Genomic DNA, 72,089 nt, shown 5'->3' on the forward strand with positions numbered 1-72,089 from the left:
TTTTTCTTTTTCTTTGTTCCTTCTCTCTCTCTCTCTCTCTTTTTTTAAGATCTAATTTTTTTATTCTCTTGCATTTTCTAAGGTAATATCTCCCACACTTATTTCTATTATCATTCCCAAAACAATTCCAAAGTTCTTATATCCCTTAAGGTTGAGTTATTTTATTGTTTTACACCTTTGGCTTAAAAAGAGCTAAGATCACAAGAAATAGGACAATTAGGCTCAAGGGGGCTTAAACAATGGAAATAATGTAAGGTTGGCTTTTTGGTTAGTAGTTTGCAAGAAAGAAATGATGCCTCTATCATGTTAATGCAAGCATATGGAAATATAGTCTCAAAAAGGCTCAAGACAAGTTCTAGTGTCATGCAACCATGAGTGCAATCACACAATGAAAGAAAGTAAAATGACATGATATTGTCATCTATATGGCTCAAAACCTCACAAGGTATATACTCTATCACAAATAATCAAACACACAAGATATCAAAGTCCACCTATCAAACTGAAGAATGATTCAATCAATCCATCAAAGTTATGAAATAATCACTTAATTAGATTATGTACACACCAAAAACATAGTACTCCCTCCCACTTGAAATTGACATTGTTCTTAATGCAAAACACAATAAGCATAAGGACAATTCAAACAATCCAATAAGTGAGAGAGAGATAAGAAAAATCCTTATAAATCGGGGTAGGTGGCCAATTCAAAAGTGGCCTCTTCTTGTTCATATTCCTCTAAGCCCTTATGAAAAACCTTGAGCCAATGCCCATTAACCTTGAAGCTCCTTTGCGATCCCATATCCTAAAGTTCAACAACACCATAAGGAAAAACATTGATAACAAGAAAAGGACCATCCCACCTATATCTCAATTTACCGGGCATCAACTTAAGTCTAGAATTATATAAAGGAACTTTGTCGCCAATGTGGACTTCTTTACGCCCTATTAGCTTATCATGAAAAGCCTTGGTGCACTCTTTGTAGATGTTGGAGTTCTCATATGCTTCTCTATGAATCTCCTCCAACTCTTGTAATTAAAGCTTTCTATGCGAGCCAGCTGCCCCTATATCTAGATTACATGCTTGATCACCCAGAATGCCTTATGCTTCACTTCTACTAGTAGATGACATGCCTTGCCAAAAATAACCCAATAAGAATACATTCCTATGGGTGTTTTGTAGGCGGTTCTGTAAGCTTACAAAGCTTCCTTCAAGCGTAGACTCTAATCTTTCTGTTGGGTTGGGCAGTCTTCTCCAAGATTTGCTTTTTTCCCCAATTGGAGATCTCCGCTTGTCCATTAGTCTGGGGGTGGTATGGTGTGGAAACTCTATGCATAACCTTAAACTTTCAAAGTAAGGCATCCATTGTGCGATTGCAAAAGTGTGATTTCACAAAATCTACAATAACACGAGCATCATTAGTACGAGTGAACTTTGCCTCCACCCATTTGAAGACATAGTCTACTGGTAACAAAATATAGGTATAACCAAATGGAACACGAAAGGGACCCATAAGATCTATACCTTATACGTCAAACACCTCACAGAAAAGGAGAGGTGGTTGGGGCATCTCATTCTGGCTCGAGATGTTCCCAGTCCTTTGGCATTGCTCGCATGTCTTACAGAAGTTGTGTGGATCCTGAGACATGGTAGGCCAATATAGTCTATGTAACACCTTAAATTTAATTCCAATTAAGTAATAATTTCGCAATTCCGAATAACCAAATTTTCATAAAATATTTCAAAATAAGAGAAGGGTTACAAATTAATATCACATAGCTGCTACAGGACTAGTTCAATTACAACATTTTCAAAATAAAATCTAATTCCTATAGCAGTCCATCCGTCCCTTCACTAAGTCTGGTGCTGATCGTCTTGATTACCTGAAAAATGAAGGTAAGGGTGAGTACTCTACACTACCCAAAGACACATAGTCAATATAAAGTCTCACCTCCAGTACATTTTTAATACATTAAACAAATACAATCATAGGCAGTATTATCACATAGCTCATGTCAATTTAACATCAATGCATTCACGACATCGGCAGCATTTCACATCCATAATTACAATTCATAAACTCGTGCATATGCACGTGATGAATCCATATTTTTACTGATATTTTAGCATAATTCTAGCTCATTTAATAAGGAAAATATATGAAGAAAGCAGAAAAACTCAGAAAAAGAGAATGATTGAAAGTTTTCTTTCAATTTGTAGTTATTTTCGCATTTGTAGAATTTATGCTTAGTTCTTAAGGAATTTATCTTGTTTTTGAAGGAATAATCTGAGCAAAAGTCGTGGAAATGGATTATCAATGGAAAGGAAGAGGAAGAATGGCAATGTTGGACTCCAAAATACAAGAATTATGGGATGTAGGCTGGGCGTGATCACTATTGTTAGTGAAAGTGATCATTCTACAGCCTAAATGAGAAGAGGAGCCTGTGCGTAATCACTTTTATTTACAAGAGTGAGCGTTGCCAGTGTGCGTTATCACTTTCGCTAACGAAAGTGAACGTTACAGAGAGACTTCATTCCTGATGAGCTGCGCGTTGTCACTTTCACCAACGAAAGTGAGCGTTCCAGAGGCATTTGTATCAAGACAGCTTGCGCGTGGTTACTATTACTCACGAAAGTGATCACGCGCAGCCCTCGACCTCCTGCGTTGCCACTCTTATGAATTAAAGTGAATGTTCCAGAGAAGCCTTCAACTCTGCAAGTTGCGCGTGGTTACTCTTGCTCTTGAAGTGAACACGCGCACTACATAAAGCTTCTGCGTGGTTACTCTTGTGAAGAAAAGTGACAACGCGCAGAACTGGGGTTTCTATAAATAAATGATTGAAGCGCGAAACTAGGGGTCTTTTGCTCATTTTCTGTTTTGTTAGTTAGATTCTCATTGAGAGAGTGTGGAGAGAAGATTGGGGTCGAAGCTTGAAGCTCCAAGAAGAGGGATCAGATTGGAGCTCGTGGCCATGGCTGCTCTGCATTCTTCTTCATCTTATTCTTCTTCTTTCTCTGTTTTTATTGCAATGTGTGCTTAATTTCCCATAGTTAGGGGTTTATGGAACTCGAATTGATGTATTGATTCGACTTTATCTTCTGAACTTTAAGTTGTTGGATTAATTGAGTTGTTAATTCTGCTTTTCATGCAATCTTTGAATGGAAATTCATTTGATTAATCAAGAGGAATCTTTACCAATGGGAATTGGATTGTTTGCTCCAATCTGAATTGGCAACCAGAGTTTAGGGATTTCTTAGGGATAAGGAGACCTAATTTTGCAATCTTATAGTTCTAATTCTTAATGCAACCTGAAATTGAATCTCACCTAAGGGATTAGGGAGGTTTAGTGGATTGTTAGGGTCAATGAGTTAAGGAATTAACCTTTGGCTAGGTATATGTGAAACTGATTGTCAATTATTCAATTGCTTGAATGTTCAGAGGATTTAATTGGATTGATATTGATATTCCTTTGAAGTAAATTCCTAACTATCCTTCATTGCTATTTCATTTCATCACAAATCTTATACTCTATTTTTCTGCAAGTTCTTTACTTTTGATTGCTCTGATTATTGCTTTTATATGATACAACTCTCTTCCCAAATTCGTATGGCTCAAATGGTTATTTTTCTGTGAAGTGATAATTGAGTTCCTAATTCCTGAGGAGACGATACTCGGATCTTAAATTTACTCATTAATTGCTGCAATCCTAGTGCACTTGCTAGTGCTTAGATTGCAAACAACAGCACGCCAGCCACACTCACTGTGATCACAAATTTACACCATGAATGGTCGCCTGTTACCCCCGCCTCACGGATACCACATGGGCAGTTACGGGTCGCTCAACAAAAGTAATAGTTTGACGTCTAGTCAAGAAGAAAGTGTGTGGCCCATGATGCACCCGTTCCACAGTCGGTGTCACCACCACTCTCTCCTCCCCAAGGTATTTCTACCGTCCTCATCTTCCACACTCTTAGTGTATCGCTAACCATTCACAGCGCATTACAACGGCGCTAATACGCCCCAGTTACACATGCAATATTCATGTTTCACACGACACATAGTCCACATTTCATTCATAATATACGGCACTAGGCCTACATTTTATTCCACAGATCACGGAACATAGCCTACGATTATCCATTCATATTACACAACATTTAATATACAATTCACATTCATCAAATTTGGGTAAATACACATAATGTTCACATATCAAGGCACATGACTCACATTACATTTCTCAATCAACTTTTATTCTCTATACGTTTTCTACCTTCTAACTCAGCCACAACTTTATATTCAATCAATTACACATAAAAAGAGTAGGGTAGAGTCTCCCCTTACCTTGGATTGAAGACCCACACTCGGATTCGACCACAGACGTGCTCCCTATACAGATTTTAGCCTATAACACATGGAAGACTCCATGAGAACCCAAGGAAACTCAGAAACAGAGAAAAGGGGATGAGCAACGGAACCCTAACCATTAAAACTCACCTCCAAGCATTCCCACACGGATTTAACCTTCAATCAAGCTTCCGAACGACCTTGGAGGCAATTTAATCGGTGGAGAAGGATTTTGGGTCAAGAGAATCGAAGGGATTTTGAGAAAATGAATTCTCAAACCATAAACCCCCTTTTAAAACCCCTCAGATCACGACACTCTCGCTACAGCGAAAAATTCTCGCTGCAGTGAGGTATCTCTCGCTGCAGCGATGCCCTCTGTCGTCACAGCAAAAATCTCAAAGGAAACTGCACTCTATTTCTGCAGAATCTCGCTACAGCGAGATTGCACCTAGAAATGCACCCCAAACTGTCACTCTGTCGCTAGTGCACTTGCTAGTGTTTAGATTGCAAACAACAAATTTTTGGCGCCGTTGCCGGGGAGTTTGAGTTTCAATATCATTAGTAACATAAGAATAGCTAGATTGAGTATTTTGTTTCTCTGAATTTCTGTAGTATTAGTCTGTAGTTAGACATTTTGTCCATTCTGCATAATTCTGCAGCTTTTAAACTTGTGTTTCAATTACTTTTACTAATATTTGCTGCATAATTTTCGTGGTGCAGTTCTGAATACTAACTTGTAGTTTACTTTTGCTTCATTTTGATTTGTATATGCGTGGCAAAAACAAAAACAAATCAACTCTAGTCTTTGATGCTGACATAGACATGACCTTACGGAGATTGAGAAAAGAGTCTAGAGCAGAAAAAGTCATAGGGAGTGATAGTGAATTAGAAGCTGTCCATTTTCCAGAATTTCAGAACAATCCTAGAGTGAAAAGAACACCTACATCTTTGAGACAACTAAACTCAGAAATAGAGATGGCAGAACAAAATAGAATTAGAACATTAGGGGACTATACAATTCCTAACATGCAAGGTTTTAACTCTTCTATAATCAGGCCAACTATTCAAGCTAACCATTTTGAGATTAAACCTGCCTTATTACACTTAGTCCAACAAGATCAGTTTTTTGGTGGAAATTCTGATGATCCTAACCTACATATTTCAAATTTTCTACAGCTATGTGACACCATAAGAATAAATGGGGTTAGTGAAGAAGCCATCAGACTGAGACTATTTCCTTTTTCCTTGAGAGATGGAGCAAAATGCTGGTTACAAGCTCAACCACAAGGAAGCATTACAACTTGGACGGAACTTGTGAACAGGTTTCTAACCAAGTACTTCCCTCCATCCAAAGCTGCTAAGCTGAGAGGAGAAATTACATCCTTTGTTCAGCAAGATGGAGAATCATTGTATGAAGCTTGGGAAAGATACAAAGAATTGCTAAGAAGGTGTCCACATTATTGTATTCCAGATTGGATGCAATTGGAAACTTTTTATAATGGGATGAATGCAGTAACAAGAACAATGGTTGATGCTGCTGCTGGAGGTTCATTAAATACAAAGTCCTTGGAAGAAGCTCAGAGGATTATTGACATGATGGCATCTTCAATGTATCAGAATTCAAACTCAAGGAATCAAGGAAGAAACTCTGGTCATGAAGCTAAGGTTCTGGAAACTTTTCTTGCACAAAATCAGCTACAAAATCAAATGTTTTCAGAACAATTAGTTGCCTTAACACAACAAATCAACAATCTGCAAACAGGGAGTATGCCTACCAGTCAGCTAAGTTGTGATTTTTGTGGAGGAAACCATGTAAATGGTGCATGTGAGGCATCCACAAGTGAACCACAAGAGCAAGTGAATTATATGAATAATTTTTAGAGACAACAGCCATCATATCCCCCTGGATTTCAATTTTCGAATAATAGAACTCAGTAGTATTCTAATTGGAATAATCAATATTCTGCTGCAAAGAATTCTAACTCAAATTTGCCTTTTTCTAATGCAGGTCCAGCAACACAACAGCCTTATTTTCAGAGGAATTCATCCACTCAACCTCAACGAAATCAGAAATTTTCCAAACCTATAAATGAGAGGTTGACTGAGATGGAAGAAACTATGCTGCAATTCATGAAAGTGACTCAAACAAGCTTCAAAAACCAAGAAGCTTCCATGAAGAAACTAGAGACACAGATTGGACAATTAGCTGAACAACTATCCAGCAGGGATGAAGGAAGATTTCCAAGCAATACAGTAATCAATCCTAAGGAGCAATATCAAGCTATAACTACAAGAAGTGGAGCTGTAGTTGCAAGTCCTAAACCTGAAGAAAAGAAAGTAAATGATGTAGTAGAGAGGAAAATTGAACAAGATCTGCAACAAGGAAATTTTAAACTATTTAAGAAAGACCATTTATAAGAAAAAGAAAAAGTTCTCATGAATTCTGAAAGGAAAACAAAAAAGCAACTCTTTGAGGAAGCTTGTAAGCCAATAAACCCAGAAAAATACAAGAGGCTGCCTTATCCTCAAAGAGTCCAAAATCCTAAACAAGAGGAACAATTCGAAAGGTTTATGAATGTCTTTAAGAAATTACAAATTAACATTCCTTTTGCAGAAGCTTTGGAGCAAATGCCTTCATATGCAAAGTTCATGAAAGAACTACTTTCCAGAAAAAGGAAGCTAGAGCATGACAAAGCAGTACCTTTGACAGAGGAGTGCAGTGTCATTCTTAAGAGAAAACTTCCTCAAAAGTTGAAAGATCCTGGATCATTTAGCATTCCTTGTGAAATAGGAAACTGCACTGTGGGAAGAGCATTGTGTGACTTGGGAGCAAGCATAAATTTGATGTCATTAGCTGTTCTACAGAAACTTGGCATAAAGGAAGTGAAACCTACCAACATTACACTGCAGCTAGCTGATAGATCATACACTTATCCATATGGAGTTGTTGAAGATTTATTAGTTAAAGTTGACAAGTTCATTTTTCCTGCAGATTTTGTAATTCTGGACATGGAAGTGGATTCTAACATTCCTTTGATCCTAGGGAGGCCATTTCTTGCAACCGGGAGAGCTTTAATAGATGTACAAAAAGGTGAACTTATGCTTCGAGTTCAAGATGAGAAGGTAATATTTAATGTGTTTGAAGCTTTAAAATATCCAGTTGAAGATAATACATGTATGAAGGTAGATATACTGGATGCTTTTATTACACAACACCATATGAAAGAATTTGATGAAACTGCTGTGTTAGAAGAAATAATATCTGCAAGGAATGACAATCTGAAACTCTGAATGAAGAAGATATCATGGAAATGCAGCAGCAATTGGAAGCTCTGCCGATGCAAAAACCTGCAGGAAAATTTAGTGAAAGAAGAGCTGAAAAAGGACGCTAAAGAAGAAGAAAAGCAGAAGCTAGAACTGAAACAACTTCCTTCACACCTGCGGTATGCATTTCTGGATGAGAAACATGAAAATCCAGTCATCATCAACAATGAACTTAAGGAAGAATAAGAGGAAAAATTGTTAAGAATCTTAAGAGAACACAAATCTGCAAATGGCTGGAGTATTGCAGATCTAAAAGGTATAAATCCCTCATTTTGTAAGCACAGAATTTTATTTGAAGAGAATTTTAAGCCTGTTGTGCAGCCACAAAGGAGGTTAAACCCAGCCATGAAAGAGGTAGTTAAAAAAGAGGTCATGAAGCTGTTAGATGCAGGAATAATATACCCTATTTCTGACAGCAATTGGGTAAGTCCAGTCCAAGTTGTTCCAAAGAAAGGTGGTATGACAGTTGTACCTAATGAAAAGAATGAACTTGTCCCTACTAGGACTGTGACTGGATGGAGAATGTGCATAGACTATAGGAAATTAAATAATGCAACTAGAAAAGACCATTTCCCACTACCATTTGCAGATCAAATGCTAGAAAGACTTGCTGGACATTCATTTTATTGTTTTCTCGATGGGTATTCAGGATATAATCAAATAGCTGTGGATCCTTTGGATCAAGAGAAAATTGCATTTACATGTCCATTTGGAGTCTTTGCATATAGGAGAATGCCATTTGGTCTGTGTAATGCCCCTGCCACTTTCCAAAGATGCATGCTTTCTATTTTTTCTGATTTGGTAGAAAACATCATAGAAGTGTTCATGGACGATTTCTCTGTTTTTGGTGATTCTTTTGATGATTGTTTAGCTAATCTATCCACTGTTTTGTAGAGATGTCAAGATACTAACCTTGTGTTGAATTGGGAGAAGTGCCATTTCATGGTACAAGAAGGCATTGTCCTTGGTCACAAAATTTCAGAGAAAGGAATGGAGGTGGACCAAGCTAAGATAGAAATCATTAGTAAATTGCCTCCACCTATCAATGTTAAGGGAGTTAGAAGTTTTTTAGGACATGCTGGTTTTTATAGAAGATTCATAAAAGATTTTTCTAAGATTGCTAAACCCTTGAATAATTTACTTATAAAAGATGCAGATTTCATATTTGATGATAATTATTTGCATGCATTTTATGTTTTAAAAGAGAAACTAATTTCTGCACCTATTCTTGCAAAACCAGATTGGAAATTACCTTTTGAACTCATGTGTGATGCAAGTGATAGTGCAATGGGTGCTGTGTTAGGACAGAGAAAAGATAGGAAATTACATGCTATCTATTATTCAAGCAAAGTGTTAAATCCTGCACAAGTGAATTACACAACAACAGAAAAAGAACTTTTAGCTGTTGTACATGCTTTGGATAAGTTTAGACCATATTTAATGGGTTCAAAAGTTATTGTATACACTGATCATGCTGCTCTTAAATACCTTTTGACAAAACAGGATACAAAACCCAGGATACAAGTGGACAAGTGGAGGTTTCAAATAGAGAGATCAAGCAAATTCTAGAGAAAGTAGTGAACAGTTCAAGGAAGGATTGGTCAAAGAAACTGGATGACTCACTGTGGGCATATAGAACTACTTTTAAAACTCCAATTGGTATGTCTCCATATCAGCTAGTATTTGGAAAGGCCTGTCACTTACCTCTAGAGCTGGAGCACAAAGCATATTGGACTACCAAGTGGCTTAACTTTGATTTGTCAAGTGCTGGAAAGAAGAGAGTTTTACAGTTGCATGAATTGGAAGAATTTAGACAACAAGCTTATGAGAATGCAAAGTTGTACAAAGAAAGAACCAAGAGGATCCATGACAAATTTATTCTGCAAAAAGATTTCAGACCTGGCCAGCAAGTACTATTATTCAATTCAAGATTAAAATTGTTTCCAGGGAAACTGAAATCTAGATGGTCTGGACCGTTTTTAATTAAGGAAACTTCTCCCTTTGGAGCAATTCTTATAGAAGATCTGAAAACAGGGAGAGAATTCAAGGTCAATGGCCAAAGATTGAAGATCTATCATGGAGAGGAGTTTACAAGGAACATATCATGCATGAAACTGGTTTCTCTTGAGTGAGAAACATTTAATGTCAAGCTAATGACATTAAAGAAGTGCTTTGTGAGAGGCAACTCACATTTCTAACCCAATTTAAGTTTTCTGCATTATTTTTGAATTAACAGTATTCATAGAAGTCAAAGTCTGAACTTTTCATCTTGGTTACCTTGCTGAATCTGATGTTTGGAATAAATCTGGTGGCTGAAACAAGAATGCAGATTGGAATTAATTAGAATGCTTAAAGTTCTTGTACAGTCTGAATAATAGTTATCAAATTCTGCAAATTTTCTGCAAAATACAAAGTTCTGCATCATACTCATCATATTCAGTAATTTTGATGCAAAAAGGTAAATTTTGAAGCATGCTAAATCTGTCATTTGTAGCGAATCTGATAAATGCAATTGGACTTCATACTATAATGTGTTATGGAAAAGTCAGAATTGCATTTTGAATATGTTAAGCAGAAATTCTGCAGAATTCAACTATGATGTTTGTTGCATTTGTAATTTGGAGCGAAAATGATGAATGAATTGAGAGTTCATGATAGGAGTGTGTAATGTAAAAGTCAAAACTGCATAAGTAGGGAGTGAATACATGTTCTGCAGAAATTCTGCAGAATTCAGCCTTGGATGAATGTTGCATATGTAATTAAGGGTGAACATGATGAGGGAAATAGGTATTTTATATGGTGAGTGTGTATTGGAATGATTATGATTTGTTAAGTGAGCCAATTAAAGTTTGGAGAACTTGGATTGATGAAAGGAATCACTCTTTTGCAGGAAAGCAATCACGCAGAGATGGAATTCTGAGATTTCCCCTCTGGAATAATCACTCTCGCTGATGAGAGTGATAACGCAGAGGCAGATGAGAAAAACACACTCTCTAGATCACTTCCTTTCCTTGTCAAGAGTGACCACGCGCAGGTAAGTATGGAATATTTCATAGTGCGTTACTCCTTTTACTGATAAAAGTAACCACGCTCAAGCAATAAGCTTGCGCGTTATCACTTTGCCCAGCAATAGTGATAACGCGCATTGCATTCAAAATTTCCAAGCTCTCTGGAACACTCACTCTGTTCAACAAGAGTGATAACGCAGAATTTTATTAATAAGGCAACGTTCACTTTTCACTTAAATAGTGGTCACGTGCACACGCGTGACCCCAGACTCAATATAAAGGAACCACGCTCACATCCATTTAAACCTAAATCCCCATTTCCCTCTGAAATTCCTCTGACTTTCAATCTTTCGTGAAGCAACCAGCAAGCAATTGCTCCCTCTTTTTCACTGTCATTCACATTTCTGAAGCTCAAGGTACGTTCTCTGCATTCTACGAAATTGTATTTAGGGTCTTTCTTTGTTGCAACTCTGGAAAAATGTCAAAAATGGCAAGTGGGGAAATATCTTGAGCATATTCGATTTAAGGAACTTTAAATATTGTGAATAGGTTTTCAAAGTCATTCAATCTCCTCTGTTAACATATTCACATCTGCATTATGCGAAAAACCTGAACATGACTTTGAAAGAAATAGAAATATTCCAGTTGCCATCAACGAAAATACTCTTTGCATGCAATATTTGAATGTTGATGTCTGAACTGAGTTGTATGGAATGAGTTACTACTGTATATTGCACTGCATGATTGTACAGATACCATACTGATAAGTCCTGCATTAAGCTGATATTTAGTCTTTGATGATAATGAATGAGTGCATTGTTCTAATTGTGTGTGATTCAAAGAAACAATAGGCAATATTCTGGATGGAATTTTACTGTCAGAAGATAATTTCTGTTAGGAACCATTCGAGCATGTATTGCATTTCTAGTGGACAGGATGAAAGTGCATTAGTAGTTGAAATTTGGTTGAAAATTGTGATTCTTTTTCTGCATTCTTGGTGAAATTGTGAACTCTGAGGGAAAAAATTAGGAAGGCCAGTCTAAAATCCCCTGAATATGGTTTGATTAATTTTGTACCTAAGTGCTGGTATATCTGAAAAGTGACAATTTTGCTCTGATAAATAACTTTTGTGCTTACATAAGAGAGCATGTAAACAAATATGTTGATGACCTATAATAGCATCTATGCGTTAACCTGATGTGCTTTGAGAGTATGCACTCTAAACTACAAATTTAAAGGTTTAACCAATTTTGACTGTGATTGCTTAGTAATTTGCAATATTGCTTGTGTGTTTATATGATTACATCCTCATGACAGCAACTGATTGTAAAAAGATCCATACTGCAAATTGGAATTCTGCACATGGATTGATTGAATTTGTCTAGTAAAGAGATGTATACTGTCACAATTCTGTGTCATGAATTTTAAACTGTCAAATTACTTGCTTGTTTTTTTTTTGCAGCCACTTCAAAATGGTCAGAACTTCTTTGAATACACCAGTTGGACCTTCTAAGAAGACCAAAGCTGGATCTGCTAGCAACACTCCAAGAAGGAGATCTATCAGGAATATTCAAGCTGGAACAGCCAGGAATTCTCCAACCACAAAAAGAGCAAGAACTGATGGTGTCTCACCTTCCTCACCCATTGAAATCGCTGACCCTCCTCAGCCAAGAGTAACCGCACCTGCAACCTCTTCACCACCTCAGCCGACCAGAAGAAATGCTCTTTCTACCTCTACCCCTACTGATCATGATCCAAGGTTCAGGAGTATTGCTCACGAAAACTATTTCAAGGCAAATATTCTGAGGAGGAAGATTGTCCCGGATAGAGCCTTTGAAATTGCTGAAGGCAACTACCCTGAGTACCCAGAAGAAATTCAGAAAAGGGGATGGGACAACTTCTACTCCTTGGCTGATAATGGTTGGAGAGAAATTACACAAGAGTTTTATGCAAATGCAATGCGGTTCAAGGGAGACCAAATTCCCAAATTTCACACAATGGTCAAGGGTATGAGGGTGGATTTCACTGCTGCCAACATCAATCGAGTGTTGGAAATTTACACTGAAAGGCAACCTGGGCAGATGGACTTCACTGACTTTAAGAATAGTCCAGACAAGGATTATATTGAAATCCTGCACAGAATTGGAAGGCAAGGCACAACTTGGCAGCTGAACCTCGCCCAAAAACCCAAGTGTATCACCACCAAGAACCTGCTACCATTTGCTAAAGTCTGGAGTACTTTTCTGTTGAACTCTTTCATGCCAGTCAAGCATAGTTCAACCCTAGCAGTAAAGAGGGCTGAATTATTGTTTGCTATCGTTAATGATATGTACATTGATGTGGGGGAAGTAATTAGTGAATGTATCTTAAATATTTTGAAAACAAAAAGAGATTCACTAGCCTTTCCCTCATTAATCACTTTACTTTGTAAGGATGCAGGGGTTGAAGTTGGAGAATACCAAGACAAATCAGATCTGCTCCCCCTATCTCTGTCTCAATGGTAAAGGAAATCTATGCCACCACCTCCTGCACTTCAGCTGCACCTATCCCCACCCAGTTCAGAAAGGAGAAACCAATGAAGATAAAGACATCCTACATCTTTTGGTTGAAAGGCAAAATCAATTGGCTGAACGACAAGCTGAGCTCCACAGCAGTTTGAAGGCAGGAACTATGCTATTGGAATGTGTGTTGATGAATTTTGGTCAGAAGATGGGAATGACCAAAGATGAACTTTATCACACACCAGATTTGGCCGAGAATGCTCAATGTCTACGCTCATCAGTCTTTAAAGACTTGCCAATCTACAAGACTCATTTTCCACAGCCAACTGAAGAAGTGGTGGAGGAAGAAGAAGATGAGAAGGATGAGGAAGAAGATGAAGATGAAATTTCTGATGAGGAGGATGCCCAAGATGACTAGTTTAGGATTTTTGTTTTCTTTTCTGTTAATTCGAATTTTCTCTTGACGATCTTGTAATTAAGTTTCAAACTTTTTGGTTTCATTTTAGAATTTTGGTTTGTAATTTGCACACTTGGTATATTTTGGTTTCATGCTAATTCTGAACAATTATGTTTTGAACACACATTAATTCTGTAGAATTCAATCCCTTTTCACTTGATAATTGATGGAATTTTTGGTGTTTTGTACAGAAAATGTCAGAACCACACAACACTCACACACCATGGAAGCTGACACTTGCACAAGTTGCCATAAAAGGGGGGTTTCATTCTCTACCTCTTATTCATGAGTTAGCTTCACATTACACTGAATTATTCCTGAAAAACACAAAAATACTAGAATAGATAATAAATTACTGGCTGTTAATCAAATAAAAATGATTGACAATTTTGTGAATTCTGTGTGAATTTCTTTTTAAGTTGTTTTTCCCATTCTCAAAATGAGATCACACTTGTATTTTCAAAAATGAGGCAGTTGCCACTAGGTGCATATATTTCTGAAAAGTGCATTGTGTTTTCATTAATCCACATGATCACTTATAAATACCTAGTGAGATTTGAGCTGTCTAATTCTTTTTCTTGTGTGATTAATCATATTTGGCTGCATTCTCTAGAACCTACCCTTGTTCTTAAATTGAATATGCATGTTACAGTTTTCACCCACATGATAGAGGCCATGATTGATATCCTAGTCAGCCTAAATGCCTTCCTTTATGATTGAATGTCTTAGTTCACCCTTTTGAGCTTAATATCCCTTTTCTTGAAATTACCTCATTATAAGCCTTGCTGAAAAACCAATTTTTACCATTCAAAAGATCAGAGGCATAATGAGTTTAATTAAGAATGAGTTTTAAAACTAAGTTTGGGGTGGTATCCAGATTTTAATTGCTTGAGGACAAGCAATGTTCTAAGGTTGGGGTGGGAAATAGCATGCTATCTAAGTTTGAGTTTAACAAGCCAGAAAGAAAGAACAAAAGTGCTGCAGTAAAATGAAAAATTTATGAAGCAAAATTGTGAAAAGAACAAAAATGTGAGTTCAAAAGAAAAGAAGTGCAGCAAAGTGTTGCAGAAAAAGATTAAAAAAAAAAGAAGAAGAAGAAAAGAGATGAAAATTTTGCTGTAAGAAAAATTTTGTTTGCTACATAAGTGAGAGAATTAAGGAGGAATAATGCAGATCCAGGATAGTTTTAAAACAAATCACTCAAAATGCCTCTGATCTTTTGAAATTGCATGTATTATTTTCCATTTTCTTTGATACCTACCTTAACCTTAGCCTTGTTATAACCTGAAAAAGTCCTCTAGATGTGTGATTAATTGTACTAAGCAGAGGAGATGGAGAAATTGGGCAAGCATATGGTAGAGTACAGTGAAATTGATGATTTAGAGTGAAAACAGCACCTAAACACTGTTGAGTGATGAGAGAAACACTTCCAAGTGAGCTGTGATCATGTTGATTAATTGTACTCACATGAATTTTGATGAAAAATATGAACTTAGGTAGTAATTTTACTCAATGATGATTATGCAGTAGGAATATCATGATGAGTATTTGGATGAACAACTTGATTGAAAATTTTGCAGAAAACACAGAATTAGAAATTAGAAAAATCTGAAATAAGAAGTTTATGAACTGAATTTGAAAATGGAGGAACTTACCCTTGGTTTAGTTTGATTTGCTTGAGGACAAGCAAAAATTCAAGTTTGGGGTGGTGATGAATCCATATTTTTACTGATATTTTAGCATAATTCTATCTCATTTAATAAGGAAAATATATGAAGAAAGCAGAAAAACTCAGAAAAAGAGAATGATTGAAAGTTTTATTTCAATTTGTAGTTATTTTCGCATTTGTAGAATTTATGCTTAGTTCTTAAGAAATTTATCTTGTTTTTGAAGGAATAATCTGAGCAAAAGTCATGGAAATGGATTATTAATGGAAAGGAAGAGGAAGAATGGCAATGTTGGACTCCAAAATACAAGAATTATGGGATGCAGACTGGGCGTGATCACTATTGTTAGTGAAAGTGATCATTCCAGAGCCTAAATGAGAAGAGGAGCCTGTGCGTAATCACTTTTATTTACAAGAGTGAGCGTTGCCAGTGTGCGTTATCACTTTCGCCAACGAAAGTGAACGTTCCAGAGAGACTTCATTCCTGATGAGCTGCGTGTTGTCACTTTCGCCAACGAAAGTGAGCGTTCCAGAGGCACTTGTATCAGGACAGCTTGCGCGTGGTTACTATTACTCACGAAAGTGATCACGCGCAGCCCTCGACCTCCTGCGTTGCCACTCTTATGAATTAAAGTGAATGTTCCAGAGAAGCCTTCAAATCTGCAAGTTGCGCGTGGTTACTCTTGCTCTTGAAGTGAACACGCGCACTACATAAAGCTTCTGCGTGGTTACTCTTGTGAAGAAAAGTGACAACACGCAAAACTGGGGTTTCTATAAATAAATGATTGAAGCGCGAAACTAGGGGTCTTTTGCTCATTTTCTGTTTTGTTAGTTAGATTCTCGTTGAGAGAGAGTGGAGAGAAGATTCGGGTCGAAGCTTGAAGCTCCAAGAAGAGGGATCAGATTGGAGCTCGTGGCCATGGCTGCTCTGCATTCTTCTTCATCTTATTCTTCTTCTTTCTCTGTTTTTGTTGCAATGTGTGCTTAATTTCCCATAGTTAGGGGTTTATGGAACTCGAATTGATGTATTGATTCGACTTTATCTTCTGAACTTTAAGTTCTTGGATTAATTGAGTTGTTAATTCTGCTTTTCATGCAATCTTTGAATGGAAATTCATTTGATTAATCAAAAGGAATCTTTACCAATGGGAATTGGATTGTTTGCTCCGATCTGAATTGGCAACCAGAGTTTAGGAATTTCTTAGGGATAAGGAGACCTAATTTTGCAATCTTATAGTTCTAATTCTTAATGCAACCTGAAATTGAATCTCACCTAAGGGATTAGGGAGGTTTAGTGGATTGTTAGGGTCAATGAGTTAAGGAATTAACCTTTGGCTAGGTATATGTGAAACTGATTGTCAATTATTCAATTGCTTGAATGTTCAGAGGATTTAATTGGATTGATATTGATATTCTTGTGAAGTAAATTCCTAACTATCCTTCATTGCTATTTCATTTCATCACAAATCTTATACTCTGTTTTTCTGCAAGTTCTTTACTTTTGATTGCTCTGATTATTGCTTTTATATGATACAACTCTCTTCCCAAATTCGTATGGCTCAAATGGTTATTTTTCTGTGAAGTGATAATTGAGTTCCTAATTCCCTGTGGAGACGATACTCGGATCTTAAATTTACTCATTAATTACTGCAATCCTAGTGCACTTGCTAGTGTTTAGATTGCAAACAACAGCACGCCAGCCACACTCACTGTGATAAAAAATTTACACCATGAATGGTCGCCTGTTACCCCAGCCTCACGGATACCACATGGGCAGTTACGGGTCGCTCAACAAAAGTAATAGTTTGACGTCTAGTCAAGAAGAAAATGTGTGGCCCGTGGTGTACCCGTTCCACAGTCGGTGTCACCACCACTCTCTCCTCCCCAAGGTATTTCTACCGTCCTCATCTTCCACACTCTTAGTGTATCGCTGAACCATTCACAGCGCATTACAACGGCGCTAATACGCCCCAGTTACACATGCAATATTCATGTTTCACACAACACATAGTCCACATTTCATTCATAATATACGGCACTAGGCCTACATTTTATTCCACAGATCACAGAACATAGCCTACGATTATCCATTCATATTACACAACATTTAATATACAATTCACATTCATCAAATTTGGGTAAATACACATAATGTTCACATATCAAGGCATATGACTCACATTACATTTCTCAATCAACTTTTATTCTCTATACGTTTTCTACCTTCTAACTCAGCCACAACTTTATATTCAATCAATTACACATAAAAAGAGTAGGGTAGAGTCTCCCCTTACCTTGGATTGAAGACCCACACTCGAATTCGACCACAGACGTGCTCCCTATACAGATTTTAGCCTACAACACATGGAAGACTCCATGAGAACCCAAGGAAACTCAGAAACAGAGAAAAGGGGATGAGCAACGGAACCCTAACCATTAAAACTCACCTCCAAGCGTTCCCCACACGGATTTAACCTTCAATCAAGCTTCCGAACGACCTTGGAGGCAATTTAATCGGTGTAGAAGGATTTTGGGTCAAGAGAATCGAAGGGATTTTGAGAAAATGAATTCTCAAACCATAAACCCCCTTTTAAAACCCCTCAGATCACAACACTCTCGCTACAGCGAAAAATTCTCGCTGCAGTGAGGTATCTCTCGCTGCAGCGATGCCCTCTGTCACCACAGCAAAAATCTCAAAGGAAACTGCACTATATTTCTGCAGAATCTCGCTACAGCGAGACTGCACCTAGAAATGCACCTCAAACTGTCACTCTGTCGCTACAGTGAGACATCTCTCACTACAGCGAGAAGGCGACAATTTCGGTCCTTCCTACCTAGGGCCTCCCGCTATAGCGAGAATCCTCTCGCTGCAGCAAGGACAGCCCAGTATTACACCCTTAACCTATTTTCAGCATCAGAAAAATTCAATCCAATCAATCATACACCCACACATACATATATATGCACATATTCATACTCATTACACACAAAAACACCATCATTACGCCTTCAATGCAAATTTACAACATTTATTTACACTTATATGCACATATATATACATTTATACTTATACAAATAATAATAATTAATATAAAAAATTTGGGGTGCTACAGTCTATAATTTAAGATCTTTCAGGCTGTACGCTGAGGTCCAAAGTGTTCACGACAAACCAAGGAATGGCAAAATCTAAGCACAGATTGAAACTCAAGTTTAGGCACACATCATCCAATAATCTTGTCATTGCACATCTTCCACAAGTATAAATCATCCCAAATATAGTATTTGGAATCACTCTTTAGCTTAGCAGCTTGGTAAGTGTACCAAATTTTTTATGTAATATAAAAAGTTGTCGTGTCCACAGGAAATGAAGATACGCAAGTAATTTTAGTTATCCAAATTAAAATTTACAAATTCCTAAATATTCACAAATATACAACTAAGTGAGTATTTTGGATTTTTGATAGTTTGGTTAATAGAAAATAAATGCAAATAAAAGAAAATTAAACTACTATGATAAGATTGGGGATTGAACTTCATCTATCATCCTCTTCATAGTTTTGGTTCTAACACACATTAACAATTACCAAAGTTTTATGATGCACTCTCATTATATTCACTCGTTGGATTCCTCTCACCCCAAATTCTAAGATATATTTATTGAGTGATAATTCCTTACTTAATCAACAATTAATTCAAAGTTACTAGCAAAAGTTATATAGCATATAATAGATTAAAATCTATTCCTAGAGTCTCAACCTATTATGTGTATTACCCTAACTAGGTTCCAAGGTAATTTTCCAGCTTACCCCGAATTCTCGGATCATGAATCATTCTTCATAAGGTAGAAACAAGCATTATAATCATGATAAACACACCTAACTCATGACAAATGAACAAACATATATTAAAAAAATACTAAAATATTCAAAGTATGAAGATTACATCCAGTGCCTAGCAAAAAATATGCTTTGATTTCTGCATTTGTCGCTCAAGCGAGAATTATCTCAATTGAACGAGACTTGAAATTCTGAGCAACTTCAGCAAATCTGACTTATCTTTAAAAAATCATAAAAAATAGAAAACAACTCCAAATCTAGCAAAACATATATGCATTTTGAAGCCCTGAATGTGTAAAATCCAATGCAACTAGAATCAGCTAAAAATAATATCTATAGAAAAATTTATGGCCAAAAGAGTTGATAGAGGTCACATTGGCTAAAAATAGAAAGTACATGCAAAACAAGCCCAAATCATTTCTATTAATGAGAAATAGTAAAAACTCTCAAAATAAGGCATATGAAGGGTGTTTTGAAGATACAATAAAGTTATAAATGTGAACACCTCATCAAGCTTTTGCCCTTAAGAAAATTCACACAAGAAATGTGGGTCAATATCTTCTATTATTTGACAAAATTAAGGCTAAAGTTGCTGAATTTAAAAGACATGAACTTAAATGCATTAAAAATATAAATTACATAGAATTTAAGTGCAAACTATATGAAAAGGAATCAAATAAGTGTCAAAATATAAATTGACAACTACTAAAATATGACACTTATCAGCTCCGAAAACTCTCCTAGATCTAAATAAAATAGACATTCACTCTCAAATCGAGAAGATGCTTGGCTTCAAGAAAATTTTCTCTAAGGGGAGAAGGTTAAAAAACTGAGAGAAAATGAAAGGAGAAAATTGTCTAGCGAGAAATAAATATTTTTTGCACTAAGGTTCCTTAAATACCCCTCCAAATTTGCACGCTCTCACTTGAATGAGCTCTACTCTCGCCTGAGCTAGACCATCATCGCTTGGGCGAGAAAACCAGACAGTGGAACTACTTATTTTTCTACCATTCTCGCTTGAGCAAGCAACATTCTCACCTGAGTGAGCAGCATTATGCTTGAGGGAGAGGTATTCTCACCTGAGCAAGAATAGGTCCAGAGAGTTCTCCATTTTTCCTACCACTCTTTGTTTGAGCGAGCTCATCTCGCTTAAGTGAGGTGACTTCTTACTTGAGTGAAAGGACAGTTGGGGCAGACTTATGTTATCTCGCTTGAGCAAGACATACCTCACTTGAATGAGAAACCTTGCACCAGAACTCATATTTTTCCTAGAATGAAGGCAATACAAGTCCTCTACTTTAATTCCTATATTAATACACACATAAAACACCAAATGATTGATCACAAATTCCTACTGCTAATTACACCAAAGCAAACCATACAGCACTACAAATGCACAACTCTTAATTTAGCAACTATAAAATCATCATGTGAAAATTCATATAATCTAAGCATATTCAACACAATTTAAAAGGAATAATACATATATAAATATAAATATATAGGTCTGACAAATATAAGAAGTGATATTTTTCCTCTGCTTTGTATGCAACAAGTCATTGTGAGAATTGTCAAAGATCTTCATCTTTAACACTATAGAAGGTTGAGAAATCATTAACGGGTAGATATGATCTTTTTCATTTAAGGGATTTGAGCCGTAGATGCAGAAGATTGAGGACTTATTTTTAAAACCATAACTTGCATCAATGTTTTTGTTCTGCATGCTTGTGGAAATAACATACCTTAAACTAAAAAGTAAACTCAAGTTGGGTCTGCACATTGACTTGCCAGAGGTGATTACCTAAACTCAAGTTTTTCCGTTCTATTGGAGTTTCCAAAATTGACATGCCAAAATCCTAATTGGTAAATACATTATCTTGGGGAGAATCTTAGAAAAGTGTCAACGAATAATGCAGACGTTGAAGGTGGTCATCAATGGTTTTTAGTGATGGTAAGAATGAAGAAAATTGATAAATAGATAAAAAGTTTTAAGAACTAGAAACTAAAATAAAATGTCCACCAGATGCAAGACTTTTTTTTTCCTTTCTAGTTTGAATTTATATCTTAAGAGCTCTTTTAGATTGTTATGATCACATAGTAAAGGAATTCTTTTGGGAAGGGTAGTGATACATACCACCTTTTTTTTTTCTATATTGTCTCGATGAGATTTGTGTGATTGTACAACTTGTTTAATTATATTTATATTTAAAGTGATCATCCATGTTGTCACATAAGATATCTTTGGTTATAGTTTACTTATTTAGTTGTAATCATCCATGTTATTATTTTAATCAATTTAATCTTTAAATCAAAAGTTATCATTTTTATAACATAGTAGCATACATTATACACTTGAAAAGTGAACAACTCTACAATATTTTACCCCTACAAATACACATTTGAATCATGCTAACATACATGTATTAAAAGACAATTATTGCCTAACCCTACTCACCCATTACATTAACTTTACATCAACTACAAGCTTCAAATTCCATAAATTTTGTTGAAGCAAAAACTTAGTATACCATCATTTCTGTCATTTACCATGATAACACATGTATTCGTACTAATTTTTTTCTCATTTCTATAATATTATTTTACTAGTTGTTAATAATCTCCATTACATGATTAGAAAATGTTTCATCCATCCACTAAAAAAATTGTAATTGTATTCCTTCTATGGATAGAAAAAAGAGAACATGACAAAATCGTAATAAAACAATATGACAAACCAAAATCAAAACTTACATTGAAATTTAAACACCTATGAAACCTTATACCTAGAGTTTAAGGAGTCTAAGATGTGTAAATCTTCACATGGTTCTCACAATCACAAAATAACTTGTTGCATTTGGCTTTATTCCTTGCTCTCAAATTGACTTTCTGTTACGACCCTAAGTATAATGATGGAGGCAGGTGAACAAATGGTTTAGGGTTTTATATCAATCACATTGTGGTGGCAACTAAGTTGTATCTCCATCCATTAATAACGTAACATTTGACACATTCACATTCACATTGGATCACTTTTACCAATTTAAAAGAAAAGATCACGTTGTTATAACTTACAGTATTATCATCGTAGAGATGAAACGGAAATAATTTTTTGTATAGAGACTAATATACAAGTTTTTTACCTATAAAATTAAAGAAACCATTCAAACCTAAAAAACAAAAATCTAAGAAAAAAGTTATGATCAACTAGCATTTTTTTTATAAGGGAATGTCAATATGATAACATAAATATAATAGGAGAGCAATAATTAGCCAAAAAAATATTTTCCCTACACTTGCAAGAATTAATGAGGAGCATCAATATAAATAGAGCAAAAAAATATTATAAAATAACATAAGAGACAAACAATTGTTAATGGGAAAAATATCTCAAAGTAAAAGTAAAAAATATGGGTCATCCAGATCAAAGAAATAATTAAAAGGGTATAAGAAAGTCTCTAATGAGTGCACAAATTGTGTTTATAAACAGTCAAAATAAATAAAATAAATTATCAATGCTAAAAAAAACAAGAAACAAAAAGATGAAAAATATTCCTAATGCAAACCCATAATTACACTATTTGTTACTTTCTCTTTAGATTTTTTTTCTTGACGATCCAACCAAAAAATATAAAGATTCACATGTAACAAATATGTTAACAAAAAATCAGCCGATTTAACAGTAAACAAATGTGCAGTTGCAATATGAAAAATGATAGTCTCTTAGTGTGCAAAAATAACAATGAATTTTCTTTCTCTCTTCTTTCTTCTCTCAATGTTTTTGCTATAATGAGACTCTTTTTCATATTTTACCTAGCCATATGCACTAGTTTTAGTGAGACATAATGAGCTAACATATTTATTCCTTTCTCCACATAAAAAAGGAGTCCAGAAAACCAAACATTTTTTTTTACTAAAAATAACTAATTAAAGAAAATAATAAAAATAAATTATAATCTTGAATTACATTATTTTCTTATAAATATAATAGGATTAAATAACGACAGTTAATTTTTATCTTAACATGTAATATGATTTAATAATAAATAAATAAATAAAAACTAATGAATTTTAGTTATTTGAGAATAAACCAATATTTCTATTACATATTAGTTTGATGGGCATCAATCTTTTCCTTCTTTAAAACTATCTTTTGTTACAGACAACCCATGATACCATGATAAAAGATGAAGAAGTGTAATAAGTAAGTAAGTAATGATTAACAAGTAACAACAATTTATAGAAATTAATAACTTTACTTTAATTGGATAGAAGAGAAAAGAGTATATATTTAAAATAAAATATAAAATAAATTATTACTTTTATTACAATTACAAGATACAATATATTAATATTTAAGTCAAATTATACTAATATTTTTAAGTTAAAAACAATTATACACGATATTTTTTTCTTTTTTAGTATTAATATCTTTAGGCTAAATTATACTAATATTTTCAAAGTTTAACACAATAACCCATGATACTTTTTTTTTTCTTTTTTAGTATTTTAATGACTCTCGTTTTATATAATTATATGTAAAAAAAATTGAGTGATTTGGAAAAAAATAAGTATTCAGTATTATTATATAAATTAATAACTTTTTGTGTAAGATTAAAAAAAAATTGTTATCATGAGTAATTATGTCAAGCGAAAAAAATAACTAATATAATTGTTCTATTATTTATCATAAAAATATTAAACAATTAAAAACGTAATATTCCTTTACCTTTTTTACTTCCAATAAAAAAAATTGCTGACACTTGGTTTTTTTTTTACCAACTCTGTTCCGTCAATTTTCCAGTGAAAGGAATTTATTTTGAACAATTTTATATTTTATAAATATTTTAAAAATAATAATATTTCACTTAAATGTTGTTGAACAATCATTAAATTATGGCCTCTTCATCCTCATTTTTGTGTTATATAAGACACAAATACTATGTTTCTCTCTTCTGATGCAAACAAGACCCTGAAAATAAGAATGAACAATGAATGAAGGAAGAAGTTGATGAAAAATCATGCTATCCCACTTTTTCTTTTCTTTTTCTTTTTTTTTTATCGTTGCCTTAATATAAAGGAAAGTGTTACCAGTCCATAAAAGAAAGCATACACTTCTACAAAATTTTTATTATCAATGAAAATGTTATTGAAAATGAGTATGCTTTTTCAAACGTTAAAAAAAATATTACAAACAAAATACACACATGTTTAATAAATACACACGTATAAGTCAATAATTAATTTTTTTATTTAATAATTATCTATAAATATTAAATTTTATTTATCCGCCTGTCAAATTAATAATTTTTCTTAATGGAGCAAGTTTATATATATACAAATAAAAATTCATTAATAATTTATCAAGAAATTTTATTTTAACATATTATATATATTTAAAATATAAATAAATATTACTATAAAATTTTATATCTACAAACTTGGATTCATCAATATGTAATTTAGCAGAAAATTGACACTTTGTTTTTATTGAAATGTTGATGGCAGAAATTAGTATGGGCTTCGTTTATTTGGATGGATCCAAATTTAATAGGCAGTTGATATAATTCTGTGGGCCCACGTTATTCATTTTCCTTTCATGCAACTATGATATGCAGTGGTTGACCAAAAAATAAAACCATGATATGCAGTGGCCGTATGAGATGTAGTTTTTTTTTATTATTATTATTAAATTGTTTATAAAATAAAATTAATATTTATAACCAAAAATTTATAAAAAATAATTAATAATTATATATTAATAAAAATATTATAATAAAAAGGTCAAATATTTTAAGCTAACTTCAATTTCTTAAATATTATAAATAAATTATATCATCTATTTATTTTATTTTATTCTTTCTTTTGCTCGTTAGAATAAATTAAAGTAAATAATTTTACTTATTTATTATTTTTATTCATCCAATAATATATTATTTTTACTCTATTTTATATTTTTTTATATTTTTTTATTTCATTCATCTTTATTTCTCTCCATATTTAAACAAACTATAAACGTTTTACAGAGCGGCATGTGGCATGATTTCAAGTGACCAAACATAATATGTATTTGAATTTTATGTAATAAATATATTATATTTAACGAATGCAACATTTAATTATATCTTTAAAGTTGATCATATATTATCTTTAATAAATATATTATTTAAATGTTATGACGCAGTTAATTTTATTGGCATACGGCTTATACGCAAATGGTGAGTTCCATTTTGGAAGTATTATTGGACTTGTATGCTATATATTTAGGCTAACTAGATACTAACCTGTGTATTGCACAATTATTATTAATATATATATATATATAAATATATATATAAATTATTTTTAATAATAATTTTTTAAAAGTTATTTTAATTCAACTTTATAACTATAAAATATTAAATAATAATTTTCATAAATATAAACATAAGTATTCATGAAAATTTTTAAATGTTTTATAAGATAATAAAAATTAATTAATAACTTTTGTATCTATAATTTAAAATAAAATTTAAAAAAGATAAACGTTAAACTAGTTACAATAAGAAAATGTAGCTTAACACATATGTTAGTAATATTTTTAAGTCAACACATCTAAGCCTATGTACACTGCAGGCTTAACGTAGGTTTAACAGTGCAATTAGCTAATTTATGATAAAAATTTAAAAAATATATAATATTATGTTAACACAATACTAAAATTAGTTATTATTTATTTTATTTATTTATAATCAATTAATTAAATAATTATATATAAAAATATTTTTTGTCATATATATATATATATATATATATATACATATATATTTAATACAAAATATATTTGAACAGAAGTGACCAAAAAAAAGAATAAATTGTTCTGAATGTGAAAAGAATAAAAGATAATAACATTAGCGTATGTACATGAGTTTATGTAATAGGTTAATTATTTTTTAAGAAAATAAATAATAAAAATATTATTAGTTAATTTTTAAAAGTTAAATGTTAATTTAAATATTAGATAAATTTTAAAAAGTGAAATTTTAAAAATTACAAACTCTTAAAAAAATTATACACTATTTTTGTCAAACGTAGCATAGTCAAAATAAAAAGAATTTTTAATTTTAAAGTTAGATTTTCAAAAGTTATTTAAAGAAGTGTTTAGTTTTAAAAAAATTAACTACTAATATTTTATAACATTTTTAATCTTCCATTCTTTTGAAAAAAGACAACTTATTTTTCCCACACGATTAAGACTCCAATACATTAATTTTATTTTTCTCTTGTCTTTCTATTTTCTCTATTTTTTATTAATAATTAATAATATATTTTATTAGATAAAAAATAAGTAAATAAATAATACTTGTAAAATTAAGAAATAAATTATTTAAATCAATTCATATAATTTTTATTAATATAACAAGTTAAAATTAATGATTTTAAAATAAATTTAAATTATTATTTAAATCAGTAATATCATTTTTTTAATAAGATATGCTAAAATAAATTATATCTAAATTAAGTCACAGAAATTTATTTTTTTTTAGTTTCCCATTTCAATCAAATTTGATCGTTGTTAGTTAGTGAAATCACCGTAAACAAATTCTTTGACCCTACTAACTGTGCCCACGGTATTTCTGCTTGTACACAGTATTAAAGAAAGTCCACACTCCTAGCAAGTAGCAAAAATTGATGGATCAAAACGGCCCTTATCCCCTCATTGGCAAGTGGAGGAGCTCGAATTTGACCAAAGGAATCCACTTACATAGAAAGGTAACACATCTGCATGGGTAAAGCGGATTACTTAAATACATGCCATATTCCATTGGCTTCAATGGAATGTCAGAAATTACCGCACGAGTATAAAATAATAATAATAGGAGGTGGATGCAAGCATTGTTGCAATTTGCAAGTGATAGAATTGATATTCCAAAATAAATCTAATGTATGGAACATAAAATATCTTCTGCAAGTTTTGATGTTAGGCCCTCTGAACGTATTCTAAGTCAATTGGTGAAAAACAAATATGTGAATCTAGTAAAAGTAAAGGCGGTTTTCAAATGACCAAATATTTTAAGATTATGGGTAATGCGTTTACACTTGCATGTATAACTTGTTTCACAAGAACTCAATCGTGTGTCCGCTTATAGTGGGAAGCGTTCAAGCATCAATGTCCAACAAGAAGCTAGTGAAAGTTGACAGACAAAAAAGTTAATGAAAGAAAAATTTGCGGCTGGAGAAGAATATGCCATAAACATAAGTACTGTACACATATAGCAACGCAAAGTTTAGAGGATCACCGAAGGAATACGAATTGCTGTTGCTTTTCTGCATCCACAATCTGCCAAGAATGGGTTCAGACGATGAAACAAAGTCACTAGTGGAGTAGTAATCTTGTCCCCCGAATGTAGCCTCTAATCATCATCGTCTATATCCAATATTATACAAATGATAATATGAAAGACGTTGGAACAACTTCAAAAAATTTCTAGAGATCGATCTGATATACTCATTTTAAGTCATTTTATTTAAATTTATTTAAATTATTTATTATTTTGTTTTTTATTATTTATGATTTTGTTTTTTAGTCAATATATTAATATCATCAATATTTATTTATCTATTTTAGAAGTACTCACCTTCTTAGTTACCTCTATACACGCAATTTTACTATTCAACAAGAGAAATGATATTTGTATAATAAATATATATAACTTTTTTTCAAATTAAAAAAATACGGTGACAAGATGAGCGATGTAATAGAAAAAATTATTATAAAAATAATATAAAACATTTAATAAGCTTTGTATATAAAAAAATAATATACAATTAGGATTAAAAATGGATGAGAAGACATTAAGTTAAATATGTCTTGACTTTTAAATTTAAGGTTAGAGAATAACTTACTTATCTAATATAGAACACTTTTTAAGGTTTGATTTGACCCTTTTAAAAGTTTATAATTATGTGTCTTTTCTTAATTTTTAAAATTAAAAAAAAATACTCTTGTCATTAATATTTTTTATTTAAAACTCACTTTTTTTATCTATTCAAAATTTTTAAAATTAAATTAATATAATTATTTTAAACCTATTTTAAAACTTGTGAATTAAAACATCAATTTTCACTTAAAATTAAAAATCTCAAAATTTTCTCTTTTCAAATCTTAGTATTGTAAAATACAAATTTTATAAAAAAAAATTTTCTAAATTATTTTATATTTAAAATTTATTGTAAACAGCATATACTCATATAAAAAATAATTTAATTATTTTTAATAATAAAAAAATTAAGTAAAAAGAACGTAATTTTTCATTATATTCACCGGTGTAATCAATAAACATGATATATTTATATGAAAATAGTAATTTAATAGTTCTTATTAATAAAAAAAACAAGCCAATGAATAATAATTTCTCGTTACATCACGTGTGTAATCGATTTATTTATTATGAAGTTTTATATTTAAACTTTATCTGTACCAAATCTTTTCGGATTTAACGGCGTCTATAAATCACAAATAAAAATTAATTTTGAGATCTTTACATTTGAAACATTTGTGATCTTTGACCTTAATTTTTTTTTACATAATATAAAAAACAAAGATATTTAATACATTTAAAAAATTAAAAATCACACACAATTAGTTAAGAGACTTTAAAAAAAAGAGAGAAATTTTTTACTTTAACTTAATAAAGTTATACATTAATTATGATAATAAATTAATGATTAAATTTGTAATATTAAAGAATAAAATTATTGTTTTTTATTCATTCGAGGATAGTGAAATTTCATTTTAAAGTCTTGTATATTTTCAATGTTACCGTCTTTATATTACTCCGAGATTCATCAAATAATGATAACATTGAAGAAACGAAGACGAAAGCTTTTTATCTCCTCGCATCAAAACCAAATCAAAATCCCTAATAATTACCATTAGGGAAAGCATTGCTGAAAGAGAAACGTCAAACGAACCTGACCATCCTTCACACTGTTGATCGGAGAGTATGGGGGAAAACATTACACCAAAGACCAACAAAAGGGATCTGCGAAGTCAAAAACTGACACGACTCTGACTCACACCGCATAACCAAAATTCCGAAAAATTAATTTAACTCATACAATTATTCTTTCTGTCTCATGTTAAATGCACCTAGTACTAATGTATATATTTTTAAAATAATTAGTTTTATTAATTATTATAATAAAATAAATTAGGTTTTTTAAATATTTCTATTAAAAATACTGAAATTATTACGACAGTTAAGTGATAATTAATTTTAAATTTTTAATAGTTAATTAGTTTAAAATATTCTTAATAAATAAAGATATTATTTAGAAATAATTATATTTTTTGATATTTTAAAAGGTGCTCAAATAACATTTAATATGAAATAGACGGAGCATAATTTAAACTTGACAAATATTTACGAATATCTCAAAAGTATTATTTGAAAATTAAAAATAGAGTTTAGTTATAGTGTGTTGTTAGTGTAAAAAGTCTATTTTCTTAAATGATAAAAATATATCATAAATATAATTTTTTAATTAATTATTACAAAAGTTTAATAATGTAATTTTTTTTACAATATCAATACATTATAATTAATCCTAAAAAACATTATTAATATATTTTATTGTAATTTCAATATACTTTTAACATGCTTTATAGTAAAAAAAATATTTATTAATTTTTAACCAAATTTTCATACGTTGAATGTTTAAGAGATTATTATGTTATATTCTAAAAGATGCTGCCAAATAATTGACGTTACAAAAATTGAATACTTAAAATAATTTTTTAAAAAAAAATTAAGAGAACGATTTTAAATTTTGTGTCTATATTTTAAAAGAATAGTTGAAAATTCTGGGCTCTTAGCCTCCTTTAATACTTGTATGAAAAAACTCTTGTAAAAGAGAAATAATACATTTTGGAATGTTTTCATACAAGTATTGATATGATTAAGAAAATAAATTAGTATCATATTATAAATACACTGATACTTGAATCCAATATAATTTTCTAACCTTCTTTCAAGTAAGAATAATTAACGTTATTAACGTCACTTTCAAAATAAATTCTATTTATTTTCAATATCCACTTAAACTGTAGTTGTTCACTTTGCTATCGGTTGTTTGACTACATGTTCGAATGTGCTTTTGATTATCTTTATTTTAGGTTTTCTTAACGTGCATTTAGGTTTAAATAATCACAAATTCGAATTTACTCTTAACACTATTAATTAGAAATTTTATATTAATTTATATTTGTATATTTTTTAATGTATTTTTCACCCCCAAACAAAGTATATTTTTTAACGTGTTTGAAAACATCGTTGAAAATAACTAAAAGAGTGGCTTTCACTTTTTTGGGGCTGAGATTGGTGACATTATTGTCATTAAGCGGCGAAACAGGGTGGTCCGAATTAGGCATACGCTATACCTGGGTGCAAGTAGCAACTTAGGTCAACTTCTGCTACGTTGACCTTCCCTACTTGTGCAACTTTGATCTTTGAACTTTTTTTTTTTTACATGTTGACAAATAAAAACTTTTTTCTATAAAAAAATAAAATTTTAAGAGTATATGTTTTTTATGGTTAATGACAGAAAATACCAATGATACCTAATATGAACTTAATATATGTAATTATTTTTATTGTATTTTTAAATAAAAAATTCAATTTAAGAATACTAACCGTTACGGAAATAGGCATTATAAAATACCAAAAAAAAGAAAAAGTTTCTCTTTGTGAAGACTTTTCACGTGGTTTTTATTTATCGATAGTTTTTCTTTAATATACTAAAAATGTCTTAATCATAAAAGATCAAAGTAAAACTGTTCAAAATTTGTAACGTAGATTTGGAAGGAATTAATGTTTCAATTTAATGAATATGTAAATACAAATATTATTAGGTTGTGAAATAAACTTTAGGTAAAGTGAAATAATGAGCTAGATATAGATATAATCATTGACTGTTGATGTAGAATAATGAATCTTCTTTATTTGTCCACTATGACTTATGATCATATGTTTATTCACATATTATATGTTTGTATTTGTAAATGTTAAATTAATCCACTGGCCTTCTTTTTTCAAAATAGATGCAACATAAAAGCTTTTGAAAAAGCCACATATCCTAATTGTATGCTGGGTTTTGACTTGAAGTGTCCTTGAGAATTAAGTTTTCAAAGAACAAAATAGAAGATAGCATATTTTAAATTTTTAATTAATATTATTTATTTTATAAGTTTTTTAAATAAAAATAACATGATAAATTAATATGAATTTTTTAAATCTAACTTCCGAACATATCGTTAAGAACAATCCAAAAGAATTTTCTTTTTCTATAACTTCTCACAACAAAATGTTGGGCTTTGATTATCAACTCTTCCAAATACAAAATGAAATAACTCAATCACACACTTGGACACGAAAAAGAAAGTACATAGGAGAATAGATACGTCTAATTTGGTAAAGTTGAGGGCCCCATCTTATCTTAACCCAAAGAAAGAAGATAAATGTCTCCAGCATTTTTTATAACACATTCTTTTAAATATATAGTTTTTGTTAATCATAATAAAATATTAAAAATTATAAAATTATATGAATTTTATTTGACAAAATATATTCATAATGTTATGCTTAGGAGTAAATTTGAACTGATTATAATGTATTAAAAAATATAATGGCAACACATACAAAAGAAGTTGGACAAGGTGGATCCGTAGCACGACTGGAAGAAGAAATACAAACAAAAGTGCCTTTTGCTTCGCAGACGGGGCGAAACATAACATAGCCTCTGGTAACCCCACCTTTCTTTCTTAATCTCGTCTTTCCAATTTAAATCCAACGAAATATAAGAATCAGATGCAGATATTCCCTCGCTCGTGTGCGACCACTGTTACTGTAACCACTGATCCTGAGGTATGATATTATCATCCCCTACAGGCTCAATGATACTTGTGCTATCCTCAGTCATAAATAGACCACAAAGGATGTCATGATAATAAGATTAACAAATAAGGAACGCTACTATATGTGTGCGTGTGTCGGTCTGTGACTACACTACTAAAATTCAATACCTTTATTGATTCAAGAGTTTAAGTTGAGTGAACATATTTCGAAATTAGAAAGAGAAAATAATTTTAAATTTTTTCTCCAAAACTTAACATTTCTTTTCAATTCAATCAAATAAATAAGTGCATTAAAACAAATTCTAAACTCAAATGGTGCATCAAAATAAAATGTTTTGAGTCCGGTTCATTCAAGTACCAATAGATATAATTAAGTCATTCGGTGCGTTTGTTTTCTAACTTAAAATAACACGTTTCATGTAAATTATATGAATTTTCATTTAAATTTAGGTAAAGTAAAAAATTAATTAAAAATTTGAATATAATGTAAATAATTTAGGTGAAAATTTAAAAGTATAAATTAAAGGAAAACATTTATAATTGTAAAAAATATGCATAGTTAATTTGAAAAAGAAAAGAAAATTTAAACACTTAAAACAAAAATGCGTTATTTTAACTTTCCATGATTCATATAATTTCATAAGAAGGATATGCGATGTTATATCATTACTTAAATTAATTGTTTTCTCTTGTTTTTTTAATGGGTGATGATAAATTTTCAAAAAATAGTAATAGCTCCTATACTTGTTAGATATTCAAAAATAAATTTAAGAATCCAATATTATAAATATACTAGTCAAAATTGTTAATTATGTAAACATAAAAATAGATTAAAGATTATTTTTTAATGGATAAATTATATTCACTACATGAAATTTAAGAAATTTTTATATGATATTTTTTTAACATTAATTTAATCTCTCTTGATTTTTATAACTGCATAAAAAATCAGAATGATTTATATAAGCATAAAATATAAATATAGTATGATACTTGTTGTTAGTACTTTTAAGTAATAGCATTTATGATATTGCATCTAACCTTTGTATTTAATGTAATAAAGAAATATTAGGATGTTACGTTATTTCAAGAGCGATTTATACAAGATAAAAAAAAAGATGATGAAATAAAAATTGATAAACCTTTAAAAAAATATTGACTATAATTTGTTCTTCATTAAAACTGAAGCATAAAAATGGATACTGTGGCGTGGTATCGGTAGAAATCCAACCCATTTGCATTCCAAAAATAAAGGCTTGGTAGAGGGTGTAAAGAAGAGGCGAGAGGGGACAGTGAAGGAAGTTTGAGGGATTTCCTTGTGAGATACGAAACACGATCACGCCAAAACTTATAAACCGCACCCCCATCCCATCCTCTCACTCACAAGCAAAGGCCAAATGCAAACCAACCCAATCATTCCCTTCCCTTCTATTCTCTTCCATTTCCACACTCAATAATCAACCTATCTACTTAGCTACCCATTCTGATTCAACGTCACACTCACAAGCTCTCAAACCCAGGATCAGATCCCTTCCTCAACCACCTTACTTATCCCGCGATATGCTCTGCATCTCCCACTCCCACTCCCACTCCCACCGATCTCCTCCACCGCCACATTAACGATCATTTCATCTCTTCACCCTCCCAAACTGGACATGCTCGATTCCGTCCTCCTCGCCCTTTTCTTGCCCTGCCTCGGCATGAGCGCAGTTTTCATCGTCTACATGTGCCTTCTCTGGTACGCCACCACTCACCACACCCAACCCACGTTACCGGCTAAGCCCGTCTCCGAAAAGGGCCTCTCCCCTTCCGAGCTCGATAAGTTGCCCAAAATTACCGGAAAAGAGCTTGTCTTGGGAACCGAATGCGCCGTTTGCCTGGAGGAGATCGGGATCGAGCAACCCGCACGAGTGGTTCCCGGTTGCAACCACGGCTTCCATTTGGAATGCGCTGATGCCTGGCTCTCCAAGCACCCTCTCTGCCCCGTTTGTAGAACCAAACTCGACCCTCTCCTTTTCACTCCCTCTCAAAATCCATGCTGAACACTCAACCCAACCAAACTCTTCACTGTTGTACAGTTACTTATGTCTCGTGTGCCGCCTATAGTATTTCTTTTGCCTGTTGTGGATGCTCACATTGTTCGATCAGTGTTCAATGAAGCAGGGGAGCAGAGCCGTGCCTTTTTCTTTTATATTTTGCTGGTTCGAGTTTAATATTTTGTTTTCATTTGTTGCTGTTTGTTGATTAGGAGTTTAGTGACCGACGTGTTTGTTTTCGGAAGCATTCCAGAATTTCCCTTTTTTTTTAATTTCTAAAAAGTGATTTTTCACTTTTTATTGGATGAGAGTGTGTGTGAAAGGTAACGGGGATGTGGAGGCAAAATAACTGAAAAGAAGAGCGGGCGATTCACGCTATCACGTAGATCCACGGACCGCGATACGTTTTTCCTGGTTCGTTGAAGAAAGTGGAGATGGATGGATGGATGGGTGGATGGGATCGTGAATTGAACGGTTCATGTGTTTTTCATTCCCTTGACTCATCTTTTCATTATTTCCTACACTCAGATGGAGAAAAAAGAGTTACCCAGAAAGAGAAAGTGGTTTTGGATTCCTCACAACAACTAGATGCCAGCTGCTAAGTGATTTTTTTCTCGTTTTAATCTAACCCTTTTTTATAAAAAGAAGAAGAAGAGGAAGAAAGAGAAAGTGTGTTTTAGTTTAAAATTTTAACGGAATACGAAAATAGAAGCCTAAAAATTAGGGAATGGCCGTGGGCTAAAAATATCTGTGAATGGAAACGAGTAATGAATTACTACTACTACTACTCATAATTAATGAGAGAGGTGTGGGGTAATTGGGGGGTTGGGGTTGGTATGGCATTGTGATGGTTGATTGAGGCAAGTTCATTCATTGCATAGTGTGGTGGCGCCACGTCACGGGTTGAACAGTTCCTAACGAAATAATCCAATGAACGGGTCCCCAACGTGCATCGGTGGCATCTGGTGGTTCATGGACTTGGCAAATGTATAGTCATACATGGGGAAGAGATGAACCCCACGGATGTGTAATTGGTCCAACGTAGCATCAGAGATGGTGATAGATCGCACCTCAGCTCAAATTTTAGGGGAATTAACCGTATAAGAGAGCAAATAACTGCTGACATTCCATAACACAAAGTTACCCTGCTTGTCAGCCTTGAATTAATTTTTCCAGTCAAAAGTACCATTCAATTAACCCACTTTCCAGCTGGAAATACTTCTCATGCAAATTGCAATGGTTCTTCACATGGCCCCTTCTCACAACCTAGCCGTTTTAGTCAAGGAAAGTGAGTAAAACGAGATAACCTTTATAGAAGATAAAAAGAGATCATTTTGATCTCCTACTCTGTCACTAGCAATTATCATTTTTCAAACATGATTTAATCTCGTACACTGTCGCTATATAGAATTTGTAGTTTTTATGCATTGATTTAACATTTTCTTTTATATTTTAACTGAATTGAAAAACCAGTGCATAATTACGGGCACCCCTTAAAAAAAATTATCCCTACCACATTAGCATAGCTATATTATTATACTGCCTTGGAACTTACGGTTATGGAATACAGGAGTTATGAGCCCTGTGAATATATTTTGTCAAATAATGATTGACTATTATATACCGATATTAACTATATTAATCAATTTACTCAAAATCAAAGAATTATTGGTCTGAATGATGATATTTTATTGTTAGTGACTATTAAGGAAATTGTTATCCCATGACTTAAACTCTTGTTATGAAATTTTAGCAGATATTCAATTTAATGAGCAGTGAAACATGCTCTGGTTAATATAGCACTACGATGGATTTATACACTCAAGACTAAACTTGATAAAGTTTCACAAATGCTCAAGACAAAAAAAAAAGTTAAAAACAATTTTAAATAGTAATTGATTGTGCTTCATGTTTTAATACTAACAAAATAAAAAACTCAAGTGACATATTTAATTTTTTTGGGAATTAAAAGATGTTTTGGGAACATTAATATACATAAATTAATTTAAACATTACCTTGAGTAATCCTTCTTAGCACGAAAACTTTTGTAAGAAACTTGAAGAAAGACAATTACGACAACCTGTGTAAGCTTTGTTTGTATTGCAAAGCCAACGTGATTCTCATATGTTTTCATATTAAAGCGCAATTTTGACTGTACTATATTTAAAAGCAAATTTTCTTTTTGATTTCACCTAATTCCGTTTCCCATTACAAGTAAACAACTACAAAATTGTCTCCTAGTTTTTCTCTCCCATATATGGTTTGGCATCAACCAGATGGGTGAATAAATTTCTTCACTTTTCATGAAGATAAATTGGTTCTAAATAGGAAAAATTTGTTTGCCTTATCACAGTATTAAAATAATAATAACGATAAACGGATATCATTTTGTAAATATTTCATTCATATGCATGATAATGAAGACCGCTTTCTCGAGAGATTTTATTTTGTCTTCAATAAACTCCTTTCATGTGTATTTGGACAAGTGGAAAGATAAATAGAACAACACTATTTTTTGCTGCTCAGAATTGCTCATAACTTCATAAAAACCATACCCCGAATGACATGACACGGAAAATAAATGAATATTAAATGTTTATGACATTCTCATCTCAACCGAGTGTTCCTTTTTCTTCATCGAAAGAACTACGATGACACCTTAAAAAAATAGTGAATTATGTTTTTCAGAGGAAAAAATGTGTTTATTTGGATCAAGTGTATAATTATAAATATTAATTAAAATTAAAATTATTTTTATGATGAAATATGTGTTTATGTATATAAAACATTTTCTAAAATTTAAAAATCTATTTAAATAGTTTATAACATTTTAATTTTTAAATTAAACTACTCAATAGGTTTATTCAAGTATCCATGAAGAATTGAGGGGTTGGCGTAAATTTAGTGAGAGGTTGAATAGTTTTGATACGACACTTTTTTTTTTCAATTTAGGCTTCATTTTTTCTTTTAAGTTTTTTATTCGTTTTTATATGATAAATAATGGGTTTTATTAATATAATAGAATGATCTCTACATGTATTTTTATTCATACCGTTACCTATCCTTTTAATTTAGTGACATGCATTTGTATTTATCAAATTAAACTAATATTTTTTAGTTAGTTTTTTTAATTATTTTTTATTTTTATTAATTTTTCTTATCAATATCGAATATCTATAAATAAGTTTTTGACTTTTTAAAATATAAAAGTTTGAAATGTCTATGTTTTTTTATTATTAAAAATGTTTTTTACAATTGAAATTTAGATATGTTAAATCTATATTTCTATAGTTTAGTTATATTCAAAATACTTACGCAACCGTAGTTAATATGTCATTTATAACATATAAGTATTGTAGTTTTTGAACGAGTTTTACGATCATTTCCTGCTTTTGGAAGGAGACATGTTTAAACATTACCTTACTTTTATATTAGCTTTTATTATTTTCTTAACTTGAGTTTTCTTTCTCGCACACGGTGTTGCTTAATTTTCAATTTTAGACATGTTTCTATTTCATTTTTTAAATATCTGCTCAATAACACACATTAAAAAAATGTTAAAAATAATATTTTAATTAAAAAGTGTAACACTTAATGTTATTAATATATTAAATTTTATAATATTTTATTATTTTTAATGAAAACTTACTGTATATAAAGTTTAGTGTGTCGATCATTAAAAGAATGATATTTTCTTTAATTTGTATTCATTAACATAAACGTGTTCGCTTGTCGTATTAACTAATTACATTTATAATTAAAAATTGCAAAACACTATGTCTCTTATATAAAATAACCATATCTTCTACAAATAAACTCTAGCATCAGTACAAGATTTTTTAGTTTAATTATAAATGTTTTTCAGAAGAAGTTTCTTGAATTATATAAGATTATTATAAATGACAAAACTCTGTCTTTAAATATTTAATTCAATTACATACTTAAAATTCTTGAACTGGAGATTATTACCATCAGTACAAGTTAATTGATTTTTAACGAGTTAATACAAATTAATTAACAATGAAATGCTTCTCGAGCATAGTTTTATAATATTTTGTTAACGTGTAAAGCGTTAAGAAGCAGGGATTTTAACGCTGACGTTTCTTCAGTTGATTTGTGAAATAATGGAACGGAAGCGATACTTCAAACATACGTCATATACATACGATGCTACTGATCTGCACCTTTTGCCAGAGGCAGCATATAGAATGCTCAAACCCCACGTCAAAAAACATAATTCATGCGATGAATCATATAATAAAAAGATAATAGTTATGATATATTGAGAAGGATTCTCAACAAATCCACTAATCAGTGACCCCTACCCCACAATAGAATGAGATAATTAGTTTCTTTAATGTGCTACTAAAAGAATTAGTAGTTAATTTATACGGATAAAGATGATGAGTTCATGACATCCAGCTATGCACACAAAAGCAAATAAATAGAAAGTGACAAAGAGCTGAATTCAACTCAATATGTTGGGTGTTTGCTTTTCCTTCCGTTTGTCTTTTTTCAGTTAATGTGTTTTATTTAATATTATAAAATTATTATATTATTTTATGCAGAATTGTAAGAAAGTAGTAAAGATATTAACTTTCTTTCATTATTGTTTAGAAAAAGTTTAAAATATAAAATAAAATATTTGATATTTTCATAATCATTATCGAAAATATTTTAACCTAAACTAAATTAATCAAACAGTGTAATATACAAAAATCGGTGATTTATTGACAAAAAAACATATATCACAAAAATTAATTACATAAAAACATATTGTGTTATAATTCATTTTTATTTAAAAGTAAATAAATATTGGTTTAAAATTATAATTTATACAAAATAAAATATTTTATAATGGCGAATATATTTGTAGAAGTTCCAATATCCTATTTTAATATTGTAAGAGATAACTAATTAAAGTTATTTTTTGTTATAATGAAAACATGGGAATTTCCATTTCCAACTATTCAAGTGCTTCATCCCTTAACCATCATCACTAACACACTTTCAATAAGTTAAAAATATATAGCTAGCTTAGTAAGTTACGTAACTATCTCTGGCAACTTGAGAACAGAGACATTCTCTGATTAATATGTACTACTTTTTTATTTTACAAAAATGCGATGCTACTTGTTTCCCATCAAAATCTATGCTGTTCGCACTCAACATTCGTTTTAAATTATTGACTAATATTAATTTTTATTATATTGTAATAATATAAAATGATATATGTATAAGAAATAAAACTCAGCAGTCAATAGTTGACGCTCGTTACATTGTAGGAGTTCACTCTGACGAGTAATTAACAATCATCTAAAAAGTTAAAATTATTTTATGGTGTCAAACTATAGAAATTTAAAATTTGTAGCTTTTAAATTTTCTAAAAATATATATCTCAATGATAAATAAATATTTTTGCTAATGCCTGATGCTAGGAATTTTTTTATTGATTAAATAAAATAAAAATATCATTTATTGAGTATTTCGTAAAAAAAAAATAGTAATTCAATTAAATACGAAAGCTCATAAGGGATACATAAAATATATATATAAAAAATTGTAGTTATGTAAGAAGGGAAATATACACAGAAGTTATTTTACTTATAAGAATAAAAACACAAACTTAAATAAATTTATTTATGAGTAAATGAATGGTTTTTTTTTTCCTTTCAACTCGCAAGATATAAACATTATGTGATTTTTTTAATTTTATTAACAAATTTTTTGAAAGTAAAAAATTAATATAAAACTACCTTTATCTGATATCATACACATGAATTTAAATACCTCTTTTTTTTTTTTTAATAGGAAAGTAAATTTCTTTAAAGTTTCAAATTTACGAGAACTCAGTCTTGTTTTGTTTACGTAACTATTTTTTCAAAGGGGTTTACGTAACTACTATTTGGCCTAAATTAACTAATAACTATGGGTTATAAAAGCAACAAGTTCCAGATGCCTACAAACTAGAGATTACCTAGTTATAAAAGTTAGAGAGTTTCATAATCAATTCAAAAGTTGTTAATAGTTTAATTAAAGAATTATGAAATGGTTTGGTGGTAAGAGATGAGAAAATCTGGCGAAAGATGAGTGGGTTTATGGGTGAGATTCCTTATTTATGGGCCCATCCAACTTTTATCTTGTTTGCAGTCAATCCATTCAAGGAGTGAATGGATCCAAATCCAAGTTGTGTTTTGATGTGATTACGTTTTATATGTCCCTCACTTTTCAAGAATGAAAAATAGAAAAGAAATAAAGAAAAATCCTTTTTGGCACTCTTGTCCCACATGTTTAAGAAATTATGGTACTTTTTTTTTAAACAAATGAAATAAAGCTACTTCAAATATTACTATAAAGATTTATTCACTTGCAAAAGGAATTAGTTTTATATTATGATGACAAGAAACAAGAACCTTTGTACCGATGTAAGTAATTGTAGTTAAAGTATTGTTAGTTGTGTATCAAGTGATACTTATGTAATTTGTATAAAGAATTATGCTGAATTGGTATTTGATGAATTAAATAGAGAGAGATGAGTAAAACTCCTTGTCAATAGGAGTGGTAGAAAATGGTAAAAAAGAAATAATTACTCAATTAACTTTTGAGCGTCACGAGTGTTTTTAGAAGACACACCCACCAATTAAGACTTTAGATGGTGTCCGGGTTGGTAATTTTCTTTCGAATCTTTGGCTATCTGTGTCAACTCATGTTGGCATTGATGAGTAAAGCTAAGCTATTCGTGTGTGTCAAAACACTTCCACACACATATCCCATTATACAATTTTTATTATCTAATTATAACTAATTTTATCGATATATATATATATATATATATATATATATAATCCTTTTTTTAAAAGATAAAACATTTGATATGTATGATTATTTTGTTTTTTTAAGTTTAATTTTTTTAAATGAAAATAAAAAGTCTACTAAAAGAAAGATAACAAGGAAATATAGAAATTTTGAAAATTTGCTCCTGAAAAGACACGATGGACAACAGAATTTCTCTAGAAAAAAGGATATTAATGATTCTTTTTCACGTCTAAAGTCTTTTTTTAATGAAAGAAAATATCTTATTCAACTAGAATCATTCACACTAGAGCTGATAATATGAGTTAAAGTCTACAACTCATTCTATATAATTTTTTAACTTATTTTTTTAGAGGTGGGTTAACCAATATTTTTTAGAATAATTAATAACTACTAAACTTTCTTTTAGTAAAAGATATATATTTATTTATATTTTTATTAAATTATTTTATTTAAAATTACTTAAAAATTATATTTTAAATATAAAAATATATTTTTTCAAAATTTAAAAATATTATTTATTAAATTATAATAAAAATTTACCATACAAAATTTCAAATACAATTGAAGAAGATTATAAAATATTCTATTATGCTATTAATTTACCTTATATATTTTTTAATTTTAATTAAATTTACCACGGTGTGTTAATGAATTATTATTTTAATTAAGAATTATAAATAAAATAATTTAACTATATAATAATTAAATAATAAAATAAGTAATTAAGGTAATAGTAATTAATTTAAATAAAATAAAAGGACAAAAATTAAATTTTAATATTAGTTTTGTTAAATCCAATCAATTTTAATTATTTTGTTATTTTTATGAGTTTTAATAATTATAGATTCATTTTAATTTAAGTTTATATATGATAAGGTTATTGCATTATAAATATAAATATTTATAACCATAAATTTTAGTAAATGATGATTGGCAAACTAGAATTTTTAAATTTAAATTTCTCATCTAAATTTATTTTATTTATTTTTATATCTTTTATCTTAGCACTTATTTTATTTTTAGTTATAAATTTAAATAATATTTATTGTGTAAATAATAATAAACTAAAAAATTATCATCTTTTCATACTTTTATTTAAAACATTTTAATATTTTATCTAGTTATTAATTTTAATATTTAATTATTCAATAACAACAATAATAATAGTAATAATAATTATATTATTATTATTATTATTATTATTATTATTATTATATTTTTATCTTTTATCTTTATAAATAGTAATATCGATAATGATAAGATAAATATAACTAACTTTGATGATTCAAATTTTTATAATAATTTTCATTTAATTCACTTTCTGTAATTTAGTAATTTATTTTATTCATTTGTTTATTAATATTATTATCTTTAATGACTATTTTATTTTTATATAAAATTAATATAATTTTAATTTATATTTATATTTATTTATTTTATAAAATATATAGTTAATAAATAAATAAACAATGATTTATAATGTTAACTAATAACTTTTTTAGCTAACATATATTAAAAATGAGTTTTGTTAACCTCAACATTGATAAGTAGTTAATAATAGTAAAATTTTATTAAAAAGAGAGCCGTCCAATAGGAGCTTATGGCCTAGTCTATTTTAAAGCTTAACTTGACTTAACCTATTTAATTAATAAACTTAATTTAGACTTTTAAAAATTCTAATTAATTAAATAAGTCAAACTTAAACGTAAAAAAAAGTCTATTAAGCGTATCAGGATAGCCTATTTAAAATTTATTATAATATATTAAATAATTTTATATAAGAATTATAATAAAATAATAATTAAATCAAGTAAATTTTAAAATAATAAACCTTAGATTAAAAATTATAATCCATTTTGTTATATTTTAATTTGTTGCATTTGCTAATTTTAGGTCTAAAACTTATTTAGTTATATTGTGTTTGTTAATTTAATGTGTAAAACTTTATACTACTAGATTTGCTTAATGATTTATAAATTATTATTCATTTTATTTTATTTTTTGTATGTGTAGTGATTTACTTATTTAAATTAAATATATGGTTTGAAAGTGATAAATAGAAATATATAATTTTATTATACATGTTCAAAGTGTTGAATAATTTTTTTTAATAGTTTATTTAGATATAAGTCTTATAACTTTTTTAAAAATATACTGATAAGTTTGTCGCAACCGAGCGATCGCACCGGTACGGCAAAAAATGTTTTCAAAAATATCAGAGTAGTCGTCACCAAAGTTTATTTTAAGAAAACCTTAGAAAAACTTTAAAATAATATGATTTTTGAAACAAAAAATGAGTTTGAGAGTCATTTACATGTAGGAAAGATATTAGCACCTTACAACGTCCGTTTAACAAACGGTTACCTTAAATTAATTATGTAAATTCATTTTAATTTTAAAAAATATTTATTTAATCCCTAAACATTGATTATTTGCATTTTTATTTTAAAATAAGATAAATTATTTATTAAAATGTTAATGGATCCCTTAAAAATTTATTTTAAAAATTATTTTGACTTGACGGGTATGGTTCCGCTCCTACGTATCCCAAAGTGTAATAGAAAACTCTTATAATTCTTGGACAATCGAAAATAATGTAAATCACACATCGATGATGTATAATAAAATAAAGAAATAAATTTAATTTATCAAAAATAATAACTTAATTTTATTTAGTGAGATGAATAATATTTAAAAAGAGAAACAAAAATATATTTAAATTAATTGGTAAAGATGATTATTTAATTAAGAGATATTAAAAAATATCGAATAAGCTTGTATTGCATGAGATCAAAGGTAACGTTAGTATACAAAGATTTCAACGATTTAAAACGTATAAAGATAAAGACGCTACACAACAACATTATAAATCGTTGCACTCAAATGATTATTTAAATTAATTCAATAAATTAATTAATAATTTCATAATTAAAAGAAAAATACATAAACGATCTATATTTGATTAAAATTATTTATTTAATTTATTAAAGTTAATACATATTAGATTTTTATTGTATAAGACTTAGGTAATGTAGGTATATATAGGCCTTACCAATTTATAACACATAAGGATAGATAAACTATACGTTTGTGTTATAAATTGTTGCATTAATTAAATAAAATAATTTTTATTTAATTAATAAATTATATTTAAATATAAGACAAAAATAAGAAATAAAAATAAGAAATAAAAATGTTTAAGAGAGTACGATAATAACAAAAAATATTGTACTTTACCCTTCATAAATCATATACTATTACGCTATATTAGTGTTAATTAAGTAATTGCATATGTGTCAAAGAAATACAATATATCTTCTCCAAAAAAAAAAAAGTAACATTATTTTTTTACTAAAAAAAAAAACGACACATAATACACAAAAGCTACAGTAAAAAAATATAAAATTTATATCAACACATTATACACAAAAAGTGTAGTAAAATGTATAAAATTTATATTGGATGGACATATATGCAAACTAACAGCTTACAAAAAAAATAAATAAATAAAATATAAATAATTTTATGAGAAATAAGTATCTAAAATATTTATTAAATAAGTTTAAATTAATGAATTAATCCTTTATTAATTAAAAAAAAGGTCTCATAAAAAATCTGCATTTATTTAAGCCTTAAAAGAATCATCCTAACATAGAAACCAAATTATTCAAGAAGTGATCCATTAAAAAACAAAAACAACGAAAAAAAGAAAATAAAAAAATGAAAACACTTCAGCCATGTCATATTTTCAGAAGGGTACACATTCATTGATCCAAAACAATTTGCATACGCTATTCATTGTGTAAAACCTATGTCCATCAAAATATCTAATATTTAAAAGTTGGTCAGGGATAATGATTCTGCGTTCTAAATAAAGATTTCCTGTATATTACTTACATGCAGAATAACTCTAAATCATAACATCTAACATCGTAAAAACTCATTTAAGCTAGTAAATATGTACGAGTTTCAAATTGCTGAGGTTTCGTAGATATAAAGGAAAACCAAAAATTTAAATGAAATATGAAATAACAGGAAAGAAGAAAGAAGCAACTAGCAATAACTATTAGGTTGTGACACAGTAGAATGCAAAGGAAATAGAGTTGCCTCCTTTTTGCCAAAACCACCCTTCAATTTTTTTTCAACCCCTCTTCTCTGTTGGTTCCCCTTATATCCGTGAGAGTCTCCCTTTTTTTTTATAATAATAATTTTTTATTTACAATGCTAGAAACAAAACCTATATCAGACACGTTTCCCCTTTTATGTATAAAGAAATGGTCTTTGGTGCTGCCTTTCAATTATGTAATGTTTAATTTTCCCATTGGAAGTCAAATTTGTTTTATTCCAAATTTGTGAAGACCAAACTTTTTATTTCAAAAAAATAATTTGTCTTCATTCCTTCTTTTTTTTTTTTTAAAAAAAAATTAGACTTTTTCTTTTACAAAATAAAACTATAAATATATAAAAACTTTTAGACCAAAATGAAGTAAAAATAAAAAATAAAAAAATAAAAAATAAAAAAAATGAGTATTCATAGTTGTCCCTCTTTACTCAATTCTTATCACATAATATGTATAAACAAGCTTTCATATTAGAGTGATAAGGATGGAGTAAAGATGTGAATATAATATGAGAGGCTAGCAGATGAGCCATGATTTATAATGGTTTGTGTCAAACAAATATTAACAAAAATTTTGAGGCAACATTGAGCTTTGATTAAAACAAGTTTTGTCAGGCAGATATTCGGTTTAAGTTGAAAATAAAAGTTGTCAGTGAAGTACTATACTTTGTTAGAAGAGTAAAGATATTAGTTAGATTCTAGAATTTAAAAGAAGAGTGAATGAGGCCAGTCAGTTTTCATACTTTTAAGAATAAAACAAAAATGTGTCAGGCAAGCTTAAACTTAAATAGAAAGATAAAAGATGAATGGTGTCAGTCAGGCTCTAGATTCTGATAGAAAAGTAAAATGTCTTAGTTAGGTTCTAAATTTTGATAAAAAAGTAAAAGGTGTTAGTCAGGTTCTGGGCTTTGAAAGAAAAGTGAAATGTGTCAGTCAGGTATTGGGCTTTGACATAAAAATGGAATGTGCTAGGTAGGTTCTGGACTATGAGAGAAAAGTAAAATGTGTCGGGCAAGTTCTGGGCTTTGACAGAAAAGCGAAGAGGTGCTAGTCAAGTGTTGGACTTTGACAGAAAAATAAAATGGCGCCAGTCAAGGCTGGGCTTTAACAAAAAAGTAAAATGTGCCAGGTAGGTTTTGGTCTTTGATAGAAAGGTTAAATGTGTCAGGCAGATTCTGGGCTTTGATAAAAAGTGAAAATGTGTCAGTCAGGTACTGGGCTTTGAAAAAAACGTAAAGAGGCTTGAACAAGAAAGGTAAAAAGAAAGAAAAATAAAAATAAAAATAAAAGGTCAATCATGTTCTAGATTACAAAAAAAAAAAAAAAGGACAGTCGGACTCTGAACTTTAACAGTAAAAGTAAGACAGAAAAATAAAGAGATTTTTCAGCTTTTGAATTTTGATGAAAGGTAAAGAACTCAGTTAGATCATAGTCTTGGACTGAACATAAAGGTTGTAAGGCAGATAATGAATTTAAATTAAACTTCAAAAGGTGACAATAGATAAAAGCAAATGCATGCTAATGTAATGATGCGATTGCATAAACTGGATGAATGTTAACACTTGGAATGAAATTATTGAATGATGAAGTCAAATGCTATGATGAGACTTATTAAATCAAAACAAACTCTCTATCCTTTCTTCTTTTTTTTTTTTTTGGGGGGGGAGGGAATAGTAATCTTTCAACCTTATTGGAACATACACCTTAAGGTTAATGAATGAGTATGCTCTTCGGTCAACATCAATTCTTTCATGAGATCTGAACTGGGTGAGACATGAATCAAATTGGATTGCCATTTATTTTTGAATTGTCATAAGGAGACAACTTCTTCTGTCACGCTAAACTTATCAGGAGATTCATCGAACTTACTGTGTGGATTTTTAAAGCTTATTATTGTAATCATATTTTCTTATTACCTTTTTAATAGTTTGCATGTTTCTTTTTAGTATATAATTATTGAAATGACAATAAAAATGTTGGTTAATGCTGTTGAAGAAGTTGAGTAAACAAAGTGGTGTATATAAGCTGAATGGAAAGTGACAAAAGTCAGAGATAAATATTTTTTGAAAAACAAGATGACTGTAATAAAGAAATGGTGAATTTACAAAGAGGACTTACAACATATCAGAAAAACAAATACATTAAACAAAAGATCAGAATAACTACAAGAATAATGAAGCATTATGCCAATTAATTGACGTCTTTCAGATGAACAATGTTAATCTCTCATGTAAATTGATTAACCATTAGTAAAAACTACCAAATAAAATTACCCCAGTGTGATATTTTGAATTCATCTTTTGTTTGATTCAACTTCAGCCTCTCAAAATTGCCCCAATTTAGTATTTCAGTCCATTATATTTTGCAACTTGAACCACTTTCTTGCAACTGAAGTTAGTGCACCTTCTGAACTGCCCTTTTAGGTTTTCAGTTCAGTGTAGTATTTATTTGACCTTAATTTTTGCCTGAGCCACTTTTTCGAGTTTTCAACTCACCAGATCACTCTAACCTTTGCCTAGGTCGCCCTTTCGGGTTTTCAACCTAACGAGCTATTTTCTTTTTTCTTTTTTTTCTTTTTTTTAAATTATTTTTTAAGCATAATATTTTTTGACAGCATCAGAATTGATGAGATTTGGAAGATATTGTCTATCCATGTTTGTGAGGATTAAAACTCCTCTGAAGAAAGCCTTTTTTTACCACACAGAGTCCTTCATAATTTGGAGACCACTTGCCACGATAATCTTTATGCGTTGGCAAAATTTTTTTAAGCATCATATCTCCCTCATTGAATTCTTTTGGACGAACCTTTTTGTCAAAAGCCTTCTTCATTCTTCTTTGGTATAGTTGACCATGACATAATGCATTCAATCATTTCCCTTCAATGAGATTCAATTGATCAAAACGTGATTGAACCCATTTTACTTCCTCCAATTTGGTCTCCATGATTACCTTTAAAGAGGGAATTTCAACCTCAATAGGAAGTATTGCTTGCATTCCATATACCAAAGAGTATGAAGTTGCCCCAGTTGAAGTACGAACCGAAGTTCGATATCAATGTAAGGCAAATGGCAGCATTTCATGCCAATCCCTGTATGTCACCACCATCTTTTGAATGATCTTCTTAATATTTTTATTGGCTGCTTCAATTGCTCCATTCATCTTTGGGCAATAGGGGGAAGAATTATGATGTCGAATCTTGAAATTGTCACACAATTCTTTCATTATTTTGTTGTTCAAATTAGTGCCATCGTCTGTTATCAACTTGCTTGGGAGGCCATACTGACAGATCAAATCCTTTTTAATGAATCTCTCCACCACATTTCGGGTCACACTAGCATATGAAGTAGCCTCAACCCATTTTGTGAAATAGTCAATAGCAACTAGAATGAAGCGGTGACCATTAGAGGCTTTAGGTTCAATGGGTCTAATAACATCAATGTCTCACATTGAAAAAGGCTAGGGCAATGATAAAACATTCAAATTTGTTGGGGGAACAATAATATTGTCAGCATATGTATGACATTTATGACATGTCTTCACATAACGAAAACAATCGGCCTCCATTGTCAACCAATAATATCCAGCCCTTAGAATCTTGTTTGCCATGACATGTCCATTGGCATGAGTCCCAAATGAACTTTCATGAATCTCTTCTATGATCTTTCGTGATTCTGAAGCATCCACACATCTAAGTAGAACCATATCATGATTCCTTTTGTATAACACATCTCCATTCAAAAAGAAATTCATTGCTAACCTCCTCAATGTCCTTTTGTCATTTTCAACAGCATTTAATGGGTATTCTTGGTGTTTTAGGAAATTTTTAATGTCATGATACTAAGGTTTACCATCATATTCTTCTTCAAACATTTGACTATAGGTAGAATGATTAAGCTGTTGCATCTTTATGAACAATATGTCTTTTTTTTTACTCACTACAAACACTAATGATAAAATGGCTAAAGCATCAGCCAATTGATTCTCCTCACGAGGAATATGCTGAAAAGTAATTTCTTTGAAATACTCCACCAACTCTCTGATATAGGCTTTATAAGGGATCAATTTGGCATCGTGAGTCTCCCATTCACCTTTCAGTTGGTGAATGGCCAAGGCTGAGTCACCATAGACCTCAAGAATTTTGATCTTTGACTCTATAGCGGCTTGAATCCCCATAACACATGGTTCATATTCAGCTACATCATTCATACAATCAAATGATAATCTAGCTGTGATCGGGATATATTGCTTCTCTGGAGAAATCAATATAGAACCAATCCCGTGTCTGAGTGCATTAGAAGCACCATCAAACATCATGACCCATTCGTTTTTTGCTAAAGATTCTTTCTCATTAAACAACGCCATTATATTTTCATCAGGAAATTCATATTGTATTGATTGATAATCATTCACCGGTTGATGAGCTAAGAAATCTGCAAGAGCGCTGCCTTTGATTGCATTTTGAGTAACATACATAATATCATATTCTGACAATAGGACCTGCCGATGAACAATCCTTCTAGTAAGGGCTGGTTTCTCAAAGATGTATTTGATTGGGTCTGTTTTTGACACTAACCAAGTTGTGTGACTCAACATGTATTGCCTTAATCTGCGAGCTACCCAAGCCAAGACACAATAGGTTCGCTCCAACAAAGAGTATCTAGCTTCTTAATCAGTGAATTTCTTGTTCAAGTAATAAATGGCGTGCTCTTTTGGACTCGATTCATCATATTGACCTAAAACACATCCCATGAATCCTTCTAACACTGTCAAATACATAATGAGCGGCTTCCCTGGCATTGGCGGCACCAATATCAGAGGATTTTGTAAATACTGCTTTATCTTCTCAAAAGTTTCTTGACAATCCTCATTCCATTCCATTGGTTGATTTTTTCGTAACAACTTAAAAATTGGTTCACAAGTGGCAGTTAGTTGGCATATGAATCGGGCAATATAATTCAATCTCCCCAAAAATTTGCGAACCTCCTTTTCAGTGCGAAGAGGTGACATTTCAATGATTGCTTTTACCTTGTTAGGATCAACCTCTATTCCCTTTTGACTGATTATGAACCCCAACAACTTGCCTGATTTCACCCCAAAGGTACATTTGGCAGGGTTTAACCGCAATTTGAATTTCCTTAACCGCTCAAACAACTTGTGTAAATTTACAACATGGTTTTCTTCAGTCATTGATTTGGCAATCATATCATCCACATAGACTTCAACCTCCTTATGTATCATATCATGAAATAATGTCACCATCGCCCTTTGATATGTTGACCCAACATTTTTCAAACCAAAAGGCACGACCTTGTAGCAAAAGGTGCCCCAAGGTGTAATGAATGTGGTTTTCTCCATATCCTCTTCAGCCATTTTGATCTGATTGTAGCCCGAGTAACCATCCATGAAAGAGAAGAATGAATGTTAAGTTGTATTATCTACTAGCACATCAATATGAGGCAATGGAAAATTGTCTTTAGGGCTGGCTCTATTTAGATCTCGATAGTCAACACACATCCGAACCTTTCCATCTTTCTTAGGAATTGGCTCAATGTTGGCCACCCATTGGGGGTATTTGGCAAGGGCAAGGAAACCCGCATCAAATTGCTTCTTAACCTCCTCCCTAATTTTCAATGACATCTCAGGTCTCATTCTCCTTAATTTTTGCTTAACTGGGAAACACTCTGGCTTCAGTGGCAATTTATGCTCGACTATATCAACATCTAGGCCTGGCATATCTTGATAAGACCATGTAAAGACATCACTATAATCTTGCAAGAGTTTAATCAACTTGTCGCACTCTTATTTTTTCATGAGGGTGCTTATTTTGATTTATCTCTTATCATCTTCAGTCCCTAAATTAATCGTCTTAGTGAGTTCATCATAAGGTTGGATCTGTTTCATTTCTTGATCAACCAATCTTAGAAATTCTGAGGATAAATCAATATCACTATCATCTTCGACAGCTTGATTAAGGGGACAATCAAAATTAGTGGATGAGATATTAGCGATAGCTTATATTTTGTTCCCACATTTTTAGTCTTATTGCATCCTTTACATGTCTTTTCATTCCCTTATTTCTTCAATTTAATATGTTTTTGCATTTATCATGTTAATTAGGAATTTTCGTAAATACTATACTTTTGTTCATGTTTTCTATTCTGACCTTTAGTTACTAATTTGGCCATAACTTTTTCTGTAGATATCCTTTTTGGCTCATTCTTTTTGCATTGGATTCCTTACTTCCAGGGCTTCAGTTTTGTAATAACTTTCTCGCTTCCAATAGAACCTCTGAAGTTTTTTCATATTCTCTTCTTCTCTTTCAATTTTTCTTTTCGAATTTGCATTGCTCTACATTTTACAATTGAAAGGCGATTAGTTTCTGCAATTTTCAGATGATTTCTTCCATGTTTCTTCTCCAATTACGTTGCCAAAGTTCAGATCGCATTTGTTCAAGACGTTTTTGATGCTCTGAGTTTGTTTTCTGATCTCACTTTTGCGATTGCATAGAAGCATTGTTCAATTGAATTGTGCATTGTTCTTAATCGTATAATAAGCAATAGATTAATTGTTTGTTGTGCGGAAGAGATTTAAACAATTCAATTTTTATTCTCAGATTTGGATTTGTGTGTTTTGGATCTCGGTTTGAATTCTTAAATTGATCGTATGTGATTACTTGCATTACAATTTACGTTTGATTCATTGCGTTTAATTCTTTGCATTTAATTCCCTACGTTTAATTCCCTGCGTTTAATTCTCTACATTTAATTCCCTGCGTTTGATTCTCTGCAATTTAATTTTCTGCATTTAATCATAAAACTCCCCCAAACATAAACGTTTTCTGCATAATTGATATTGAAACAATGTGCATTTGCATCCTTGTGAGAGATGACCTAGGTTGCTCCCTAAACTACATGTTTTTGTGAGGAATTTAGTTACTTTTGATACCTTAGCGACACGGTTATCAATTAGCACTGTTACTTTCATACATGTCACTTTCAAATCTGCATTGTGTGAGAGTTGAGACAAAAAGAAAATAAACGACAAGATTCAAGCAATAAGGAAAGAAGACACAAAAAGGTTGTTGAGAAATCAAATTGCATTTCATTTAAAAATATAGTTAAAAGGAAACATGCGTCCCAACTTACAAAACAAGCTGGTATTTTAAATTACAAAAAGAAACCATATATTAATCTTTTCAAAGAGTAATGATATCCTAAAGCTTTGGGACAAAACAATAGGATTAGCTTCAATGATTACTTTGAATAGGCATTAAAAATCACAAGAAGTTCAATGATCTCCCAATTGCCAACTTCTATGTTTAGTGGACAAATGTGAACTATGTTCACAACCTCTTCTCTAGGTACATCTTCATCAGCAGCAACTACTGAGTCTTGAAACTCAAATCCAGCACTATAGAAGCTTTTTAGAAGATCAGAAATGGGGACCCCTTCAATCTTAGGCTCCTTACCTTCCAACCTGGCTAATCTTCTTTCTTTCTTTTCCTCCACGACTCTTCTCTTATAAGCTTTAGTGGGCGTGTATCCCAACCCAAATCTATCCTCATTCTCATGGAGTTGTAGCCATTTTGTTATTTTCGACATGACTTGCCCTAACATGTATCCATACTGACAACCTCCATCAAGTATGACTTTAGTAGTCATTATGGATGTATTAGACAATCGAGACTTTAGGATTGAAGCTCCTTCTCCAGCATAAGTAGCATTCGCAATCTCTAAAGCTTGAAAAGAAGTCTCTAGAGCTTCTTCAACAGCTTCTTCAACAACTTCAACGTAAGGAGTGAATGAAGGCTTACTTACTAACACATCTTCTTCACTAGAGACAATCACCAACTTATTGTCAATGATAAACTTTAGTTTTTGATGCAACGTAGATGGTACAACTCCAGCAGAATGAATCTAAGGCCTCCCTAAAAGGCATCTATAAGCTGGTACAATTAGGGATGGCAATGGGTAAAGTACCTGATGGGCACCCGCAAAATTTACCCACAATGGGTAAGGTATTTACCCGTTATACGGGTACGGGTATGGGTGTGGATAAAAACCCGCAAATTTTAATGGGGATGGGTGTGAGTATGGGTATCTAAGTACCCACCCTGCCCCATACCCGCATATATATATGTGCTTGAACTTTATTCTACAATTATGCATTGAATTTTTGTATTATTGTATTACTTATGTGAAGTTATATAAGATTAATATAAAAATATATTTAATAATAAAGTAAACCAAAAAATTTATTTTAGTTTATATTTTTAATAGAAAAATTTATTTACTATTTTATATCATTTAATTAGGCTAACACAATTTAATTATTACATAGTTAATATGAGATTGACTTTTTTTAAAATATTATTTATATATGACACACATAAAATATTTTTTACACAAATATTTTTGTTAATAAAATCATATTGATGTTTAAATCATAAAGTGAATGATAAATTATAAATATATTATAAATATTTTATAAATTTTACAATCACCTACTATTACCGTAAATTTATTATTTATTAATAATATTTAAATTTTATTTTTATATTTTAATTTAAAATAATATTTTTCTATGCAACATATGTATTACAAGCACAACTATAATCTATTGAATCTAAATAATATTATTCTTACTATTTATTCACATTCAAAGAAGTTTTTGAAAAGATATAAATATAAAAAATTATTGTTAATTTTTATTTAAGATAAAAAAGTATAATTTTTTTAATATACACATATATTTCTTTATTATAAATTTTTAGTGTAACTATTTATCTTTTATTCAAATTCTTTTTTTTAAATTTATATACATTATAAATATTTAATTCACTAAAATAATTTTTCAAAAATTTAGATTTTTGATAAAATACTTTCGTATAGTATGAGTTAAAAAATACTAGTATTAATATATATATATATATATATTAATTATATTATATTTTATTATTTTAATTAAATCTATTATTTTTCTTACAATTTCAAATTCAAAAGTTAAAAAAATATATTTTATGTATTAACTTTCTGTTGTTAGTATTGAATTTCTCTACTCTATCTCTATTCTCATTCTCAATGTCTGTCTCACTAAAACTTAATAACTATGAAATGTTATTCATTAGAGTTAGTTGTCAATGCTGTCACAAGAGGTTACTAAGTGATCCCACACGAAGGGATAACCATTGTACAGATCTATTTCGTTGTCGCTCTGACATTACCAATTAATCAAATCTCACACAAGATAGGATTATCACTGACAAATAACTTGTGTGTTTAGTTTTGCTTATTGTTTTTAAGAATTTTAATTTAGAAAATTATTATATTAAGATACATTTAACATTTGTGATATTTGAATATTTGTTTTTTATCTATGTTTGTACCTTGTTCGGCAACTACATATTGAATTTTTGTATTATTATGCTACTTATGTGAAGTTATATAAACATATTTTTCTTTATAAATATTTTTTTCTCAAACAAGCGCGGGTAATGGGTACAAAACAGGTATGCAGGTACCCAGAGGGTACGGGTACGGGGATTAATGTTCATACCCACGCGAGTATGGGGCCGGATACAGGTATTTTTTTAAAACGCGGGTATGAGAATGGGTACTGTAGTACCCTACCCATACCCTACCCATTGCCATCCCTAGGTACAATGTCCATTACTGGAAACAAAATTTGAAAAGTGCAAGGACTAATTTAAATTGGGGATTTCAATTTCTCCAATGACCTTTCTCCTTGTTCCATCAGAAGCTCTTACTATTATGGCACTGGGTTTCATATGCGATACATCACAAGGTAATTTTGACAATGTTGCTTTTGGCATCACATTTAGAGAAGACCCATTATCAATAAGCACTCTAGCAATAATATGATCTCGACATTTCACAAAAATATGCAGTGCTTTAATGTGCCCCATTCCTTCGGTAGGTACTTCATCATCAGTAAAGGTGAGATAATTGTTTGAAACAATATTACCAACAATGCCTCCAAACTTGCCGGTAGTGATATCATGACTGACATGAGCCTCATTTAACACCTTCAAAAGAGTCCTCCTATGTGGCTCATAGTTTAGTAACAGGGATAAAAGAGATATCCTTGCTGGAGTTCTGTTTAACTGTTCCATAACTTGATATTCACTTTGCCGAATGAATTTCAAAAACTCACAAGCTTCCTCATCAGACACTATCTTCTTTATTTCAGGCTTTTTCTCTTCGTCAGCATCTTCAAACTCGCCCAATTTGGTCTTCCCCTTCGAAGATCTCTCTATCTCTTTTGCTCACTCTTTTCTCAGCTCCTCAGGTGTATAAATACGACCACTACGGGTCATCCCACCAATACCAACAATGTTTGAGATGGCAAGAGTATCAGAATTAACCCCTTGTATTTGGCTCTCCTTTAGATTACCAACATAAACTCCTGCACTGTATTTCTAGGGTACCGCTTTGCTGTCCTTATACGAAAATGGTATCGGTATTTGTATAGTGATAGGTCTAGGTCCATTACTAGTTGGGGACTTCACGCATTTGGTGTAATGAATGACCAAAGGTTTTGGAATAGCTGAGGATTTCCCACCAACAGTCAAAACTTCATTTTTCTGTTTCGGGTGCCCAATTTGGACCAAATGCTTGTCCATCAGGATTTGTAGAACATACTTGAATTCTTCACAATCTTCAATGGAGTGATCTGCATTGAAGAATTATTGGATTTTGAGGAATTTGAGGTGAAAGTAATTACTTTCAAGATTGATAGTGACCACTACAGCAAGCTACCTCCAGCAAAGGGACCAAAGTGATCACTTTTAAACCTAAAACTGATGACTACAGCAACCCAGAATCTAGTAAGCCTGCGTGTGGCTACTATGAAAGTTTATAGTAGTCACTCCAGAGTGTGCAGAATTGAAGGTGCTGCACATAACTACTATTAAAGTTCATAGTGACAACTCCAGAGAGCCCAAAATGTACCAATGCTGCACGTGTCTACTATCAAAGTTGATAGTGGACATTACAGAAAGGAAAAAACCAAATGATGCTGCGCGTGTCTACTATGAAAGAATGAAAGTAATTGCTTTGGAGGACGTTAGCCTGAGTATAAATAGATTTTTGCCAAATTAGGGTGGGAACCATTAAAGCTCATGCATGGAAAACTCAGATCTAGATGGATCAGAATTTTCATTGTGACCACCATTTCTCCCTATAGAGCAGTGGAAGTAAAAAGTGAATCCACAAACAAGGTTTTTAAAGTGAATGGCCATCGCCTAAAGCCTTTCCATGAGAATCCTACACTTGAGGCTAATGTGGAGGAAGTTTTCCTAGAGCAACCTCTAGCTTTTCTTGATTCTTTGATTATTGTGGAGTGAGAGCTTCATAAAACGTCAAGCTAGTGACGTTAAAGAAGCACTTTGTGAGAGACAACTCACAGTTTTTATAACACTTTCTAGTTCTTTTTTAATTTCAATAAGCATTCTTTCATTTAAGCTATGTTATTGGTCATATTGCTTAGTTCATGCTGCACAAACACTTTGTTCTAACACTTGACTCATTATTTGATTGATGATTTGTTCATAATTTTTGTAGAGGAAAAATTGCTTTATTTGGACTTAATTTCTGCATATATTCATGGAAGTCCAAGTGGAAAAGGAGGAATAATCATTTCCATGGCACCAAGCATTCACTCTAGGAAAGAATTTTAAGGTTCACCATGAAGGTAATCACTTTCCCAAGCCATAGTGGTCACTTTCCACCAAGGTATGTGACTTTACTTTCTATAGTTGTCACTTTCAACTTTCATAGTGACCACTTTGAAGGCTTTTGAATTCGTTGATATGCGCATAACTACTATGAAAGTTCATAGTAGCCACGCGCAACACCCTAGAAAAAATACACATGTAAGGCGCCTCTGTAGTGGTCACTATGAACTTTCATAGTAACCACTACAGAACACATATTTGAACACTTGATGCGGGTAGCTACTATGAAAGTTCATAGTAGCCACGTGCAACCTCTTTTGAAATAACTGAGAAAAGGCGCCTCTGTAGTGATTACTATGAAAGTTCATAGTAGTCACGCGCACCCCATTTTTGCAAAACCCCTTGCGCGTGTCTACTATGGCTCTTGAGAGTGACCACGCCCATCATTTTCATATAAATAGGGCCCTTCTCGCGTTCATTCTCACTTTCACTTATGAGAATTTTTCACTCCCCTTCAAATTTTCTAAGCACCCACTCCCTCGAATTTGATTCCTTGCATTTGAACGTTACTTTCCTGCACCTTTGCACTTGATTCGAACTCCAATCCAGGTAATTTCCTGTTCCTTACTCTCTGCATTAGGGTTCTTTGTTTCTAAATTGGGGATTTTTGATTAGAATCATTTTCTGTTGAAATTACTGGTTGGAATCGATTTCTGAAAGGATAATCACATAATTTTAAGTTAGTGGAATGATTAATTTGATTCATTTTGTGCAAATTGACATGATTGAATCCTAGGGTAGCTACTTTTTACTTTAGCTGCACATACTTTTTAGTTTAGCTGACTTAGTTGCATTCATCTTGTGCATAGTTGTTTTCTACATTCCACATGTTGCAGATTGATTTAGAAATTGAGAATTAGTTTATTTGGATCCAAATGCACTATGTGTTTAAATTTTACATTCAACTACTATCAAATGAACCTTTTTGAAGACCATGATTCAATATAGGATATGTGTTTTTCTACATTTTAAACACATGAATTATGTGTTCCATTTTGAAATTGTTTTACTGTCATTGACTTTATTCTGCAATACTTGACTTTAAACTGAATGTATTGCTGCAGAATGTGAACCTCATAGTAGTTATCTTGCCAACACATAGTGATCACTCTGAACCGAAAAATATTTTCTTCTACACTGGACCTAATTTGTTGCTTGAATTTGATAGTATTTTGTGTCTACATACTATATTCATGCTAATAAGCTTCACTGGAAGTGTCCACTTTTGTCATTTCTATATTGCAAAAACTTGCATGATTCATTTCATTTCCTCTGTATGTGCCTAACTGTTTGTTCTGTAACTGTCAAAGTAGTTACTATTAACTAGCATAGTAGTTACTTTTGTATGCAGAACTACTCTGATTTGCCTCAATTCTCTTTGATTCATGCACACTTGCTGTGAATTTATGCTCACACCATTACCTCTGCATTCTGTCATGCTTTATTACAAAAGTAATTACTTTCATTCACATAGTAGCTACTTTCTTCTGCAGCAGTGCTGTAAATTGCTTGAATTTTCTGTCTTTCATTTCTAAATAGTGTGAAATTCTTGCTACTTGATTATTTCTGCACTATGACTGATTTATCCCTTTTTCTATGTGCAGATTAATGACAAACACTCCTAGGAAGAACATACCCAGGGCCAAGAGGGCCAAGACAACTGTTGCTTCTTCCTCCAGGCCTCAGCCTGCCCATGATCCCAGATTCAAGTCCCTGGCCCACAAGAATTACTTCAAGGAAAATATTTTCAAGCGACACATTGTGCAGGACAGGAATTTTGACCTGCAAAAAAAGACCTACCCCCAATTTGAGCAGGAAATCCAGAAGAGGGGGTTGGGATTTATTTACCATATGTGCTGGGCATGGGTGGAAGGACATCACCCAGAAGTTTTATGCTAATGCCTTCAGGGTTAAGGGAAATGATTTCCCATACAGATATTCCATGATCAGAGGCAAGGTGATAGACTTCAACCCTGCTAACATCCAGAGGATCCTCAACATTCCTCTTCCTAAGAAGAGGCCTGGACAGTTGGACTACACTACTTTTAGCTACTTGGAGAAGAAGGACTACAAGCCAATCCTCCAAGCGATATGCAAGGCTGGAGAGAACTGGGAGTTTGATATGAAGCTCCAGCCCATGAATCTAACTACAAAACATCTCCTCCCACCTGCCAAGGTCTGGACCATCTTCATCCTGAGCTCCTTCATGCCAATTATGCATTCATCTACCCTGGCAGTGAAGAGAGCAGAGCTAGTCTATGCTATTATGACAGGGATGCCCATCCATGTTGGCGATGTTATTAGCAATGCCATCATGGAGATCCTAGCTCAGAAGAAGGATTCTATGGTTTTTCCCTCCATCATCACTATGCTCTGCCAGGATGCTGGAGTTGATTTTAGGGGATATCAGCAGAAAATTAGAGCAGCTCCTTGCATCACCACAGCTATGGTGAAGGAGCTGTTCAAGGCTAAGAAGAGCCCAGTCCCAGAGGCACCTCCCTAAGCTGTAGGAAAGAAAGGCTTCCCTCCCAACATGAAGGACCAGCTGAAGGAAATAGCTCTGCGACAAGATGCCATACATGCTGGTCAGAAGGCTACTCTGACCCTTATAGAGACTATGTTGCTCAACATAGGGAAGAAGGTGGGGATGACTGTAGAACAAATTTACTATGCCCCCACTTTCTCAGCCCTTTATCTCAGAACAGCTATTCAGAATGATCTTCCGCCTTTCACACCTACAGCAGAAGAGGAGAAGGAAGAGGAAGATAGCAGCTCAGAGGGGGAGCAAGTACCAGACCCAGTTGCAGCAGCAGAGGAGAAGGATGATGAAGACACAGACACTGACGTAGTTGATGATGACCTCTCCTCCAGCTCTGATGAGGATGCTATTTAGTTTTAAATTTCTATTTATGTTATTGATTTACCCTTCCATTTCATTGTACATATTTTTCTGCTAATTTTCCTGTAATTAATACACTTTTCCATTTATTTTCCCTGCTTTTAATTTTCCTTTATTACTTCTACTCTGAACAACAAGTTAACTCTTTTATGCTATATATATATATATATATATATATATATATATATATATATTATCTGAGTTTGAGTTTATTTTGCTTCTTCTGGTGCTGAGTTTATTGTCTCTTTGTGCAGAGAATACCCTCAGTTCCATCAAGAGAAGCATCATTTTTTGCCCATGAGTTGAGGCACTATCATTCATGAAAGGGGGGTGATGTTCTTTGCCTCTATTTCATATACTTTTAACCTCATTTTTCCTGCACAATTATACATCAAAATACAAAAATAATTCTTTGTTCTTTCTCTTTTTCATTGAATCTAATTTTGTAATTCTAATTCTAGACTCTTACTGCAATTTTCATTCAATTCATGAACACACTCTACTTTTGTAAATAATTTTCTTTCCATGCCATGCTGAATATTTTTTCTTGCAAGATGAATTATCCTCATATGATGTTAAGTAGTTATCACCATTTTTACCATGGTAGAAAATTGAGCCCCTAATTTCTTTTCTATGTGTATATTCCATGTAATTTTGCATCTATCCTCTAGAACTTGCCCTGTTTCCTAGTTGAATATGCATTATGCAATTTTTATCTAGATGATTGAGGCCTCCTTTACACCCACCCACTCACCATTGCCCACCCTTGCACCTTATTGTATTACATTCCTTTATTTTGCCAAACTTAGTCTGCCAAAACATTTTTTTTCTTTCATCAAGAACGTATTTCTTTTGAGTAACACCAAGAGTGAATGCAAATACTAAGTTTGGGATGTTGATTTTGATTGTAGTTGCTTGAGGACAAGCAACCTCTCAAGTTTGGGATGATGGACATCATACATGTTACTAATACATGTAAAAAAAAATTTTTTTTGCTTAAATTTGAAGAAAAAGAGTGGTTGCCAAAGTCCATAAATCATAAAAGAAAGAATGAAAAAGAAAAGAAAAGAAAATAAAATAAGGCAAGGTCCAAGAGATTGAAGAGACCTTCATATAATGAAAAATGATGAAAAACAAGGTGAAAGAATGCTTGAACCTCTTAGGCTACCTCATTTGATGCATTTCATTCTAATTGGTTGTATTCACTCACTCAAAAGGATTCCCTTATCTTGAAAACCCACTTGAGCTTTTGACCCTCCTTGATCAAATTGAACCTTACCTATCCCTATTTGTGACCAACCAAGTCCTTTTAATAGGTAAATAATTGTATTAAGGCAAAGGAGATTGAGAATATGGGCAATCATATGGTAGGGTAGAGCAATTTGCATGTATTGAGGGAAAATACCTAGCCTAAAACACTGACGAGTGAAGAGTGAAACACCACCTTGTGAGCTAGATAATTTCTTTACATTGTGTGAAGTATAATGAACCTTGTTGAATTTTTGTTTCACTTGTATGGGACTTTGCATAAAATTAATTGATATGAGTGTGCTTTCTTTGTTGAATGACTCCATGATTTTGAAATGGAGGAAGTGTACATTAGAGTAGAAAAATTGGAACAGAAAAATTTTGAATTTTTTTTTTGGATAAGTCCAACTCTTGTTACTTAAGTCCTTGAATTTTGGTTTGCTTGAGGACAAGTAAAAGTTTAAGTTTGGAGTTATGATGAATCCACATTTTACTACATTTTTATACATCATTTATTACTTTTTATAGAAAAGAATAGACTTAGATAGTGTAAATAAGATGAATATTCCAATTAGGCTAAATAATATAGGTTTCTTAGTTTTTGGTTAATTTACATTAATTTAGATAGTTTATTTTACATGTTTTGATCATTTGAATAATGTGGCAGGAATCCCCAAGCTTATTTTGAAGAATTATTGAATTTTGAGGAATTTGAGGTGAAAGTAACTACTTTCAAGATTGATAGTGACCACTACAGCAAGCTACTTCCAGCAAAGGGACCAAAGTGATCACTTTTAAAGCTAAAAGTGACGACTATAGCAGCTCAAAATCCACTAAACCTGCGCGTGGTTACTATGAAAGTTCATAGTAGTCACTCCAGAGTGTGCAGAATTGAAGGTGCTGCGCATAGCTACTATTAAAGTACATAGTGACAACTCCAGAGAGCCCAAAATGTACCAGTGCTGCGCGTGTCTACTATCAAAGTTGATAGTGGACACTACAGAAAGGCAAAAACCAATTGATGTTGCGTGTGTCTACTATGAAAGTATGAAAGTAATCACTTTAGAGGACGTTAACCTTAGTATAAATAGATTTTTGCCAAATTAGGGTGGGAAGCTCTTACACTTTTCGTACCTTTTCTCTTCTTTACTAAATTAGGACATTTTCCAAAGCTTAGGGTAACCTTGGGTGACAGCCAGGGTCCAACTTAGGGTTTGGTTTCTCATTTCTCTTACTTTTACATTAATGCCAATGAGTTTTTTGCATTTCCAAACTGTGTTTTTGACCCCCATTTCCATGGAGGGCTAAATTTTGTGTAATCCTTAGTGAGTTCACATGGATTCTTGAGTTCCTTGATTTTAATGATAATATAACTCCTTTCTTTTCATGAATTACTTCTTCCTTGCCTTTTGAATTGAATTAATGGTGAATAAGGGGGACATTGCTTAATTAACCCTAATTCATTTTAAGGAGATTCTAAAATAGGGATTGCTTAATCCTAGGTTTAATTCTAAGGTTGCGTAATCTTGGGATAAGGGATTAGAGCCTAACAAATTGCGTAATTTCGTTGGGACCATAAGGTTGATTTTCACTTGTTAAATTAACCTAATTCATAGGAGAGAGGATGAGTGTTAAATCTTAAGTAGAATGAGGATATAATCTATGTGGATGAACTAAGGATTGTTGCTTTCTATTGTTTGAATTAATTAAACTTGTTTGCTTGCTGTGGACTATGTCTCTAAGTGGGTAAAGGCTAAGCCCATAAGAACTAATGATTCAAGAGTGGTTGCAGATTTTGTGCGTACTCATTTGTTTTGTAGGTTTGGAGTACCTCAAGCTTTGATTAGTGACCAGGGTACCCACTTCTGCAATAGAACCATTGAGACTCTACTGAGAAAGTATGGAGTAGTGCACAAAGTATCCACACCTTATCATCCCCAAACCAATGGGCAGGCTGAGCTCTCTAACAGAGAAATTAAGAAGATTTTGGAAAGGATTGTTCAGCCAAATAGGAAAGACTGGAGCAAGCATCTTGATGATGCTCTTTGGGCTCATAGAACAACATACAAGGCTCCTTTGGGAATGTCACCTTACAAAATTGTCTATGGAAAAGCCTACCACCTGCTAGTGGAAGTAGAACACCGTGCTTATTGGGTAATGCGAGCATGCAATATGGACCTAGACAAAGTTGGGGAACAAAGGAAACTGCACTTGTAAGAATTAGAAGAACTTCGCCTTGAAGCATATGAAAACTCCAGAATTTATAAGGAGAAAACAAAGACCTTTCATGATGGAAGGATAGCAAGGAAGGAGTTTTTCATAGGTCAAAAGGTTTTGCTGTTCAATTCCCGTTTGAAGCTCATGCCTGGAAAACTCAGATCTAGATGGATCAGACCTTTCATTGTGACCACCATTTCTCCTCCCTATGGAGTAGTGGAAGTAAATAGTGAATCCACAAACAAGGTTTTTAAAGTGAATGGCCATCGCCTAAAGCCTTTCCATGAGAATCCTACACTTGAGGCTAATGTGGAGGAAGTTTTCCTAGAGCAACCTCCAGCTTTTCTTGATTCTTTGATTATTTTGGAGTGAGAGCTCCATAAAACGTCAAGCTAGTGACGCTAAAGAAGCGCTTTATGAGAGGCAACTCATAGTTTTTATAACACTTTATAGTTCTCTTTTAATTTCAATAAGCATTCTTTCATTTAAGCTATGTTATTAGTCATGTTGCGTAGTTCATGCTGCACAAACACTTTGTTCTACACTTGACTCATTATTTGATTGATGATTTGTTTATAATTTTTGTAGAGGAAAAATTGCATTATTTGGACTCAATTTCTGCATATATTCATGGAAGTCCAAGTGGAGAAGGAGGAATAATCATTTCCATGGCACCAAGCATTCACTCTAGGAAAGAATTTTAAGGTTCACCATGAAGGTAATCACTTTCCCAAGCCATAATGGTCACTTTCCACCAAGGTATATGACTTTACTTTCTGTAGTTGTCACTTTCAACTTTCATAGTGACCACTTCGAAGGCTTTTGAATTCGTTGATCTGCGCATAACTACTATGAAAGTTCATAGTAGCCACGCGCAACACCCTAGGAAAATACACATGTAAGATGCCTCTGTAGTGGTCACTATGAACTTTCATAGTAACCACTACAGAACACATATTTGAACACTTGATGCGTGTAGCTACCATGAAAGTTCATAGTAGCCACGCGCAACCTCTTTTGAAATAACTGAGAAAAGGCGCCTCTGTAGTGTCTACTATGAAAGTTCATAGTAGCCACGCGCACCCCATTTTTGTAAAACCCCTTGTGCGTGTGTACTATGGTTCTTGAGAGTGACCACGCCCATCATTTTCATATAAATAGGGTCCCTCTCGTGTTCATTCTCACTTTCATTTATGAGAATTTTTCACTCCCCTTCAAATTTTCTAAGCACCCACTCCCTCGAATTTGATTCCTTGCATTTGAACATTACTTTCTTGCACCTTTGCACTTGATTTGAACTCCAATCCAGGTAATTTCCTCTTCCTTACCCTCTGTGTTAGGGTTCTTCATTTCTAAATTGGGGATTTTTTATTAGAACCATTTTCTATTGAAATTACTAGTTGGAATCGATTTCTGAAAGGATAATTACATGATTTTAAGTTAGTGGGATGATTAATTTGATTCATTTTGTGCAAATTGACATGATTGAATCCTGCGATAGCTACTTTTTCAAAACGATTTGAGTGACCACATCCATTATTTTCATATAAATAGGGTCCCTCTCACGTTCATTCTCACTTTTATTTTTGAGAATTTTTCACATACCTGCTCTCCTCAATAGCTCTCAATCTTTCTTCCAATATTTGCAATTTTTCTATGGTTGGGCTGAGGTTCTTCTCAGGCCTTATGGGAATGGAATGGTGATATGGCTGGGTTTCCATCAAGGCTAAGATTAGTGGTTTATGGTTGGTGGTGGATCGATTGGTTTGGAGTAGGTATAGTGTGGGGTATATGAGCTTCTTGGGGATGGGCATTGTGAGGGTAAGCATATAACGAAATGGAAGTTTGGGTTGGTTGCATTTGTGGGCCTGAAGGTTATGCAGGATTGGGTTGATTTGATGGTGGCTAGTGTTTGGTGGCTTTTCAGCTATTGGTGGTGTATAACCATGGGAAGGCCATATGGGAGAAATTGGACATCTTGTTGATTAAAAGCTTGTTGTCGAGGCCTTTCTAGATGCAAGGTCAAAGGCACAATTGTTTCATGAGGAGGAAAACTTTGAGATGGTCCTTGTGTAAGGGTAAAACCTGGTGGATAGGTAGGAGTGAGTTGTGCTGGAGGTACTTAAGTAGGGGTCCCCTCTGTGGTTCATCTCTCTAAAGTCTTTAGCGCCTCTAGGATTTGTGCCATTTGTTCTTTCAGCTGGTTAACATCATTCCTTAGTTCTTCATTGTGCTCCTCTAACTCATCCATGATTCTTGCTTAAGCGCGTGTTCTATAAGGATGCTTTAGAAAACGTTTCCCCGTTATATTTGTTTAACTTTCTGAAATAGTTATGTAGTCACAAAAGAATTAGTCAAAATGAAAAATGCACTTAAAAAATAATAACCAAAGATTAAAGAATCATCACAGTTGTTGAGCGTCTTCAAGTCTTTAATGGAAATTAATGTAGGATCCTCGTCAAATGAAACACACCAAAATATAATCCATAATCAAATCAAAACATCAAAGTACATTAGAGTTTGATTCAAAATACATTTTTTTTTTCCTACTCATACATGGTCTACCCAAATCTCAAGTCATTACATTACCCTTTTCTAGCCCTAGCTATCATTCCTTTCATCTCTAAGACCAACCACTTACAATGATTGAGGAAATCCTTAATCTCTTGAGGTGTTGTGTAGAAAAATGTAGCTATCTCAGCATTTGACAACATGCGCGGGACATCATCAATCACGGCATTAGCTAATGATGCAAGTTGTATAAAGCACTTGATCCAATGCTCAATGAGCTTATCTCCTTCTTCGATCTGACCATCTTTCACTTTCATAATAGCTTCATATTTTTTCATGATTCTAATCACTTCCCATTTTTCAGCATTAATTTCAGCCTCACATGCCATGACAATTTCCTTTATTTGCTCTTCCATGTTTTGTACTCGTGTTTGGAGTTCACTGGCTTGAGTCAAAACTTCTTCTCTATCTCCTTTCGCCTTGTACAATGCACCCTTTAATTGTCGTTTCTCATATAAAGCTGCATTTCGCTCCTTCACCCTCAATCCTAATTTTTTTCTTGTAGCTTCAAGGCAACATTGAACTTTAGCTGCATGGCTTTTGTCACAAAGCTGAGAGAACACTAACTAGCAAGTGTACTAGGTAGTTGTAGCAAGTAATAAAATTTGGAATTCATTTGAGTCCCAAGTATCGTCCTCAGGGATTAGTTCTATCAATTATCACTTTACAAATCAATAACTTGTTGAGCCAAACAAATATTGGAGATGTTTTGAGCATTTGTAAACAAAAGCAATAAAGTGTAGAAATCAGAAAATAATAGCAAAACAGAGTGACGAATTTAGAAATGATATGTGAATGGAGTTAGGACTGATTTCCCTCTTTATCAATTGCAAAACTGAAGTAGATATGAACTCTAAGTTCCTTAATTGATTGATGATCAATTTCACTTATTTAATCAAAGGACAATCTCTTGCCTCAATGATCCTAATATTTATTAACTACCCTAATTCCTTAGGTGTAAATCAATCAAACATTGCATTAAGTATGAGAAATCAAGAGATCACAAGATCACAAATTCTTATCCCTAAGATATCCATAACCTTGACATTCAATTCAGATATGAGAAATTAACTCAACTTCCATTGATGAAAATCCTCTAGGTTCAATTCAAATGAATAGCTACTTCAAGAATTGCATTATGGAAAGAATTAAACATTCAATAAATCAAGATCTTAAAATCTAGATCCATAATCAATTTACAATATCAAAATCGGATCCATCAATCCATAGGAAAAAGAAAGCAGAACATGTTCATAGAAGAAAAAGAGAGAGAAAGAGTAGAAGAAGAGGAGCTGCAAAATTTCTTCATAAATCCAATCCCTAGCTTGATTCCTCAAGGTCTAGAGCTTGGAAGTCGCTCCCAATCTCCCTCTCTAACTCTCCTAAGGTGTGGAAATGAAAAAATGTGAAAAAATTACAAGTTTCTGGGCTAATCTCTTATTTATAGAATTTCCCGCCTTTCTAGCGTGATCACTATTTTTCATAAAAGTAGCCACGCAGAGGTCGAGTGTTCACTTTCATGTGCAATAGTGATCACGCGCAGCTTGCTTTGTTAGAGGCTTCTCTGGAACGATCACTATTGTTAGCAATAGTGATCACGCATATCTTGCTATGCTGGAGCTCTCTCTGGAACGATTACTTTTGTGAACAAAAGTGATAACGCATAAGTCATCCTTCAATGTTAGGCTCTTAAACAATCACTTTTGCTAGGAAAAGTGATCACGCCCAGCTTTTGCTTCACCAAACCTTGTTCTTTGATTCCAATTTTGCTACTTTCTTCTACTTTCTCTCTTTCTATCAAATTCACACAATTTTAATTATTAAAGACAACAATTTACTTTATTGAACATTTATATATTTTTGTGCAGTTTTCACTTTCCAAATTACATTTTCTATCAAAAACAACCTAGAAAACTACATAAAATCCTAGTAAAATCTGCATTCATAAGCTTTGCACAGATTTTTGCTTCTTACAAACCTCTTCATAAGCTTGTTGTTTTTCACTGTTCTCTCTCTTCAAAATGGCGCAAGTTTGACAACTCTCTCGATGTTCCCTTTCTACCCTCACATTCTTCTCAATCATCTTAGCCAGTCTTGCCTTTAATTCTTTTACTTTTTCATTCTCAAAAGGTTCTGAATTAGATGGCTCACTTTCTTGGGAGGTACCTGAATCTTTGAATGGTAACTTAATCTCTTTGACTCTTTTTTTAACCCATTGACGGTAAGTTGCTTTCGCTACACAACTTCTCACGCCTAGCTCTTTCCCTTTTCGAACAATCCTCATCCAAGCATTTCTTGCCTTTTGGATAAGCTTAGTGAAATTTCCATCTTCATAATAGACAATAAAAGGAACTAATAATTCCTCAGCTGGTAGTCCCATCATAGGATAAGCGAGCCGATGTTGTCCCATAATTGGATTGTAATTTATACAACCTCGAGTACCCATAAGAGGAACATTTGGAAAATTGCGACAGTGATAAACAACGATCGTCAATTGATGTCATGGAGTGTGCCACCTGATGCCTCCTTCATTCAAACTAGCTAAGTGATTAGCCCACTCTAAACCATTTTTCTGCCCAATCTTGAACCTCAACAAATCAGTGATTAGGCACATGATCTCACTTGACCTTTTAAAGACATGAGTAGTGAGCCATATATAGAGTGTGAACATCAAAATTTTGATTTAAAAATTTTTGATTTAACAAAAAATCTGAATTTTAATATTACAAAAGGGGAATAGAAACAAAGGATTTCAAGAAAAAAATAAAAATCTGTCTTAATAAAATAGGAAAAATTCAGAATTAATTCTCAAAAGGAAAATGAAATATTACAAATAATTAAACTCTTAAACCAATGTTACTTTATACATAAAAAGAGAAATTTTCAAATTTTTGGCATTTTATGAAAATCCTAACAATAAAAGGAGAAATGAACCACGAAGAGGGGTTTAAGAATTTGGAGGAGGATGAGATTTTTCTGAATATATATATATATATATATATATATATATATATATATATATATATATAAAAGAGAGCTGGTGGAAAGGAGGAAGAACAAAGAGTTAGTAAAGAGCTTCAAAATCCAAGTAAGTTTCATCATGCATTTTATACATTTTTTTCTTCTTAATGTATATTAATATTTTGAATGAACATTTCATATATCAAATTAATTTTAAATGGAAAAAAATAATAATAATAATAAGTTCTACCATTCTTTATCTCTTTCTTTTCTCCAAACCACACTACCTTCTACCATCCACTGTTTTTTTTTTTCATTCTTTTTTTTTCTTTTTCTCTTCTTTTTCAAACTACCACTTCCAGCATCAAGACCCACCATATCTCCACCTATTCCTCCATCCATCATTATTCCTAAACACAAAACTCACCATAGAAGCTCCTTCCCTACCTTTCCTCCTTTCTTTTCCTTTTTCTCACACTAACCTCCACCACCCAAAACCATGGTCTTCATTAACCTCATCTCCACTATTTCATAATTTTTTTGTTTTTCTTGGAGAAAACCACACCCCTAACCTTAAAGTCCTTCTCTCTCGAATCTAAATTTTTTTAATTTTGGACCATTTTACCCTTTTTTTATTTTTTTGGTCCAATTTTTTTTATTTTACCTATTTGTTATTTAACTCAACATACAATTTCTGATTTTAGTTTTATTTATTTATTCATCATCATTATTATTTATTGTTATGATAATTATTAATTTATTTAATGAATGAATTCTTATCATTATTTAATTAAGAGATATTAAAAAATATCGAATAAGCTTGTATAGCATGAGATCAAAGGTAAAGTTGGTACACAAAGATCTTAACGATTTAAAACGTATAAAGATAGAGACGCTACACAATAACGTTATAAATTGCTGCCTCAAATGATTATTTAAATTAATTCAATAAATTAATTAATAATTTTATAATTAAAAGAAAAATACATAAACGATCTATATTTGATCAAAATTATTTATTTAATTTATTAAAGTTAAAACATATTAGATTTTTATTGCATAAGACTTAGATAACGTAGGTATACATAGGCCTTACCAATATATAACACATGATGATAGATAAACTATAAATTTGGGTTGTAAATTGTTGCATTAATTAAATAAAATAATTTTTATTTAATTAATAAATTATATTTAAATATAAGAAAAAAATAAGAAATAAAAATAAAAAATAAAAATGTTTAAGAGAGTACGATAATAACAAAAAAAAATACTGTACTTTGCCCTTCATAAATCATATACTATTATACTATACGAGTGTTAATTAAGTATTTGCATATGTACCAAAGAAATATATTATATCTTCTCAAAAAAAAAAGGTAACATTATTCTTTTACTTAAAAGAAAAACCAACATATAATACACAAAGCTACAGTAAAAAATATAAAATTTATATCAACACATTATACACAAAAACTGCAGTAAAATGTATAAAATTTATATTGGATGGACATGTATCCAAACTAACAGCTTACAAAAAACTAAATAAAAAAATTTTAAATAATTTTATGAGAGATAAGTATCAAAGATATTTATTAAGTAAGTTTAAATTAATGAATTAATCTTTTATTAATAAAAAAAAGGTCTCATAAAAAATCTGCATTTGTTTAAGCCTTAAAAGAATCATCCTAACACAGAAACCAAATTACTCAAGAAGTAATCTACTAAAAAACAAAAACAATGAAAAAAAGAAAATGAAAAAATGAAAACACTTTAGCCATGTCATATTTTCAAAAGGGTACACATTTATTGATCCAAAACAATCTGCATACGCTATTCATTATATAAAAAAAACCTATGTCCATCAAAATATCTAATATTTAAAAGTTGGTTAGGGGTAATGATTCTGCATTCTAAATAAAGATTCTCTGTATATTATTCACATGCAGAATAATTCTAAATCATAACATCTAACACCGTAAAGACTCATTGAAGCTAGTAAATATGTAAAGCTTCAAATTGCTGATGTTTCGTGGATATAAAGGCAAACCAAAAATTTAAATGAAATATGAAATAACAGGAAAGAAGAAAGAAGTAACTAACGGTAACTATTAGGCTGTGACACAGTAGAATGCAAAGAATATAGAGTCGCCTCCTTTTTGCCGGAACCACCCTCTAATTTTTTTTCAATCCCTCTTCTCTGTTGGTTCCCCTTATATCTATGAGAGTCTCCCTTTGTTTTATAATAATAATTTTTTATTTACAATGCTAGAAACAAAACCTATATCAGACACGTTTCCCTTTTTATGTATAAAAAAATGGTCCTTGGTGCTACCCTTCAATTATGTAATGTTTAATTTCCCCATTTGAAGTCAAATGTGTTTTATTCCAAATTTGTGAAGACCAAACTTTTAATTTCAAAAAAACAATTTGTCTTCATTCGTTTTTTTTTTAAAAATAAAAATAAAAATTTAGACTTTTTCTTTTACAAATAAAACTCTAAATATATAAAAACTTTTAGACCAAAAAGAAGTAAAAATAAAAAATAAAATAAATAAATAAATAAGTATTCACAAAGTTCATATTTTGATATATTTTATGACTTATATTTATACACTTAAACTCTATTTTATATATATTTACACTAATTATGTTATTAATTGTTGCAGTTTAGCTGGAAGTTGTTATTAGTGTATTATAGAGATATTCTGGATAAAAATTAAATATTTTTAGTCCTTGGAAATGCTATGTGAAGTTGAGTTTGAATTTTAAATTTTAAATTTTAAATTTAAACTTAGATATGAAGATTTGGAGCGATTCTAATTGTGAATAAAACTGATTTGAAAAGATAGAGCTTAACCGTTTTTATCTGTTACAATCCCGTTACATTTAAACAATCAAATTAAGTTATTCTTATTACTTGAAAAATAATCTCTGTGAGACGATAACTTGGGAACTCTTAATTCAAAAACCTTTTATTACTTTTTGATAGTTACACTTGCCTACAAACAAGTTTTTGGTGTCGTTGCCGATGATTAGTTTTCAATATCAAAGAAAATTGAGTATTTGTTTGATTTAAACATTTTTATTTTTATTGTTTTATGCTCACCCATTCTAAACCTATTGTAGAACTTGCTTTCAATTCAGAAATCAAAAAGACCACACGTGGGCTAAGGAAGGAGTGTAGAGAAAAGAAAAAGATGGCAGAAGAACGATCAATCTTGGAGTATATAATACCCACGACTGAGGGTGATACTAGGAGAATTTTAGCATATGACATAGATGCCAATAATTTTGAATTAAAATCGGCCTTAATCAATCTAGTCCAGAACTCCACACTGTTTTTGAAGCGACTTGACGAAGACCCCACCTTCATCTGAAAAAGTTTCTTTGACTCATGGATACCATCAAATACAATGGTGTCACCAAAGA

General features: G+C 31.7%; 2 protein-coding genes and 1 non-coding gene across 3 annotated transcripts; 1 reads left to right on the forward strand and 2 right to left on the reverse strand.

The window, feature by feature from the left end:
• Window positions 1-5,708: 5,708 nt before the first annotated feature.
• On the reverse strand, window positions 5,709-5,815 carry LOC113848571. Its single transcript, XR_003501835.1, has one exon. It is a non-coding gene; the product is annotated as a small nucleolar RNA R71 (small nucleolar RNA).
• A 27,873-nt stretch (window positions 5,816-33,688) lies between these two features.
• Window positions 33,689-34,075, forward strand: LOC113848382 (E3 ubiquitin-protein ligase ATL23-like). Its single transcript, XM_027477868.1, has one exon. The coding sequence runs from the start codon at window positions 33,689-33,691 to the stop codon at window positions 34,073-34,075; it is 387 nt and encodes a 128-aa protein (XP_027333669.1).
• A 13,982-nt stretch (window positions 34,076-48,057) lies between these two features.
• On the reverse strand, window positions 48,058-49,599 carry LOC113874209. Its single transcript, XM_027512433.1, has 3 exons — window positions 48,855-49,599; window positions 48,537-48,677; window positions 48,058-48,446 (listed from the first exon to the last, which is right to left on the reverse strand). Exons 1-3 carry the CDS (start codon window positions 49,597-49,599, stop codon window positions 48,058-48,060), a joined length of 1,275 nt encoding a protein of 424 aa, XP_027368234.1.
• Between the last annotated feature and the right edge of the window lie 22,490 nt (window positions 49,600-72,089).

The sequence above is a fragment of the Abrus precatorius genome, unplaced genomic scaffold, assembly GCF_003935025.1.
Source record: "Abrus precatorius isolate BTA unplaced genomic scaffold, Abrus_2018 Scaffold8, whole genome shotgun sequence".
Classification (NCBI taxonomy): domain Eukaryota; kingdom Viridiplantae; phylum Streptophyta; class Magnoliopsida; order Fabales; family Fabaceae; genus Abrus; species Abrus precatorius.

Bases quoted from the DNA above. Each gene is read 5' to 3' on its own strand.
- LOC113848382 (XM_027477868.1), top strand. From the start codon at position 33,689: ATGCTCGATTCCGTCCTCCTCGCCCTTTTCTTGCCCTGCCTCGGCATG.
- LOC113874209 (XM_027512433.1), bottom strand. From the start codon at position 49,599: ATGTTGAGTCACACAACTTGGTTAGTGTCAAAAACAGACCCAATCAAA. The intron at 48,678-48,854 runs GTAAACCTTAGT...TGGATGCTTCAG, and splicing joins GTTTGAAGAAGAATATGATG to AATCACGAAAGATCATAGAA. The intron at 48,447-48,536 runs GTCATAAATGTC...TTTCAATGTGAG, and splicing joins TTTTCGTTATGTGAAGACAT to ACATTGATGTTATTAGACCC.